Raw genomic sequence first — 72,089 nt, 5'->3', positions numbered from 1 at the left:
GAATTCAGAATGAAGAATACTTACCTGAGATAGTTTGTATTGTTGAGTTAGGTTTTCCATTGCAATTCTTCCTAGTGAACAAACATGTTCTGCACTGTCTGAAAACTTTTGGGTGTGAGAAGTCTTATATCTAGATAACACTGCAAAATATGTTTCATGTTTTCAGTACTTAATATTATGTAAAGCTATGAACTTCAGGACAGGTCTTCAGTTTTTGTGATTGTTCATTGACTTGATATAAATGGAACCATTGTAACTCAATTTACATTTTGCATCAGTGGAAGGAAACTTGTCATTACTTTTTATCTAAAGTTAAAGGAAATAGAAAGAGATGGTAAAAATTTTAAGATGAGCCTTGAATGTAGTAATAGTTCTTCATAACCTATTATTCTGACTTTGCTCTGAAATCCCTTTCAGGAAGGACTGATGTGGAAACAGCTGTCCTGGGAAAAAAATATTTACCACACTTTCTTGACTCTTGCACCTTCTCCTGTCATGCAAACTGATGCTTATAAAATCCATGTAGTTTTGGATGTATCTGTCTTCATGCTATGAAGCAGTCTCTAAAGCAGAGAGTTCTGGAGGGACACACATAGCAGAGACATTTTCAACCCTATGAATGTGGCAAAAACCTTGTCAGTAAACTGTATATGGGTTTTTTCTGTCTTTTATGGCAAAGCAAAAGTACAGTTAGAGAAAAAAAAAACCAAACCTTTCTCACAAACAGGAAAACTTCTAGAGAGAAACATCAAGAGAGAAACTTCATGGAGTTTCTGTATTCTCCATAAGAATTCTATACAAGGGTTACGTTGGTTTTGTAAGTCTGCCTGGTCTAATTAAGACTGTCTATGTTAAGTTCACCAACAAGGATCTGTTATTTTTAAAACCCACATGCTTTTATTTTCTGCACTTATGAAGTTTTCTATTTCTCTGCTTTTAACTTCTTTTAAGAACAATGAGATCCAAATTCTACAAGGAAGAAGTATTAAATCTTTATAGAAGCAGATGTTGCATATATGTTGACTGCATGAATGATCAGGTACATGGCTCTTAAAGAGTCTGGCGTGCTTGCCTACAAACATTATGTGACTTAATAAAATAGTTTTTATATACTATCAGACGTGTGTGTTTGCAGTAGGGCTGTGCTGCATTACAGCTAAAGGGCCTGAATAAATCAAACTGGAGTTGGTATTAAATTCCAGGAGTCTGCATTAAAGACAGTGTAACTACTAAGAAGGTGCTGCACTATCATGTCAAACAGTGCAGATTTGTTCATAGTGATTTACAAATTTTTGTTAGGACTGTGATGTCAAATTCTACGCAGTAATTAATTGATACTACTGAATTCAGAGAGGTTCTGCCTTGCTGTTACCATCACGGTGTGTTTCTTAATTAGAAAATATATTATAATAGAAAAAATGGTATAATTTCTTATGTCTTCTACTATTAAATCATTCTGTAAAGCTATAACTAAAGGTTTCCCATGAACCAAACAATCTATCAGAAAGGGGAACATAATAGAGTATATGGAAATGCTGGGTTCACTCATGCTGGAATTACTTAATCATGAGAAAGGGCTATATAAATCTAAATCCTACAGAGTGCATTTGGAAAACATTTCAGGTTACTGAAGTTGAGCTCTTCATGTGAAAAAATAAAAGTAAACCAACATTTTCTGACAACAGTACCATACAGATATTCCTCCACCAAAATCCTCATGTTGAAAGTACCTGATACTGAAGATTACAGGAAAATGGTTTCTTATGGTCTATTTACAAACTGCTCCAGATGTTAATCATTCATTCATGGCACTATTTCAGATTTAAAAGAGACATTGCTAGCATTTTCTGAGTGACTATCAGTGAAGAACAATTCATTGCAGAAAGCAGAAAGATTATTTAAAAACCTATAGACAGTTTGAGAAGAGTTTCACCTGCCCAGGAATCAACTTGAGCATCCTGAAGTCAGATGCTTATGTCTGAGCTAGGTGTTATGTGTGTATTAAATGGACAATGGAGAGAAAAAAAGATAACTTCAAAAAGAGAATTCTTCTGACCTGACATGTTTGAATAATAAGACACTTCCCTCAACAGACTACAAAGAGACACTACTGTAACTTAGACTTAATGTGTTCAGCTGTAGGCATTCACAGATGAGATGATTCCTCTTATTTAGACTGGAAGATTAAGTTACTGATTTATGGACAAAGCCCTCAGTTTTGAATTAAGATGTGAGGAGAGCTCCTGAGATCTTTGTAACTCTTTCCATAGCCTTAGCCTAGGAAACAGCTTTTTTAATACATTTGTCTAACTATTTTGCTGTGTTGACAAATGTTTGAAATACACAACTCATATGAGATAAAGTGAAATTGTAAAACTGAAGATGTGCAGGCACTGTGAAACTGTTGATTTGTGTCATGGATCCTGTGAGAGCTGAGGCAGATACTGAAAATGCTCATTTAAGAGACTACATCACACTGATGAAATGTAGAATTAGATTCAGTACTTCTAAACACAGCTTTGCCATTGCCCTCGAATGCGTTGGATAAATTATCTCCATTCTTCCATCACCACAGTAGAGAAATTAAAATATTACTATTGAATTTTTTCTTTGCAAAGCTCTTTAGGAATTTTCAAATTATTACAATATATTTGAACACTAACTATTATATAGAACTATTAAATAGCACTTCAATATAAATTTAATTATGGCTCATAGTTCAGCTGAGAAAAGAATTTCTTAGTTTTTCTTCTCTTTATACAACTGTTGCCATTTTTCATGCTTGTACTTGGAAGTAAGCCTTTGAAGTACATGATTGCATAGGATTTATTAACATATTTAATGATGGATATTTGATAGCCTTTTCTTTAGTCAATAGGGGATCTAAAGTGCTTAAATTTAGGAATATTCAAAGCCTCTGCCTATGGGGAAAGCGTAGTTATGTGCAAAGAAGCTTTAAAGAAAAGTTCACAATGCAAAAAAAATATTTTCATACTACTAAACTTTCCCAAGTAGAGGAGACCAATATTTGTGTTACCTCATTTCAAAGTTACTACCAGTTTTCCTGAGAAGCTTGGCATATGTCTAATAATTACTGTAAAACTGCAAGGAAATCAGCCATTCCAATTTGCTTAGATAAAGTTTCTTTGAACTGCCTTCCAACACTGGACTCCATTCACAGCACGTTTCATTCTAACAGTGTTTCCACTGTCTGCTATGGAGGGACAGTTTGCATAAGTTTTATGAAGCACAGCATATGGAATTCCACATGCTATTTGTTACAACCAGTGCATAAATTACATGCACTTTACCAAAGACCTTTATCCACAGTGATAAAAAGAGGTGCGTGTTTTCAACAAGATGATATTTTCAACCTGGGCAGTTTCCTCCTGAATTTTTTATCAATATTCATGATGTTTTAAGATATTTTCTGAAGCATATTGAATAGGTATTCTTTGTAGTCCAAGAGCTAATTTATTCCAACAGTATTCATATCAAAAAATTGGAAAAAATAAGCAGCCTACTACTTAAAATCACAAGTGATTATCTAGCATAAAGTGATTTTAGGCTAGACACTGCAGGTGTCTAGCAGGCACAAAACAAAACCCAAAAAAACCAAACCAAACCAAAATAAATCCAAAATTCAAACAAACAAACAAACAACACAAAAAAAAAAAAAAAAAAATAAATCATTCCTTGAAGAGAAAATGTGTTCGTTCTCAAAATTAATGGCAACTGAAGGACAGTCAAGGTTTAGAACTATAGCTGGATCAATTGCTTCATCAGGTGGAAAAATTTATATCTGCCTCTCCTTCATAAGAAACTAGCCCTAACTTGTAAAATTAAATGAGCTTTTTAATGCAAGACAGCATTTATTGTGTGCAAATTAAAGAAGACATACTTTCAACCAGATACATTTTATAGAGAATATTGCATACCTATTTATATGCTAGGTCCCAACAATAAAGTGTGTAATATTTATGGCTGTTCAATTACCAAAAAAAAAAAAACCAACAAAAAAACAAAAGCGCAAAAACAAGATACAGACTGTGCATATAAATATATTTTTACTCATGTTTCATATTGTGATTATTTTTCATTTCTAATTTGGAAGAAATAACAAAATTACAGGAGTCAAATTAGGAATTGCATCTTTGCCAATTCTGAACAGAATCCAGTCTGTTGAAGAGATTCCTGTGATGATGACAGAGTGCCTCAGTACAAGATGAGATAATTTAGAATTCTATCAACCATGGATAGAAGCAAAGGTACTTTTGTAGATTGAGAAATATCAGAAAAATTATTAAGCAATGAGATTTAAAAAAAAATCAGCAAAAGCTAGTGGAATTTGCAATGTTCTGCATTCAGCAATTTCTAGAAACCCCAGGTAAATATAAATTAATGCCGTGAAATAGGATTTTAAAAATAAACCATTTTTGTTCTACTCTCTTACTATGTATGGAACCACTTACTATGAAGGGATTGCAATGGGAAGTACTGAGCTTCAACCAAGTGTTCTCCATTAAGTGCTTTTTGAACCTGCACTTACTTCTAGGTACCGTATTGAATGTGAAATGTAGATTGGGCTCAGTTTTCTCCTCTGCCAAGGCCAGCCATTGGGAACCAGCCATGACCCGGTTGCTGAGGAGCTCTGTGCCAGCAGAGGAATTACTTTTAATGATAGAGCCATATTTTTCTCAGACTTGAATTTGGAACCACTTCTGAAATCATCATCACCTTTGTTAGTGTGTGGATACTCCTTATTTTTTTGCTTTGCTTATACAAGTTAAGCCAAAGTTGAACCAAGAAGTTAATATTATTGCAAACTGGGGATAGCTTGAACTTTAGGACATTAAAAATAAGGGCATATGTCTTTTAGAAACACTGGGTGCTTTATTATTCATTCTCTTCTTTAATATTTTAGTAAAAATTTTAAGCTGACTCAGATTTAGGATTTCTTAAAGATATCGGATTGCAGGCACAGTGAAAAGCAAAACAATTATTGGGTGTTATCCATTAAGAAGAATTCAAATAGCAACTGTTAACAATCTGTAACACCAGGGTAGCTGTGGACTTTTCTCTATGCCATAAAAGACCCTCAAAGTTACCATAAAGCTTCATTCACTTTTAGTGTGATAGGTTACACATGTGATGGTTTATTTTACAAGCAAAATCTGCATGTAAGTTGTAAAGTGCCTGAATGCTTGGATTGCAAGATGGAAAAATAAACAACTGCAATTAAGGGATAAAGAATTCCAATATTGCTTCTATTATATCATGTGATTTTATTTTCCTAAAAGCACTTTGAAGAAATATACTGCCAAATTAAGACCTTTAATCTCTTCTGAGATGATCAGTGACACGTGGATATTCTGTTCAGACAGAACAGCATTAACATGTTGACTACAGAGAACATTTTCCGTAAAACCTCTCCTGAGTAATTTGAAAGCTTTAAATAAAAATTTAGCTATTGAGATAATCTGCCTAGTTAAACTAGAAATGATTTAGTTCTAGTAAAAAAATTATAATAATTCAGATATTATTTCATACTAATAACATTTTTCTTCTTCGGAAGGGTTATTATACACACTGACTTTTAGCCTAAAAGAGTTATTACAAATAAGGATAAGTATATTTTTAAAGTTTTTATGAGTTTGGAAAGCACCCATGAAATTGGGTACTATAGAACTAACACTCCTTTTCAATTCATACTGCATTGTGCACTGATTGTGAGGTTCATGCAGTTCATTGCTATTTTCAATATCAAAAAGTTTTAACTGAGTATATTACAAAAGAGTATTGCACAATGGTATTGCAAAGAGGTCTACAAAAGATGCTTCCAAGTGTTTGATTTGTAAGTCAGACTCTTATTCTGAATGCAAGTTCCTAAAGAAAGCTTAACTGAGCAGTCTGCAGTACAGGAGCAACTGGAATCTATCAGTGATGGATTCAAGTACAAATATTTTCACCATTTATTAACATTCACCCTACTCTCTTAGGCACTTCATTTTTTGAATTTGTAACCATTAACTTTTAGAAAGTTACATATTCAGAAATATGTATTTATGTTGATATGTTCAAAAAAATTGTATTTCAAAAATCTTTTTTTTTTCCAAATAAATCCTTCCAGGTAGTGTAAGATTTCTGAGTTCAGAAATGACTTGATTTTATGAATTTTATTATCATTAACAAAAAAACTATGAAATATCAAGTTTTAGTAAATTGGCATTTTTCACCAAATTCAGCTATTTAATCTAATTAACCCCCTAAGATACAAAAATGTCGAAACATTAGGGAAAAAAAATATCTTAAGTAAAAAAAGAAAAAAATTACATACTGTTTTTCTCCAACATTGCTATTTTCTTGGCAAGGCAATATCATGTATATTTTCCTATAATTAATCACCACAGAGACTGTATGAAGAATGTTGTACATCTTCAACAGGAGACTTTTATTACCTCAACATCCAAAATTCCTGTCAAGGGCTATATATACTGATTTTGAGCGAATAGTGCCACCTGCTGAGCCAGCATCTTCCATTTCTGTGGAATTCCCTAAATGCAGATTTAATCCAGTGTGGTGAACTTGAAAAATCTTCCTTTCCTTAATCTTTGAATACTATTCTTATAACTAGTTGTTTTTTGTGTTTGGTTTTTTGTTTTTTTTTTTGGTGAGGGGGAGGGGTTTGGGGTTTTTTGGGTTTTTTGGGGGTTTTCTTTTGTTGTTTTTTTTTTTAATTAAATTTATTCTATTAACACCTAAAGTAAAGGCTCAGGTGCTTGGATGTAGCCCATACCTACAAATGGGCTTGTGCTCTCCAGCACAGGAAGCTCAGAGCCCCTGTGATGGCACAAAGTGCTTTAGCAATATAAATAATGACAAATACGGGTCCAGGCTCTTATCTAAGGAAGTCCACTTTTTCCAGCTGAATTAAACTGGAAAACTTCAAGTTTTTTGCAAGTAACTAAACCAGGGAAATTGGTTTAGCTTAGCTTAAAATAAAATGTATCCTACACATAGCAATAATATTTTGGTCAATGTAATGTTTTAGGTTGTTTTTTTACTAGGCTCTCAAGAACAAACAGATGATCCAAGTAAAACAGAAATACAGAAGGTTTGTCTCATTTGAGGATATTTTATTTCACAGCCTTAATTATGTGCTTTGATGGGATCAAATAGCCAATGTCTTTGCTATAAGTTCAGTTAGGAAGCCTATAAATCAATAAAAAGGCATCCAAAGTAAATGGACTAGAAAATAAACATTTTTCTTAAAAAGACATTTGTATCAAAACAATCAAGGCAAGACATGTAGTGGCAAAGAGAATCAGTCTATTATTCAGTTATCCCATCAGTTTAGGAGAAAGACAAAAGCCCAATGTGAATGCTGCTGTGAGCTTTACATCCTTATAAAATTGTCAAGGCATCAATAGTTAAAAGCTGCATTATGGTTTACACAGAGAGGAGATTTGAAAACCTCTCCTTACATTCTGTGGACTGAATTTATTCTCCAAAATCATCATAATAACTCTTAAGAGAAAATTTTATAAAACTCTTGCTTTAAATATTTCATAACAAATCTTGTAGAGAAAACATATTTGAATATCCTCATTTTTTAATCTTCTCATATCTCTTTAAGTTTCTGTTCTGTATGGTCGCTTTTCATTAGTCTTTCTGTTGCATTTTCAGGAGAAATAACTGAGAATAACTAATGAATATAGGACATATCATTGTGTGAAATCCTGAGATTAATGAGTCAAAGAGTTCTAGATCTCTAGTATTCAGTCATAGTTCTGATATTTTGCTGATCCATCTATAATATACAATTAAAACATAATCTGTGATTTATGACCGTGATATTTGAGTCATAATTTTCTTCGGTTCTTTCTGCAGTTAATGAAGGATTAGAAAGACCAGTGAGGGACTTTATTTTCAAAAATTTTGACCTCTGCCTCTCAAGAAAAGATTGCATTACAACTGTTGCAGGGAATTGACTGGAAATTAATTATAGAACAATAAACCCCAAGAAATTCAGTACAGAAGAATTAGAATGCTGCCATTACATGATGATCTTTACCCAATCAATACATAATGTATCTCCTCCTCTATTTAATATAAAGGATCATGGTACGAATAAATCAGAAGTTATTGTAGATCTACATGAGTCACAATTGTGGCAACTTCTATCAACTAAGAATCTGTTTGACATGACTGAACATTTTTCAAGGCATGAAACGAGTTATATTTTTAATACAATAGCAAAGAGGAAATTTCATAAGACAGAAATTTCTTTCCTTTTGCCATGCTCTCTTAACTTCCACTCTCGAGTTGTTTTGCTTCATGCAGAGAAGTGCTTTCTTTCAGACACATGGCATGTTCCAGCTCCTGCTGAAGCCAGGTGGATTCGATGGGAGTTAGGTCACGTTCTTAAAATGGGTTCTGAGCAGGCAGCAAAGAGCACAGATCAGCTCTTTATGAAGCACTTTCATTGTAGTCTGGCACGTCTGAGGTAGCGCTGCTCCCATCGCCTTCGCTCAGTCCGATGGCAAGCTGACCATCTGTCTGTAAGGGAGAAAGCTTTGATATGTATGAGCCACTCTGGTTTTACTCAGCTTGGAAGCATTCTGCACATCAGTGTGAAATGCTCTTAGAAAACCTACCATGACAGTTTTATGAATGGAGTCCATTGTAAATTTCAACTTTGAAATAAAATTTATGGACTATGCTTAATGCATAAAAAAGGGAGTCCGCTGGGGCAGGTATCTTGGAAAATCTCTATGGTTCATGAATAGTGAGCTCCAATGTGAGCCAGCTTTTGCTTTGCACTTCAGAGAATGATTTTTTCATTTGAAGATATTTGTTCTCCTTCACAGTGCTGATGAAGTAAAGTAATGAAAAAAATAAAGAAAATAAAAATAAAAATAAATAATAAAAGAATAAAAGAGAACAAAATACATCCCTGCATCAAATTAAAGCAACAACAACAAAAATCAGTAAAATATACTTCCTTACTTATAGAGGAATTTTAATTTTCCAGGTAGATTAAAGAGCTAGAAGTTTATATTGAACTACAAATGATGCTGTCATGCAACAGGCATTACTTTCTCCTGACAGTGAAAAAGAAGCTAGGAATGAAAGTTTTCCATGTTCATGGCTCAGATGGAGAGTTGAAGACTGACAACTTTTGTGGATGGATTTTCCTTTGAACTTTAAAACTTATTGACATCATCCAACAAAAATTTATTTCTAGAAACATCTGATTGATTGTTGTTAATGGCACCTTGAAGCTATTTTCTACCTGAACCACTACTCCTCTGCCCATTTTAGTTGTCTGATACAGGAGCTTTTATCATTTAACTACACATTTTTCAACTGAGTTTCCACACATTGTTAACTCTTCTTTTTTTCATCCCTAAACCATTCCATACTTTTCAATTTCCTTTCTATTTCTTTCCAACTGGCCAAATGATCCCCTTCCTGTACTCAGATACGGTCACCCCAAACCATTACACCATTGTTTAACTGGTTATCCCCAGTACATCCTTTCTGTGTAGGCTTTTTGTCTTTTTTTGCTGTCATCTGACTTGTGTTTTAGATTTTGCACAGTTACTAACACAGACAAGCTAAGAAGGCTGGTTTGGCAGTCTCAAAAGAATTAGTTTTGATTAGTAGCTCTGCCCTAGAGATTTTCTTTTATACAGTCTTTGATCTATGCCTTTGATATGATTTATTCTGCATTTATAGTAAAATGGTGACTCAGCTGGACAGTCCACAGCATAGCTACAAGAGCTGACTGAAGTATCTGAGTCAGGCACCTTCGTTTTCTCTCATTCTCTGGAAATACTGCTTTTCACAAACTGTTTCACTTTGCTGCTTCTCACAATAATACATCCATTCTGGGACCTAGAAGAGCTCAGCTTCTGCCAGATGACCAAAGGGAGCACTGAGCCATCCTCCCAGGGACATATCTGGATGAAGGAAAAAAGAAGTATTTATTGTCCAATTTACTCTGATTCTTCTCTACTGTAAAACTAACTCCAGAAAATATTGTTATGTTCCAGATTATTTTATTATGGACAAAACATTGTGATTGAAGTATAATTTTCTGTATTTTCTCAAGTTAAATATGTTTACAATAGACTGGGCTTCAATAATATTTCTTACATCAGAACCTTTCAATTCTTCAAGTGATCATATTGCCTGCATCTTAGCTTTTCCCTCAGCTACACAGTACCTTGATAACTTGTCATACTTCATTATAAATACAGACTCAGATTGTCTTTCTAAAGATGTCATCTCAATTACTTTCAACTTTTATAGTGAATTGCTATAGTCTGAAACTCTAATAACACTCTTGGAAGCAGCAGTGTGAAGAAAGTAGGGAAAAGTATTTATTAAAAGTGCAAATTATTTCACATATAAAAACAAATTGTTGATAGGAAACTAATTTTATCAACTGCATTAAAGAAAACCACTTATATTTTACTTTGTTTTTCAGCAAATTATATATTGGAAAAAAAATAATAAAAGAAACAAAGATAATTTCTTTCCATGTCATAAGTAAGGGGGATGCATTATCTATTTCCCTACTGGTGGTTGGAAGGAATTCATAACACTGAAGGATAATACAGCATAAAAGCCTGAGTATTGTATCTACTTAAATAATTTATTTTTTCATCAACAATAAATGGATGGAAGCTGTCTGGGCCAAGAATGATCAGCACTAGTCCCAGAATGAATACACATCTCAGTGTCTGCTGGTATGAGATTCTGGAATGGTTTCAGGATCTGGCTGTATGGTAACTAAATGTGCCACTTAGTAAATTAAATTAGTAATTTAATTCTGCAAAAGGACCAAAGAAACTAGTGAAGTTAAGTGAATGCTGAATTTGAACCCTTTTGTCAAAACACAAACATGATTTGATTGAAACATTTGCATTAGCCAGGAGTGTAGGATTTCTTTCTCTATTAACCCTTCACCACACTGGAAAAAGTCTAAGACATCCAGAACAATTTTTCATAATGCATGAGGGACACAGAAATGACCACTGATTCCTTTTCCTAAATATATATTAGTTGTTTTTTTTGTTTTTCTTTTTTGTAATCCCAAATGTCTGAAATAGTAAATTCCTTGCATAAATCCTAAAATTACCAATCTCTCAACAGGCCAACATCACTTGTTGAAGATGAGAGTGAATCATTGTGAGTAGCACCCTGATCTTCCAGTCAAGTACTGATTCACACAAAGCATCCTGTCTTAAAATCCAGTAAGAAACATTATTGGCAATTGAGCTTGCAGAATTGCTTTTCAACTGCAAAGACCAAGGTCTGAAATTCAGTCTAAAGACAAGCTTTATTAGTTATAGCTGCTCCTTATTTCCTATATATTTCTTGTCCTAGAAAAGAGGTATTCAGACAAATAACATTACTTGACCCCTGTGTGAAGCTTTAGCCAATAAATTCATGCTCATATCTTTTGTTTAAGATAAATTCATGTCTCTCTTTAAAGCCATGACAGTACAGGTAAGCATTACCTGTAAATGATAGAGGAAGTGAAAAATAGGGCATGATAAGTTTATTCCAGTTTTAGAGATTGTCATCAAAAGCTGAAAGAGACTGTGAAAAAAAGTTTTGAATGTGAAGTAAGTTAAGGTAAGCTTCTCACTGGAAAGCATGTGGTCAGGTAATTTATCAGTCTTTTTGGATTTACCTGGCCACAGGACAGCTAGGACACACTTGAAAGAAATAAAAAGAATCTTGCTTCAGTAATTCCTTTGTGCTGCTCTATTGTGAACGGCAAGAAGAATGACACAGGCTCTCCTGTTCAACACACAAGAGAGTCTGTGTCGTTCTTCTCGCTGTTCCCAATAGAGCAACACTTTTGGCCTGAGAGCTGAAAGTATTCTCATGATGTTTGTAGCCAGAACAAAGCTAGATAAAAACAGAAGTTAAAATGGTCTGGTACAATCAAACACACAGCACAGCTTCTGGAAGGAACACTCTGATTTTCAGGGCTCCTGAGCCGGTCATATCTTAAACTTGAATTGGACTCAAAAGAAAAATGGTGCTTGATAAGATAACCTATGATTTATAGGGAATTTGAGTGTGTGAAAATATTCTTAAATTTCTGTGTACCACCTTCCCATCAGATTGGTGCTACTTTCTAAAAGCATTTGGTGCAACAAAGGAAAAAGGTCAATTAAACTAGGCAAATCTTTCTTCTTACTTTTCCAAAAGCTTCTTTGAAAAGGAAAATAACTTTGCTTTAACTTTTATGAAGTTATTAAAGTCAGGAAATCATTACCAAAAAACGTAAATTATTATATTTTTACTATAGCTTCATGTACTGAAATTATGTTAGTTTTTCATTTTCCTACTTTGTAGTAGTGTAGTCTTTTCAACCCTACTCTGATTCTGGCATCATTTAGAAATTTCAATTACTTCTTTTACTTTAATCATCAAGAATACAATCAGGTTCCAGAGTCACATGCTGCCTTATTCTACTGGAAGTGTTCATGTATTTCTTGATTGCTGTAAGTGATGAGACCGCACACAAAGTGAAAGCAGACTAAGGACAAATTACAGAAAAAAACCCCACAACTCCATCCCTTCTGCTTATCATGTGGTTTGGACTGAATAGAGCACAATGTGACTCTATCTCATAAATAAGCCAATCCATAAGCTGGCAAATTCTGTAGCTCTGAATATGAATAGACTGGTGGCAGCAATCTGGTTTCAAATAACTCCATTCAGATCCTTAGGCAAGTGTGTGTGCCTTGGAATCTTAAACCTTCTCAATAGATTTCCAACACTTTCTGGTTTCAGCCAGCATGGAAACAGCCTCTGAGAATTTAACTTACAGATGTGTTCATTAATCAGCTCAACCACTGGCATCTAAAGATCTGTAAACTCAGAATTATGGCATCTTTAAATTTTTCTTTCCCTGCCACTGAAAAAGTAATATTTAAAAAAGCAGCAACTGTAATTTGCAATGTAAACCAATAGTTAACCGAAAGGACAGCTAAAATCTCCACTATTATTAAATGCTGATTAAACAAGCCTTGAGAAAATACTTTCCTGTTTTGCTTTTATCATGTTGGGTTTTCACATTTGGAAGAAGTGGAAACTTTTGACATTTACAGTAATATTTGTAGACCTCAGCCCCCTTGATTTTGTATAACAGAAGATTATTCATTCATCTATGACATATATTGCACACTACTTTAAAAATTGCAGTGGTTTACTTGGGTATTGAGAATGAGAATGTCTCTGTAGTGTCCTTCAGAAAATAAATCATGTAACCACTCAATCCCTAAGGTGCCTTCAACATATTTGCTCTTTTAGCATGGTATGCACTGAAGTTAAGCTACTATGAGCATCAAGCTGAAGGTTCCACTTTCATGTATTTAAGAAGGCTTATATATAATTTGTCTAAAACCCCCATATCTCTTAGCTCCAGTAGACTGAATAAAATGAAAACTCAACAAAATTATAATTACACATTTAAATCAAACACAGGTTTTTTTTTTTGAGAGGTGAAAACCACATTTTGGGGTTGTTCATCTGCACAGTAAATTTGTCTTATTGTCAATTGGTAAACACAGCTGGCTCTCTGGCACATCTCAGCTGGCTTTGTGTATTTCATCTAGGATGGTTATTTAAAAAATTTTGCTTCTGACAATATCATATTATGTTTTTCAGGTTACAGAAGGAATGTGGGAAGGTTTATATTTTGCCAGTAAAGGGGTAAATGTTCTGGAGAGGCCAGTGGGCACATGTGAGCACATAATTCACTGTGACTTTTTCTAAATGTTGAAGCCCTATGTTGTAGGACAGGAATACCTATCAAAATAAACCAAAGATGTCCTTTCATCTTGTCACTTACCATGCTATGACACCTCATCTTTCCAGTGCCCAACAGCCTTTTGGACATTCTATTTTCCTTTCCAAGAAATGGAGATAAACTGACCTTTATAGGTGTCCAAGAAATCTAAGAAACATTAAGTGGTGGTTCAAGATAATGTTTCTAATAATCTATTTTTATTTTATATTGAGTGCATAAAAAGAAGGTGGTTTTTAAAACTCTGATTTAGACTTTTGTAGAGAAGCTTTGGTGTTGTTTTCTTTCATTAGTTTGGGGTTTTTTTACATCTTTGGAAACATGAAAATATCTATTATGTTATGAAATCTGATTACATTTTTACATATGTGTTGGGTCTGAGCCCTCTCTTACACTGCTTAACATGGTTGAACACAACAAGAGAAGCTCTGGATCTCTATCCTTGTTAGCTTTGGTGATTCTGGGTTTAATTTCTCTAACTTTGCTCTGCAGTGTGACCTTCTGACCTTTAACTTCAAACTGTCAGAAAGATGTCAGCCATACATACACTTCATTCCATTAGATCTTGAATTTTATTTCTGGGCAGTTCTTTCACCTTGGATCAAAACCACTCACTTCAGTAACTGGACAGTTTAAGAAGAGATATTGTCACTACCTCAATGTCTTTCTGTATAAAACTGCATTTACATCTTTCTTTGTAATTTATTCACTTAAAAGAGAAAAAATCAACAAAAATATCTCTAAGTTTCTATAAAAAGGAAAAAGAGAAATTAATTCAGGTAATCCAAAGAGGATGAAGTTGCTTGTGGATTCTGTATTTACTGTGTAATTGTTGATAATGTTTCTATGCTTGTTTCTTTTGGAACCCCTACAATATCTGTCCAACTCTCTTTACACTTTGGAAACCACTCTGAGAAAAAGTGTTAGAACTCTCATTCTCAAGCCAAAACTTAGATTTATACAAGTGTGTGAAACAACTCATTTGGGGAATCACACAATTTTGCCACAAACTTATATTTACATTGTGAAAAGAAACCTCACTTCCCTTCCTCTTCTACAGCGCAGTTATACTGACTGACACAGCTATTGATCCAAATGGTTCCTTTCTCTTTATCTGAGCAAACCTAGCACATGATAGCCAGATATAAAACTGGAATTAAACTTTCTGGATAGTTACTGACTGCATTCACCAAGCTCTTGGCTTCTGGCTGCTCTCACTCTATTCCTAAATGCCTCAGCTAAAGCAATTTCATTTTGTTTTTCTTCTGATCATTCCACTGTTGAATTCTACCTAAGAAGTCTCTACATAAAGGCCACATATAGCCGATAGTAGGAGAAAGAAAAGCATGTAATGCCTGGCAGGCCTGGAGGCAGCTTTTCTCTCCTCACAGAAAAATCAGACAACATAGTCCTCCATGCATGAGCTCTGATAAGCGAAGCCTGTTTCTAAGTTGACCATAGTCTGATCCCTCTTTTTGCCTCTACCTCTACTGTGGAAGCAGAGCTAAAATGCAGAGAACCCATATTTTTCCTTTTCTTCTTTATTTTTTTATTTTATTTTATTTTTTTATTTATTTTTCTTTTTTTACCCACAGGTTGTTTTCCTGATCCAAACAGTCTCTGTCTACCTGGAAGTGCCTTGGCTCCCCACCCAGCCTTATAAGTGCTGCTGTTGGCATGAGGGAGGCAAAGGAGGAATTTCCCTTTGGTTGACTTTGATTAATTTGAGCCAGTTTTGATGCTGGAGCCATGGAAACCACACTGGTGTGATACTCAGGGTGAAATCCTCCTGCTTTGGGCACCAGTACAGAGAGTTCTGAGATATTCACTCCAGCATGCCAAGTCTCCCAGAGCTCCTGCCTGGTATAGCCAATGCCAATGTGGAGCCAGCTGGGCAGTGTGGCTGGTTTTTCTTTGCCTAACTCTGTCTGGAGCCAGCCTACCCTTCACCTGTTCTCAAAATAACATGTTTAAACAAAGAAAACAAACAAACAAAAAGGAACAAAACAAAGAAAAACCCCCAAAATACCAAACAACCAGCTTGGTTTGGTATCCATAGTGAGGACAGGATTATTTTATTGGTTTAGGTATTTCTTAGTCACTTTTAAAAATAAGATCTGAAAAGCTATGTTTAGAATAAAAACACTGGAAGCTCTGTCTGTAAGGCTGGGGAATGTAAAGTGATGAGGGAAATAGAGTGCTAAGAGAGGATGTTGTCTTACAGTTATTTAGGTCCCTAGAAAATTAACTTGTCCAGTGAAAATGCAGATGAATAAACGAGAGTATCCAAACCCACCACAGTAAACTATTTTAGAAACTCACCTTGTTCTCATGCTAGATTGCAATAAAATTTATCCCAGATAAGATTTACAAAACATGTGCCTCAATCCAGAAAACACATATTGTTTAAACATATATTATTTAAAATTCTTTAATTAAGAAGCATTTGAACATACTGTATTGAGGGATATCTTAGAAATGGTTTATACTTATATTTTAAAATGTCAGAGAAAATAACATCTGGAGGAGGTAATGGCTGAAGAAAAATTTGAATGCATTTCTAAGTCAATTTATAAGCATAAAATTTTAGTTCAATATATTCTGTAATAGACTAACCAGGCTCTATACACACATGTATTCCTATAAATATCTATATATTTTACCATTTATGCAGTAAAACACATTTTAAAAAAATATATACAAGCCTCTAAAATTTTTTTCAGTTAACTACAAGCTGTATTATGTCAGAATAGAGCTTGAGGTCAATTGGAACTCTCCAGTACTTTTTAAGTGAAAAAATCAGGCTCTTTCTGAGCTTCCAGCAGCTTTTAGCAACCATCAGAAAGAAACCTGGCATACTTTCTATAAGATTATAGATACAATCTAGGGAAAGATAAGACCCAATTCTTGAAAGAATTCCTAAGACTTTTTCCACTTTCAGTAGCACTTAATAACAGCTAATACCAGCCCTTTGCCAAAATATTTTAACATCAGTACTGGCAATTATTTTGAAGGTCTCAAAAGGGATGTAGCCATTTATCTGCAGCTTTTTAAACCTAAATTAGATTACCTTGATTTCTGGACTAGATTTCACCTGACAACTCAACTGCATTTATAGTTCTCATCATTTGTGCCTGCTTGATTTGAAATAAAATATAGTGTAAATCCACCTAATAAGGAAATCTAAAAGAACTTGCTTACAGGCTGGTTACCTGTCCCTAGTGGGGCTCTGCAGGCCTCCATCCTCAGCCCTGTTCTCTTCAATATCTTCATTAACAACCTGGACACAGGACTCAAATGAATACTAAGGAAGTTTGTCAATGTCACTAAACTGGGAGGAGCTTTTAAGTCCCTTGAGGGCAGAGAGGTCCTGCAGAGAGATGGACAATCAGCAACCATGTGTAGTTCAACCAGGAAAGGGGCTGGATTCTGCCCCTGCCAGGGGACTCTCCTGGTTTTGTGTAAAGACTGGGGAATGAGAGGATGGAGAGCAGCTGCAGAAAGGGACCTGGGGGTCCTGGTTGAAAATGGGTCAGCAGTGCCCTGGCAGCCAGGAGGGCCAACCATATCCAGCGTGGCATCAGGGCTAGGGAGGGGATTGTTCTGCTCTGCTCTGCACTGGGGCAGCCTCACTTTGAGTCCTGGGGGCAGTTTTGGTCACCACAATATAAAAAAGACATTGGAGAGTGTGCAAAGGAGGGCCATGAGGATGATGAAGGGTCTGGAGGGGAATCCTTATGAGGAGCAGCTGAGGTCACTTGATTTGGATTTCAGTCTGGGAAAGAGAAGACAGAGGTAAGACCTCATTATGATTTTCAAGATCCTCATGAGGGGCAGTAGAGAAGCAGGTACTGATCTGTTCACTCTCATGGCTGGAGACAGGATTTGAGGGAATGGCAGGGAGCTGAGTCAGGGAAAGTTTAGTTTGGATATCAGGAAAAGGCTTTTTACCCAGAGGGTGTTTGAGCACTGGAACTGTCTCCCCAGTCACAGCACCAATCCTGACAGAGCTCAATAAACACCTGGACAATGGTATCAGGCCTATGGTGTGATTCTTTGGGTGTCGTGCACAGGGTTCCATTCTGATGGATCCCTTCCAACTCTGCAGATTCTATGATTCTATAGCTTTATGATTCTATAACTTGCTCATCAGAATGGAAAAGGTGTTTGACACCATTTTCACAATTAAAGCCACCTTAGACTGGGTGTTACCCAGTATAAAATACTTGGGCTAGCACAATATTTGGTATTTCTCATCTGTGCTAGACCTGAACACAGAAAAGAGTGAATTGGATCCATGGAATCAAATTAGATGATTTTTCCTCTCTCATGTATGTATTCCATAATTGGTGCATGGAATCTCTCACTGTTCTGCAGAATACTCTGATCTCTAATGTTCATGCATTGCCAGATTCCCTTCTCTGGAAAAAATGATTTGTGATTACAACAGAGCTTTCACAGCATGGCACACAAACTAATTCATGCAGCATGAGAAGTCTCAGAAGACTGGGCATGGTAGTTTGAAGGCAGTTAAACTTCTGGAACTTCTGAAGTATTTAGCACAAAAAACACCTGAAGAATATCACCATGAAGGTAGAACAAATCATTTGTAAACTTCTGAGGCAAAAGCTGTCACAATTTACTTTTCTATCTGTTCCTATTCTAATATATTCATTAGCTTCTAGCACTGTGTTGTTTGAGGATCTATGCATCACAAGGTTGGTTTTATTGCTTCATTTATTTTGTAATGGCCTCTCTATGTAATTACCTTAGCTGCCCTCTGACTGCCCTCAATCTGTCAGACCAGCTTTTCCTCACTGTCAGGTGAGACACATTATCTTTGATGTGGCAAGTTCTGGAGCACCTGCAGAGGAGTGACTAACAACACCGTGAGTTTGTGCATCAATTTTTCAAGATAGCCACTTTTAGAAACCTAGTCCTTAGCTTGAAAAGAAGAAGGTTTGTGTCAAGAGGTGATTGCTGCTTTACATGTGGAAAAGCATTGACCAGCACAGCTAAAAGTAGCTCAGGTGCAGTTTAAGGTGTCCCTAGCCCAGCTCCTCTTGCAGAGATGACAGCCTCAGTTATAGGGTAACACACACTGAGCTTCTCCTTCTCCTTTGTTACTAGAGCGAAGGTTTTAAAGCAGCTTCTGGGCTCTGTCTTAAAACCTTCTAGAACTTTTTGAGCCTTATTCTGGGATCATCAAAGACTTTTCTTTGTTATAGAAACTGAAAGAACTTCTTTTGAACTTTAAGTGCATTATTACTTGTGGAAAGTATCCCACATTGGCTTGTAAGGCAATTATGTGTTAACATAATTTAGTCAATGTGGAATATTTATATCATCCCCCTTTGAAAAGGTACTCGTGGCAATTATAATGAAAACACTATCAGCTGCTTCTTTAAAATAGTCCATTTATTTTCATTGCAATTATCACAAATGCTGTTCAGCAGCACATCATGACACTCTTTACTAATGATACCTGTTGACTTTATGAAAAATGCAATTTTCTTGTTCTTTTTCCTTCCCTCTTACAGCCTTTTCAATTGAAAGCTGTGGAGAAAAAAAAAAAAAAAGGAAAAATGTTGGCCAAATAGTAATAAACTGTTTTCATTCAAAACTACTCTTATCTGTATCTAATATTGGGATGTTTATGGTGATAAAGGATTCTGCTGTTTCAGCCTTCCAAGATCATGTAGGGAAGCACATTGTTCCAAGACTGAGAAGTCAGATCTCACAGTTGCCACTGGCCATCCAACCCTGTGGCACAGTTTGCAGAACATGTTAGTGATGCACCGAATAGTCTTTAATGTGTAAACTGCAGGAGCAGACAGAAAGCACAGTTATTGTGCAGAGCTGGGATTATTTTCTGTATATTTGAATGTGTAGTCTTTTTGCAGTCAGAAAACCTTACTAACCTTGTGTTTTCTAAAATATTTGACATTTATGTTTAGTTACTCTTGAGGCTAAGTTTTTGGATGATTTTGAGAGGTCTGTTGTTTGTTGGGGTTTTTTTACTGAGGACAAAGGGAAGTTTGTAAGACAAGTTTATTGACTGTCTAGAATACTTTATATTCCAGTTTCTCTTGTCACCTACACAAGTAATCACATATGGTTTTAGCTTAGTTTCAATGCATTCAGCCAGACTGATGTCTGGATTTTTATTTCACAGAGTGTCTGGGCTGTTGCTGAGAGGATTCAGAGCTCCACTGAGCATTCCCTACTTCCATACAGAGCACATACACAACACATGCTTCACACTTCTGTCAAGAATCAGAACTTCCCTGCATTCTGCCATGCTGCATTTTTACTACTATCCTAAAGGATAAAGGGATGTCCTAATAGCCTTTTTTTATCTGTCTATGAAATTAACTTTCTTCATGCCACAGCACAGAAGTATAGTTTGGAAGATATGCTGTGATGGTATTATAAGAGTTAATTTTTACAGCATTACATCTCTGGTTTTAATTGACAGTTTCTATAAATGGTGCTTCTTCCACATCAGGCTAGGTAAAAATTCAGAGATATTCACCTCAATACATTCTCCTTGGACTAGATGTTCAGGAACCGCTTTCTCTTTTTCATTTGTGTGTGTTGGGGACTTGGCTTTTTTTGTTGTTTCTTTGATCATGTTTTTAAGTTATTTTATTTTTTGGCTTTCTCTGTAAACTTCATGTTGATGCTCTGCTCAGAAAACAATGCTGACTAGCTTGTTTAAAATGAAAGTGTTCAAACAAAGACTGAAACAAGAAAATCTGTAATTCTTTTGGGTACCTACATAGTAAAAAGTAAAGAGGAAATTATTTTTGAGACACACTGGGTGAAGAGAGGCTAAATGTAGGGTTATTTTGGAAGCATGGTCTGACTAAGCTTGAGACATGCAGCCCTCAGTATCCTTGGAATAGTTCTGCTTTATTCTTTCTGTAGCACCTCTAGTGCTGATATCAACTTTTTGGTGATATCATCAAGATATTTCATCACTATAGTGATCACATCATATGTACTCTGAAACTGTTTTTGAATTCTGACCAACATAAATATTCCTGAGAGCACACACAGTGTGAGGATAGGTTATAGGAAAAACAAACGAGAACATCTGTAACATCTTGGGGGTAATAGAAGAAGAGGCAGGCTTCAGCAAGGTTTTGATAGGGTACCACAAAAGAGTCCTGTAGTCAGGTTATTGCCAAGACTATGGACTAGATAGGTGGACTTCAGGGTGGGTGAAAACCAGCTTGTGTCGCTGGATTTGGGATTATGCCAATTCTTTGGAATGTCTCACTTTAACTGTGCATAATTTCAAAGAGTGGAAGTACTTTAATATGAAACAAGCAGCTACCATTTAAAATCTGACTGGTGCTGAGCTACAAATAATGTTCCTAAGGGGTTGGTACAATGCCTGTAGTGTTTAATTTATCGACTGAAAACCTGGGCAATGGGACAGGACAGCCTCACCTTCACAGGTGGCACCCTGTGGGGTAGTGTCAAACCCCAGCAGGGAAGGGCTGTCCTTCAGAGGATTGGAACCTGGGCAAGCTAAAATGATGGACCCAGAGAAGTGGCAGAAGTTTTGACAAAAACACATGTGAAACCCTATACCCAGGTACAGACATTTTCAAAGCTCTGTCCTCAGAAAAAATCAAAAAACAGGTTTTTTTTAATCTAACCTCAAATTTAGCCATCCTCCAAGAGGCTGGATTAGAAACCTCTGAAATTCTCTCCAAATATTTTTTTCTTCTGTTTCTGTAAGTTTCCTGTAAGTCTTTGCTTAGGAAAAAACCAAAAAAAAAAAATAACCCAGCAAACAAAAAAATTAACAAATCAACAAATTAAAAGAGCTTGCGAGGAAGTTAATTGAAAAGTAATCATAGAAATAGAACCAGTAGCATGTTAAAGATTTGGCTAGAGATTACTGTTGTCCTTCTGTATATCAAACAATTAGTGGTGTCTATTTATGTGACCTGTTGAAGCACTCTGTATTAAGGGATTGTACATTAGGTTAGAATCAAGTTTCACAGAAATTTTCTGTCCCTGTGTCTATGTCAGTAGGGATGATTGGATGATCTGAACTTTATTCTGATAAAGGAAGGTGTCTCTTCTGATCCTTTTTTGTGATATAGTTCAAATTTTGGTCTTTTACTACTGGTCTTGAGACTGAAGGCATGGCTAGGCAAGTATCCTCCTTGGAATCCCCCACTTCTACGGCTGTTTATATAGTTCTCATCTGCCACAGAGGTTTGGTTTCTGTTCCAGAGCTTTGCTTTCTGACTAAGTAATCCTGTGGTGTCTAACTACTGAGGACCACCCATGGTCCCTCTTGAGCTTTCCTGTATCCTATATTCCTATAATTTCTAAATTTTTTTTTTGCTTTGAGAGACATAAGGAAATTCTTCTGTGGGTTCACTTAGGAGTACACATAGCAGACTAAAGCTTGCTTTATTTTGTATAAAATACAGGCTTTTCCCTTGTTCTTGCTTTGTTATTTTTGGAAGTAAGGAGCATTCCCATGCAGTGTGCCAGTGTGTTGGCAGATACTGAGCTAACGATGTGAAGTGCTCCTACATAGTGAAGGCTGAAGAATACCAGGCTAAACTTTCAACCCTCTCCCTCACCCCTAAATAGAAAACAGCAGTATTTTGTAAATGCTGTGAGCTGAGGGCTAGACGGCTTCTTTGGTGAAGAAAAACTGGTGGAAATGGCCAAATGACAGCTCACCCTGCAGCACAGAGCCAATGCAAATAGCTTGAGACAATATTGCAGGGCAGAGTTGGTGATGCCTGGCAGAAACCTGCTAGTCTGACAATCCTAAAGTACTGCAATAGCTTCCAGTTTCTTCCAGGTCACATGCTAAAGGATTCTTAGAGCCACTCTAGGCTTTATAAAAGCAAATAAATTACACAAGCGTGTTGTTCCAGGACAAACACCCATGCTGAGCCTTTCTTCCCAGTAGGCAATTGATGCAGCACAAGTACAGATTTGGAACATCAGTATCTACTTTCCTAAACTTCCCTTTAAAAACTGAGTTTGGACCCATATAGAGGGAGAAATACACACAAGAGGGAGGGTGGATTATTTTGCTATTTTTATAACTGTCATAATTCATGCTTATCTAATTTTTCTCCAGTTGAGGTATCTTGCATGAAATTCCCATTTTTCTATATTCTCTGAGCTGACTAAAATAGTTAAAGAGGTGAATAGGCTCAAAGAACTTCATCCCAAATGGGCATGTATGAAAAAGCAAGCAGATGTTAGAGGGAATATGATCAAGGGAGTTTTGGTTCTGTTATCACTGCAGGAATGGAGGATCAACCTTAATATAAACAGCATGTGTATTTAAACATGTATATATAAACTTATATGAATTTTAAATATGTACATTGACGTATGAAAGGGCACACACATGAGAACTGTTACCCTCAGTTGTAGAAAAAATATATAAGCAAAATCAAATAACCTGCCTTTTACCGTAAAATTTCTGTTTACTACTGTCTAGCATGGTGACAGATATTTCCCTAATCCCCTGTGATTTCACAGAATGATCAAATGCAAAGGTGACCATTAGAGCTAAAAGAGTCCCTGGACCTGAATCGATGCTGCATAAATATCCCCAGGACTGCAACATTTTATAAATAAAGGGACGTAATTCATGATGCCAGTGGATTCTTATGGTCTCAGTCTACATGTTCAGAAAATTCAAAAAAATCTCAAATTATTTTAGAGTGCTTTGGACCAAAGAGACTATTATAACATCATTATAAAATAATCATTAAAAAGAGTTATTCTGTTGGCCAAAAGCAGACAATTTAGAGCTCTATGACAGACATTGAAGTTAGAACTAGTTGCCCAATGTTTCTTTTGCAATGACTAGAAAGAAATAGAACAAAAACCCAACTCATCCAAATAGGAGACCCAGAGATAAGTCAGCCTAAGTTGTTTCCTACAGGTATGAATTTCTCTTCACTGACTGTGAAAGGAGCGCAGAGTAATCAGCTCACATGTGGACATACACTTTGCAAATCAAATGGTAAGAGTTACACCTGAATGCAGACAGGCTCAGTTAAACTCCACTGGATTTTAAGACCTGTAACTCCAAAATCAAGTAGGACCCCATAAGCATATTTGCAATTTTAATTAAGTCACTTGAGCCTCCCACTCCTGTCATTGACTGTCTATATATGAAAGCAGAGAGGAACAGCAAGATTTCCATACAAGCACTCACCTCACTCTTGCTCCTTCTTCTCCTCTATAAGCGCAGATATTTCTCATTCATTATCCTCTCTAGTCTTCCTTGTCTTTGAGGGACCTTGGTCTTTCCAATCTTCTGAGATGAGCATCCATTCTCCTCCTACTCTTTTCCTTATTATTTCTTTTCAGTAGTCTTTGGTTAAGTTGTGGGCTTGGCAATGTTGAGTTTATGATTGGATATGATGGTCTTATAGGCCTTTTCCAACGTAAATGATCCTATGATTTTTTTTCTCTCTGTATTTTTTGTATATTTTTTTTTCCTGCAAATAGAAATTGAGCTGCGTATTCTGAATGTACAAATTGTAGTTGTTGTTCCTCCTTTTGCTTGCTCCTGTTTTTGCCACTTTCACATGTTCCATGCTGCCTTTCCCCAGTCATAGTGGCAGTCAGGGTGATGATCTGCCTGGTGTAGGCCGTGGTCACTCGCACACCAGATCACCTCATCGCAGCACTATGAGCCTGGTTGTGCTCCTCCCATACAACAAATCCAGGATATCTCCCCTTCCCATCATCTTCAGCTAAAGGTTTTGTCCAGACCTTCATCATCTTGGACTTCTATTATAAATATCCTTGGTTGGGCTTTGCCAAATGTAGTGCTACACACCAAACCTGCTGTGAGAGCTCTTGCACTGCCATGTCCTTTACCATTTACTGTGCTCGTGACCTCCCTTGCCATACGTAGTCCCACAATAGTTTGCCTTAATGTCAAGGGTTGTCCTGTCATCTCATCATTTGTATTGAAGCATCAGCTTCAACTCCAATCTTAGTACTGCTTTTCACTGCCCAATTTTCAAAATTTGTGAATTTTGAGGCATATGAATTTTGAGGTTTTCTCCCATCTTGCCCTTCATTTCATTTAAGAGTCACATAGCTGTTGTGTTATTTCCCTCAAAATCCTTTCTTAAACACTTTTTCCACAACTGAGAAATCCCAGCAGTTTCTAAATAAGTAATATGCTCTGATAAATATTTTCTCATTACTTTCTTACAGTCCTTGATTTTTATGACTGCATTTATTTTTTCTGATACTGGATTCAAGTCAGAATTCTCTTAATACAGAGAAAAAAAAATTTATGCTCTTTCTTACTGCAGTGCAAAAGGGCTTGCTCTATTAATCAGTCTACAGTAGTCTATTCAGAAAATAACCCACCAAAATTTAAAATGTATTTGTAATACAGATGTGCTGTTCATGTATTTTAGCATCATTCTTGTCAAATATTAAACTAATATTTGTGCCTGTGAGTTGCTCAGTAAAGATTTGAGCATGACAGGAATTTAATCAGATTGTGTGCCTCTAGATCCATGCTGTCATGAGTAAAATTTGTTATTAACACCAATGGCTGGATGATACAGAAGGGTAATATGACAAATATAAAAAACTGATTACTAAAATGTATCTTATTGAATGTAGGATGTTCTGTAAGATTTATCAGCACAATGCACTAGAAATATTCTTTTGTCACTGTCATGTCCAAATATTTTTCTGGCATTTCTACAAAATGCATGTTCTGTGACTCTGATCCCTGCATGCTACTGCTGTTTAGACACCTAATAAGTCAACAGGAGTTGAGATAAACACCAAGGGACTATCAGTGGCTGTGTTTGGCTGGAATTGTATTGAGGTCTATGAAACTTTAGTTTTCACTCACTAAGGATCTACCAGACAGTCTGCAAAAACCAAGAGTTTCTTGCTGGCTCCTTCACAAGTGTAGCAGTTCAAACAGAGTCTGGCAGTGGATTAATAATGTGACTCATGGATGTGACAGTCGCTACAGTCATAACCAGACTGGAATGTGAGAACTGTAAATCATAAAATTGTCTGAAAATACATGAAACCTTACTGACCCGATGACAGAAAAACAGTTTAGACTTGTGACATCCCCCTTGCTTCTTTTATCAGGTTTATAAGATTTAAAGGGAAAGTTCAGGGTGAGAAGAAACTAGTGATGAGATGAGCTTTTATTTTTGCTATGTGTAGACAATAATTTTAAGTGTATGTTGTTCATAAATCTTATTCAAATCTGTATGGTTTCATATACTCATATTAAAATTCACAAGGTTTAAGAACTGTTGTACCCAGAGGGATCATAAAGCACCTACACTTTTTTCACATAAAAAATAGAATAAATCTCCAAGCTGGATTTTATCCAATTAATCTTTTTTCATTGTATTTTGTTTTTTGAGAGCTCAACATGCTTTATTTTTTATGAGAACTTACAGTCCATTGACACAAAAAGACACACAGTTCACGCATAATGATAATCGGTGTGAGCTAGCATGCAGTGAGATGATGTGTTCCAAGTGAAGAAAACTGTAAAACATAAAAATAGTTCTTTAGATAGCATAGTAACCTACTTATCAGTGTTTGGCATTGATTATGTGTTTCTTAATTCTGCGTTTTCAGTGTGTCCCTTCACTTTTCACATTATCTGCATATTTTTAAGGTGGATTTTTCTTCGTGGAGTTCCTGTCCAACAATCCTCTTTTCTAAATGAAAAAAGATTTTCATAACAACTAATTTTTTATGACTAAATATCCCATCAAAATCATCCTGGATGTGCTTGTTTCAAGCTAAGTAATTCAGCCCTGAGCAGTGGCTCTACCAGTCCAAGGCTGATCCAAGAGAAGATCCACCCAGACAAACTTTGTAAGCTCAGATCTTCTGCCTGGTCATTCAGGTGCAGGGGGAAGGGACCAGCAATTTATGACAATACTAGTAATAGCTCTTTTCTTTTTTTAACATCAGTCAGAACAGTTAATCTGCTGGCAAGCAAAGCATTTTCTAAATGTTTGCTATGTTTCTGGATATGTAGAGAACTGTCATCAGAATAAAGTGTCTCTTAAAAGATTTTCCAACTACAAAAGGTCTTTGGGAACTAGATCACTTGATTCTGTCAATAATAAAAACTTATCCCAGACTTGAAGATCTAACTGGATTTGAGGGCTGAGAGAAAGATTGTCTGATATCTTAAAGATAACTCTGGAAGTAAATTCCTATCAGATTTAGTCATAAAAGAGCTCCATGGGGAAAGAGGGCTCAAGACACATATCTGTTTAGAACAAGAGATCCTGCTGTTTCTAAAATTCAATGACTTACAAACCCCTGAATGTTTCAGGTGGGAAAAAAAAACAAACTCAAAAACACTCATATCAATCTCTTTAATACACATCAAATTTTTGAAAATTAGCAATAATTATTTACATGATTTTAGCTTTCAACTGATCTTATCTATATATTTCTGCACAGCAGTCATAATTTCTTTATTATGTGAGGATACAGACTTGGCTTATAAAATACCAATTTAATTTGAAACTGTAAACAAATTAAATATTTTTTTTTCTGTGAGAGTGGTGATGCACTGAAACAAGTTGCCCAGAGAAGCTGGGGACAATGTCCTCTCTTTTAGTGCTCAAGTCCACATTTGGATGGGGCTTTGAGCAACCTGGTCCAGTGGAAGGTGTCCCTGCCCGTGGCAGAAGGGTTGGATGAAATAATTTTTAAGGTCCTTTCCAACACAAAACATTCTATGATTCTGTGGTTAACCTGCCATTTGGAAGCAGTAGGTTAAATTTATCTTTGAGTTAAATGTAAGTTTGGATGGCTAGTTTAGATTTGCCAAAGAAATTTATTAAAATAAAAATTCTTTTCAATATCAAAGTGAATGAAGATGGAGCCTGAAGAGGATAAGCTGTGTCTATTGCTTAGGCAATGTGTTAGAAAGTTTAAAAACTCTTATCCCTAGTAGGTTTACTTGCACTCAGTGCTACAAAACTTCTCCAAATAAATGAATGGCGTTCACCCAGAAGTTGTTTTGTGGGAGGGACACCACAAGGAGATTGAATTTATGTTTGACTTTACAACACAGAAGAAATGAATGTTTCTAAAACAGCTTGGCCTCAGAAATTGCAGGGTGACCAAGCTATTGAATATGATTCCTTCACAATGAGCTGTGGCTAAATAGTGTCTACCCTGGGAATTTCTTTGTACACAGCCAGGAAGATAAGCACTTGCAGAAGAAGCAGGTTTTATAAAGCCTGATTTTCTGTGAGTTTCGTACAGTTCTGTCCTGTGTGTATTGTTAAGTATCTAACAGTAATATATGTGACTTCTCTGGAGATATTTTTATTCTTCAATTGGGGGTAGTTATCTTGGTATTCCTCCTCTACTCAGCTACCAGGGTTTTAATAATACTTTGATATCCTTCCTTCCATCAGCTAGAGGTAAAACTGGGTAATAAGATGCAAAATTCCTTGGAAGTAACATGGAGATAAAGGTGGCTAAAGAATAAAATTGCTGTAAGGTACACTTTTAAGACAAGCACTTGCTCAGATACCCTAACTCTCCTGTCCCCATTTTTTCCCACAGAGGATAGGTACACTGCTAAAACATTATTTAAAAACCTGCTAATTATGTGGAACATTTCTATTTTGATCAGCCTATAGTACGTAAGAATTACTAGGAATAAAAAAAAAAAAATTATTCAGAGCTAACAATGATAAAAGTTATTATTTTTAACAGTGATTTCATGTCAGTCCAGAGCAGAGGTTTTGATACCCACTTTACCATCATTTTCAAGAAAACTTTGTGTTGTTAAATATCTGCGTTTATGTGCAAAATAAAATATAACTAGACAAAATCTGTCTCTCAAGTCTGTACATTGGCAATGGAATGATAAAATGTATGCACATACAAGCTGATGGATTTATGTGAATCTTAAGTCTTAGAAATTGCATTTACTTCTTTTTTTGTGGCCTCATATATTCAAGGAATACAGGAAATTCAGCATTCTTTATTGAAGTCCAAACAGACACTAATTTGTGAGAGAGGCATTCATTTATTTCACTGAGGTCTAGGAAATTTTCTTAATGCACTCTGAAATAAACTTTGATTACTTTCTTCTCTGAGAGAATTTAACCCACAGCTGATTGATAACAAGAGAGGCTGCAGGAGTCTATGGTGTCAGATTTCATGATTGTCTTCGGAGAGATTTGATTCCCTCATCACAATAATCTGTTTTGGCTTAGTGTTGACAAGCAGCATCATCTTGATTGTCACCAATGCTGTTGCACAGCTCTCAAGCCTGGGAACAGAAAAGAGTAGTGTTTTAAAATATATATGGTAATCATTTCTATTGGAAGGTTAATGGCCTCTTCATTTGTTTTCACAAAATAAATACCGAGTCTCTTCAATTTCCAGTCTGCTCACTCAATCACATTCTAGCTAAAACACTGCAAAATTAGTTTCATGTGAGTGGAGTTACCTCTAGGGGATTAATTGCTCAAAACAGATGTAGAAGATCTCCCCAGCCTGACTTTTTGTTGCTGTTCTGCATCAAAATCCTGTCAAGAGGAGCTGGCTGAGGTTGCCCTTTGTAGGGGATGCTCAGCTCTCAGCCTGTAGGCCCTGTGCATGTTAGAGGAATGACAGGAGACAGTGTCTGAAGGGAAACTTGACCGGTTTTTCATACTCTAGCAAACACCAGGATGATCCCAGAACTGTCACCATTCAGCTTCCTTAAGGCTACAATTTGTCCTTTGGCCTTGTTGACATCAGTGGGGTAAAAGTATGTGGTAAAAAATAAAAATATTACCTTTTTGATTTTTTTCCTAGACTAAAAGAATTGGAAAGTCACAGATTACATGTGAATACTTGTGACACTTGAGAGATAGATGAAATACTTAATAATTCATTTCTTCCCACCTTCTTTCCTATGTTCTGTCCTTTCTTGGAACCATTACTAGGAAACAAATACACACTATAAATAAAATTTTGTGCTATAGCTGAGTCTCTATTGAGAGTTGGGAGGTGAAAGAGGGAACAGGAAAATAAATTCTTGCTTAATTAAATATTTAATTTAGGACAGAGCTGAATACAAGTTTTACAGCTTTTACCCCATGGGAATAAAAGGCCATTTCAAATGGGACATTTAAAAACAATATCCTTCAATTTTTTTCTTTTTTTTTCTTTTAATGAATCAAAAATTCAGATATGCTCAAAGCTTTGCTCATAACCTTAATTGAACACTTAAGTTCTTAAACTTTTCTTTACCCAATATAACACACCAATTATAGACATGTTATTTGACTGAAATTTGAATGAAAGCAAGAATACATTTCTATTAGAACACTTGACTAAGAAGCTTCATCCAAAGAATTTTTGCACCTTTCATTTGTTCATTTGTAGGTCTTTGATTTTTATGGTTTTTTTTAAATCTTATTCCTTGAGTGATAGCCTTCACAGTGCTTGTCAATAAATTTGCAGAATGATTTGGGAAACAGTCTAAATAGAAATGATTTTATATCTCACCCTAATCTTTTAGATATTAGTGATCATGAAGGCATTAACAATTTAGGCCCCGTCTTTAAAAAAAAATTGTCTACTAGTTTAACAATTTAAAACTAGTCTTCAAAACAAAAGACCTAGCTTATCCCATTAATTACAGCTGAACATCTCAGTGATGCAAATCATTATATGTAATTATGATTTATATTGTTATGTGCCATCTCCATTCTTGCTCTTAAATGGCCCAGTCTCTATAAATTAGCCCTAATAGGCTTTGATAAATTCAATTAATACTTCTCCTTTGTGTACAGCATCTTTCATTTCTTTTCCATATAAGCACCAAATCATTGTTTCACCAACTCTGTAACAGAATATGTCTTAGATTATCCCCCACCAAATTTAAAAGAGTTTGTAATTTATATGTATCTCAAAAAAAGCTAAAGCTGTTATGATTAATGATAAAATAAAGAATAGTGGAAAGGCTTTGAAAAGTCTCTATTTCAGGTTTAAATCAATTTCTTTTATGTGAAAGATTAAAGGAAAATTTTTCTGGAAGAAATTATTCCTATTGTACATCCTTTGCATCTTCTCTAAAGCATCTGAGTTTTATCACTAAAGCCAGGAAATTAGAACAGCAAATAGCTTTTCTGTAACATGTCATGAGCTACTTCTAGAGGAGCAGAAGACCTTACCACTGTCACTCCCACACAGAGGTTTTTGGTATTTTTCTTATTTGTTTGACTATTTACATATTTACAGCATGTTTGAACTGCTCTTTAGTGTTTAGGAGATCTAGTTCCTGGGCGGGGGGAAGGAAAAAAGAAAAAACAAAAAAGAAAAGAGCCTTCTTTTTTCTCAAAACTTTTGGCATCCCACTCACATACCTCATGTCTCAGAATTATAATTTAAAAAAAAATCTAAGACTGTGTAGCCAGTCCTAGTGCTAGTTTGGCCCTTTTCTTATAAGCATTGACATTTGACTTCAACTTCTGTGCAGTCTGAGTGAAGCTGCAAGTCATGATATGATTTCTAGAGCAGAATTGAGAAGCCAGTTAATAGGTATGAGAATAAGGCACTTCCTTGAGAGGATCTGTACGGCGGATGTGAGTGCTAGAAAAAGTGCCAACTGAAGACATTTTTTACCTCATTAAATGATATTTTGTATCTTTTTTTTTAGTGCTCTGCAGCGTAACTTTTCTTCTACTTCCTTCACCCATCTGTTTTTCATATAAAGAGATCCACTATCTAATGCACTAAGTTATTTTAATTTTACAGGAGTTTGGAGAGGTTTTTAGCTATGCTAATCCTTGTTCATGTCTGTCCAGTTTTTGTTTTTTTTTTATCTAGTTTTCTTATAATTTACTTTTTTAAAGGAAAACTCATATGAAAATGACTGGGTTTGGCTTGTAAAATATTTTCAGCACTTTTTAGAGTAGCTGCAGCTATATGCTGGTGTGTTTTGCAGCCCACCAGCTGGCTAGTAGCCTCTGTTACACATGGGATATCTGAAAGATGCCCTTTGGCAGGATCAGAAGTAGCAGTCCTCATTTCATGTATATACATTTATATGAAGATTTAGAGTTCTTCCTGCACTTCATGCATGCTTCAGACACTGTTTCAGTCACCTTCTGCAAAATAAATATCACTGTTCTTTGTGTTACCTCCGAGCTCCAGGCTGGAGTATGCACCACTACAGACATGCCTTTGAAAATCCAAAGTGTAATGGCTGTGGCTGGAGTCTGTACTCCTTTAGTGAGACAGCAGCAGTGTGCAAGGAAAGAGAGATAAATGCTTATTTGTCCCTTGTGACTCTACAGCTTTGTGAGAGGCAAATGCCACTGCCCAGACCAAGCAGCCTGCACTTAATGAAATTTATTAACACGGCCCTTATTTCTTGGTACATGATAAATAATTAGGGGTTAGAATATGCCACACTTTTAGTCAGTCAAATATTATTCATTCAGCTCCAGCCACCAGGCTTTGAATCACTAAGGAAATACAGTGTAATTATAGTGTAGGGAGTTCAAATTTAGTGATACACAAAAGGAAATAAACAAGAGAAAATAAATATAAGGACACTAGCTACTGACATTTTTGTATCCTGCCAGGAAAGCCTAACAAACTAGGCCATGAAACTTTTCAAACAAAACATTTATATCAGCTCAGGCTTTTGTCTCTAATCTATTCTCAGCTTTTTCATGTAATTCCTCTTGCATAATAAAATAAAAATAGTAACAATTTTAAACAGAGTTTATTCATGTGAGAGGCTGTTTATTAAGCATATTTACTGCTGTGGAATAGTATATTTTTTTAATCTTTAGCTTCCTGGAGAAAACTAACCAGATTTTTTTTTCTAGAACAAACCAAGTCTTTTTTGAATGTGCCACAGCTTTGATTACTTTGTTTTATTGAGGACATGGGCTGTAGAAGAAATACAGCAGGTTTTAATTATGCCTTGTATATTTTATTCTTAGGCAAACACTAGTCAATACTAAAATAGAAAAGATTTAACGTGCACACATTTCCTTGGCAGTTCTGGGGGTTAAGAACTGTCTACATTTTCTGGCAGTCTTAAGACAAAGTTTCTATTATTCTTCTAACACAACACGGCTTAAAAAAAAACACTGACAAAATTATGGGATGAAATTCTACAACCCATGTTATGCAGGAGTTTGGACTAGATAAGAAAACTCCTTTGTTTCCCACCTTGAATAATACATACTTGAGGCAAATATGGCTTATATTACACAACTCTGCTCACATCAGAAAGATTATGAAGCTCAAGGACCGAGCTTTACTAGAGAAAATGCAGCAATGCAGTCAGTGCAATGTCTCCTGCATCTGCATCAGGATGGCAGCTCAATCGGTGTTCTTGCCTGAACATAAATATGAAAGCTACCACAGACTGATGACATACACCAAAAGTTAAAAATTAGAGGTGTGCTCATGCTCAACAAAAAATCACAGAAACAAGGTTTTGAGGTCAGACTATCTGGGGGGCAGAGCTGTAGAACTGACCTGTGAGAGCAGTGTGGCTGTGGGAGTGCAGTGGCACAGTAATGAGCACTGTCCCATCATCAGGAGGGTGGGGGAGCTCAGATGCAGCACCCTGAGCACTGAGCTTGTCTCCTCCTCATGAGAAGTTCTGGGTGACAGTAATGCCCATGGGACAGAGCAGGCGTGCTCTGAGAGGCACACCGGCTCTTCCACCTCTGAGGGATGTGCACAAGGACTGCAGCACAAGCTAGCTCTGATTTCTGACATGAAGCAAAACTGGCCTAATTTACCTGTAGGAAATAATCACTGATACAAGCACCAGCTTGGATGCCAAATTTAACACTAAACTTGTGCAAAGTGCCTGGAGGAATATCACCATACATATCCAAACCTTAAATTATTTAGTGTGGTTTTTAAGAAAGATTCTTTCCTTGAGTTATCCTGTTTTATAGGTGACATTACTACAGTAGTAGGAATTAGTGAAGAGGTGGGTAAAGAAAAATAGCTGCATCAGACCTTGTGCAGACTCAGTATATGAAACTCAGATTAAAAAATTTGAATAAAATTTTTGAACCACTTTAATCTTAAATGTCATATAAACCCATAGTAAAATGTGCCATGTCATTGCCTGAAGTTTCCTTTAAATCCTATGAATATGATAAAAGAAGTGACACAATTTAAACATGAGCAGAAAAGATGGAAATTCACGACAAATGAGCTTCTTCAGGCTGCAGGGACGAGCCAAGAGCCAGCAGCAGGACTTGCTGTATGGGAAATCATTGATAGATTGAAAGTAACTCCTGGATGTGGTGAAATTAAAGATGCACTTGTGTCATGTGAAATTAGAGACAGTAAATAGTAGCTTCTGATGTCTTAAATAAAGATGTACTTAATGTAATGAAATCATCTTACCTTTACAATGTAACTAAAAAGACCATTTTTAGAATGTCATGTTCAAGTACAGTAAGATATTAATAAAGTAAAAAAGGTTCACTCAAATGCTATGTATGTAATTCATTGCACAGCTAACTTCCTGAACTAATATTATATGATTTTTTTTTATTATTCCTTAGGAATTTTCAGAGGTTTTAATGCTTTCCTTCAAAGCATAAACTTAACAATTACTTTTGTTCTCTTTCACTACTCCCTCTCTAACCCCCTTGACAGGATCAGAAGTGTCTGTTGTCTAGGGCACTATTTTAGGACAGAGAAAACCCACAGTCAGGTCCCTGCAGAGGGAGTGTTGATACATCATTAATCTATCACTTTAGCTGATGAAAATGAACCACAGAAAGTGGCAAAGAGCAAATTCTCTGTGTATAAGACAGATTGTTCCACAAGTATTCTTGTACAGAATGAATACTATCCCAGACTAAGTTAACAGTGTACATCAGAGTTGTCTTCTGAAGAGGATCCTGTGTGAGAATAATTGTTTATTCACTGGTCTAGAAGAAGAAAAATATTCAAGATATAAACCAGTGTGATCTGTGCAAGGCACAGGATAAAATACCCCTGCATGTGAGAACTTGGCTCAGCTGGATCCACTTCCTTTATATTTCTTTTCTACAACAACTTTCCTCTTTATACCAGAAAGATATTTTTAGCAAATTATTCTGGAGAAAATAAAAATTAAAAAAAACAAAAAAAACCAAAAAAAACAAAAAAACCAAAAAAACCCCCAAAACCAAAAAAAAACCCACAAAAAAAAGCCCCACAAAAAACCCCAACAAAACAAGTAATCCAATTTCTAAATTCCAACTTTTTAAATATCTACAAGCTTACATTTTCTTGTAAAAAAACTGTTGAAAACTTCCCTGACACATATGTCCCAATCTGTGATTTACAGAAGCTCGTACTTCCTAACTCATTTTACTGGATTCATCAAGAAAACGATGACTCAAACTGTGTAAGCAGGATTTCATTCACAGACACTGCTGGCTTTCTTGTGAGCAGGTGAATTTCCACCATTGGGAGGTAAATACTCAGGTGTTTCAGGCTTGCTGCAGACTCAGGTGCTGTTTTGGCCATTGTATTATTGTGTATTGTGTATTGTGCATTGTGCACATCACGTGCAACAATTCACATGGCAGGGGTTTAGAGCAGAGGGAGAAGTGGTACCCTCCTCTTGGGGACAGGGTCTTGTTTCAGCTTCTCTGAACCTGCTTTAAAAGCAAACACAAAGAATCGCATTTACTGAGCTGTTTTCTTCCTCTGCTTCTGTAATGCAAAGGAGAGAACCTGTTTGGGTAGCAGATAGAGTTATTGGTTCTGGATAGATCTTCATAATGCTTCTTGTTTACTTCTTTTCTGACATTCTTTATGCTGGTGCTGCTGCTGCTGTGTGATTGGAATAGATAAATGATTCTTCAGCTGGAAAACTTTTCAAAATAACCTGTGACTCAGATACATTATGATCAATATTTTTTAAATGAGGACTACAGGAGGGTGCTCTGGATTTTGGGGCTCTTGAGAAACAAAGTTCTCAGTGAATGTCCTTTTACTTCTTTATGGTATTTTTTTCTTTAAATATCAAAATTTTGGCCTGTTTGACTTGAGCTTTTGATTTCAGCATGAGTTATACCCAGCATGAGACAAACACAATAAGAGATTAAAGTATTTCCATCTGCTTAGGTAATTTTCTGGTGATTGAATGGTAAATAAAAGCAATTTTATCCAGACACTCAGGAACTGAAACATAATTTTAATGCAGTCATAGGAAAAATCACTGTAAAATTGTATTTCTTTATTGCTACTGGCTTAATATAAGATTCAAAGCAATCTTGTTTGATTCCCTTGTCAACTGCAATATCTTGGACAACTTTGAAAAGTGTCAATTTTATAAAATACTCACAAGAAACATTTATAGATCTGCTTTTGTGTTTGCAAATCATATTGAACTGGAATCGTTTGGTGATTCTGGGAAAGGCAATATACATCTAAACCAAAGTCTTTATAATTCCTGAATTGCCTCCATTATTGAAACTTTGCGTACTGTTCTGCTGAAGGGTAGTAAAACCAGATTCCTGCAACAACAACTGCTTCTTTTATCTGAAAATTGATGGCTTTCCTGTAGTACTTGTAATTTTTCAGGAATGATTCACAATTCATGTCAGATTTGTTGGACCACAGAGAACATGAGTAATTGAACCAAGTCCTTAGTAAACTAATTTCCTCTGTATGATTATTGTAGTGTTTTTTTTAGGAAGAAAATTTGCATATACTTGGAATGTAATTCTCATACACATGAACAATTATTATTAAACCTACATCTGATGATCTTTTCTGCTCTCTGTTGAACTAAACCTTGTTTTGAAATTTGATTTCATTAGCAATTTCTCCTGAAAGTACTGCAATTTTATGATTGCTGTCTAGTTATTGAAAGAGCTCGGTGAAGAGAAGTAAAGAGTCTTTTATTGAACTTTTACTTAAAAATAAAGGGCCAATTAAGATCTGCCTTACACTTCTCCCAGCACTTTGTGTCCAAGTAGAAAGAAGGACAGACACACAAGCAGGACCTTAGTCATGAAACATATAGCAACAAAATCACTGAATTTCTTAGCACACTATTTTAACAGAAATACAAATTCAGCCGGGGAGAAGGAAACAACCTGAAGAATATGCATGGTTACATTTAAAGTGTTTGTAATACCATCAATCCTTTCAAACAGAGATACTAACACAGCCCCATCTTATCTTTAAATAAGAGCAGGACTTAATTCTGATTTTGTTATCAAAGCCTGTAGAAGTATTTGATCAGTTTTTTAATGGAAAATGGTCTGCTAAATAAAGTTTTATTGTTTCATGCAGTTACTCTGTTTAGAAATGGTTTATTTTTCTAATATTTTGAAACTAAAAAAAATACTAATTTAATTTTAAACACATAAAATATTATGGGACTGACTGCTATAGTGTAAAGAAAAAAAAAGATTAAATTCTTCATATGGGATTTATGAGGATTTTGTATTCACTCTAACCAGAAAATGGTCTTAAAGCATAATTAAAATTACTAAAGAGTTGATGGTTTAAACATTTGGCCCAACTTCAGTTGGATTTTTCATGTGGTTTGTAATAAAATTATATGTATATATTCTACTAAATGTTTTTTCTTTAAGGATTTGGTAAATTCAATATCTAGGAAAAACATGATGCTAATTTGCACCATTCTATTTTGGTTATAAAAAATTGAAGCATTCAGGATTCTTCTCCTTTTAATAGTGCTTTCTATAAAAGAGGGAATGAGAAACTTATAACAACAAACCCATTTCCACAGGCCCAAATCCAATTTTAGATACCAGCAAGAAGATGAGCACTGACAGTAGAAGGAGTTACATGCAGAGCAGAGCTCGATTGCATCCCTATAAATTCTACAGCAGGAAGAACATGTGGGATTAGTGCAGAAAATTTAAACACATATCCTCAACTACATGAACTGAGGTCAATTTCCAGCTTTTAAAGGAACCTTTCTTTATAGAGGTAGTTTTTTTGCCCCCTTCCCCTACTTAATAAATTAGAGCTATAAAGAGACAAGAATTGGCCAGAAGTGCAGTCAACACCACGCACTGTCTCTGAGCCAGGGAATTTTTCATTCCTGGATGTATAGAGGCTCAACTTTGACAAGCAGAATAGTCAGTGTACATTTTCATCTACTCTTCTTATGTGAGAAATACCCACAGGGATATATTGCAATGAGACATGAGAAGGGACAGTATCTTAAAGCTCTGACTTTCTATGCACTGCTCTAACCACTGTTAGGAAAGGGGAGAAAAAACGAGGTTTTTTTGATGAAAAAAAATATGTTTAACAAAAACACATTAATCTGTTTCAGACTCTAAATCTTCATAACACAAGGGCACCTAAGCTGGAGAAAGTGTCATATATAACCCTCTGCAGCATTCAGTGTTGTCTAGTCTAGGCACCATGTGCACCACTTGTGGAGTAGGTTGTGCACCACTTATGGAGTAGGTTGTGACAAATCTTTCTCTCATGTAACACATGGGAAGAGCTGGAGAACTGCATAAATCAGATGGTGAGGCCTCACAGTGAGTTCTGGTCACAAGCACAACAGATTTTTCGGAATATAACATGGGTCCTATACACTATGCCTTAAATCCACTTTTTTTTTTTAACTTAGCCTTAAATCTGATCTTAAATATCTGAAGGGCTAGATACAATATCATCTGAAAATTAACAGCTGAAGTCAGATTAGGTCACATCAAGAAAGACAAAAAAAAATTAATTTATTATGAATATATAATGCCCAGTTATAATGTTATATATGTTTGCAAAAACACCCTTTTTCCCACTCCGATCATCTGAAAACTGTGGCCTTTAGTAAAAGAAATATCTAAAATGTGTCTGTATCATGTAATAATAACCTCTTGTGCCGGGCCCTCAGAGAGCAGAAACCATGTAACTTCTGTAGATCTATAATTTCTTATAGGGGTTAAGGATATGGCTTGCTGGTTTTACCCCAAAATAACAGATATTCTATATAAATAAATTTACACTATTCAAAACATAGCAGACTGTGATTTTGTTTATTTAATATGAAGCAATTTAGTAAACTGACCCAAAGAAAAGTATTTCAAATACTGTGACTGTAAATGTCGGTTGTTGAGGTTTTTTAAAGAAACAAAAAGACAGATGGTGTGTTAGATTAACCTGAGCTAGGAAAATACCAACATAGCCAAAATTAAAGACAAAGACTAATATCTGTTCAAGGAAACATGCTGAAAACAAACTAAGTTTGACCTCTGGTAATGTTAACAGCTGGGCTATACACGAATGCAGCCTCAGACCTGTTCTCTTTAAATTGTTTTTTAAGGGTCCATTTCGTTGGACTCCTCCTGATAAATTAAGTCTTGGGTGAGTTTGCTGCTATTTTCTTTATTTCTCTGAGGAAAACTTTCAGACCAATCTACTGAGAAACAAAGTGAAAGATCATCCTGTGGCCTGTTGTTATATAAATTTTCATAAAAAAGAAATTTATGTTAGGCCCAAAATGCTGAAGTAGTGAATTAGTACATTTCATCTGGATTCCTGTCTCACAGTAAAATTTTCTCAGCCAACCATTTCAAATTAATTTTTTCTTTTAATGATTCAATTTTGCATATATTTTGTCTTCATGTTACAAGCTTTTTCCAATATTGCAGCCTGTTCTCAACTGCTGGCTGCTACCTTGGCCTGTAATTCCCTACCCCTTTTATGTGCCATGTTGTAAAGTGAAATAAAGAATTACTTTTGTCTTTGGTGTTTTAGTTTGGGGTTTCTTTTTGCTGGAGTCAGTGTTTATTTCAGTGTACCAGTGGGACTGAAGGGTGTAATAAATCAAAGACATAGACATGAGCAGACAAAAGTCTCTTAAAATGGTCACTTCCGAAGCAAAAAATGTACTCTTGTAGACCTTGGAACAACATGCTATCAAAAAGTCAGTAAGAAAGAAATAACTTTGATGAGATTAATAATTAAAAAAAAAGAGTATCAGGATTTTACCTAAGAGTGGAGATTTGGTGAGGATGGAGCTGCATTGCTAAGAGAGAAGCACTCAGATGAGATGCTCTCAGATTGTGTCTTCCATCCCAAATCCTATACAAGACACAGGTACTTGCATGCAGATTGAAAACAATAATTGAAATCTGATTGAGAAGTCCTGGTGTGAGAGTGAATAGCTTGTCTCTGGGCATGAAGCAAGATCTCATTCAAATCTAGTATAACACACATCTGTAAAAATTTATTCTTTTTAAATAATCCCCCTTTTTGCGTGTATTTACAACAATACATCAGCTTTGCACCATGTTTAAATGAATATGAAAGAGCTCAAACATGATGTGGTATTCATAAGCTTTCACACAACTCTCACACCTCATGATTTTTCTTGAGACTCTGCAGCACTTTTAATCTTGCATTACAACAGTTCAAAGACATGGAAATCTAACAAATTCTCTTACTGTGTTGCAACAGTGTCATGCAATATGAATGTCTTAATAAATATTAGAAAGTATTGTTAGAAAAGTTGGATAAAGACATGTGCTAATCTACTTCTTTTAAAAAATTAATCAGGGCAGTATTCAAGACAGCTCCTATAGTAGGAAACATCTGTGAGGCAGGGACCTCCATCCTAGACTATTGAATATGAACTAGAAAAAAGTGTCTTTTAACTGTATAGCTTAATATTTTTACAGCACCTTTCATCTTCTGCCAGAAGACTTTTAAAACTGGTATAAAAGACATGTAAGATTGGACGCTCTTGGCATCAATATTTAGGACTCCTGGATTATGTTTCTGCAGCTGGACAGCCAGGGACAAATCATTTCTCTGATCAGAGCTTTTATGACCCCAATAAAGTTGATTAATAATAACATTCCAGTTCTTTGCAAAATGATAAATATACATTGACAAAACATGAAGTCTAATATCTAGGTTATTGTTTATTTAATTTCTGCCTCCAGGTGCCCTTGGTATAAAAGCACCCTCAAATTCTTCTAAAGAACAGAGTTAGAAAGGAATCAAAAGGTGTCAGTGGAAGCTTCAAGGAGTCCTGAGAGAGGCAAAACACTTTTTTTCCTTGAGCAAAGACTTTAATGCTGTCTATATTACTCCAGTGAGCAAGAATTTAGGTTTAACCCAAAGATAGAATCTCTAATGCTGCAGGTTTCTCAATCCCTATGGGTTACAATTTCTTTTATGCTAATTTTCTTTAGGAAAGTATTTTATTGTCATTAGTCAGAGGTGAGATGATTCATGATCATGTATTCCACTCTCCAGAGGAATTTTGCCTTTATGCAGTAACTAGGTAGTTGTTCAGGGTATGTTTTCTAGTCATGTTTAATACCCTCATTCAAGTTTTGATCGAGATCTATTTTGTTAATCAGTCACAGCCATGTTTTATCAATTTATTTGTTAAAGGTTCACTCTCCACCATACATACAGCTGTCCCCTCACAGTGACCCATCAAGAGACTGCAGCCAATACCTCTTTAAAGTATTAATAAAAAAAATTAAAAAAAAAAAGGCAAAATGTCTAATGAAAGAAAATTCAAATTTTCATCTGCTTGCTGAAGATAGGAAAAAACAAATCTTGATGCTCATCTGAGAGTCATAAGAGTGGTTTGGAGACTGTCCCACTGCAGTAATTTACAGCTTACACAGAACTATGGCATAGCTGCCAGGAAGGATCCTGAATTATCCAACTTTGCAAACCTTAGATGTGACAGCAGTGAGAAAACACCCCATATTCTGCAGCACTTAAGCAGAGATCCCAAAGAAATGCTGTGTGTCTGTGTGCCTGACCATGCTCCAGCACATATCAGATTGCCACTGAGAATAAGAACAGTCTGTACTGATTACCATTTTCATAAGTTCTGTTTAGCCACCTTGTATCCTCAAAAGGTAGCATGTGGATCCACTTTCCAATTCTTCCAGTGGGGTGATAAAATATACACTCCCTGCTTTTAGATTACGTTTGTAGAGCACTTGCATCTATTATTAAAAAAATTAAAAATATTGTTAACGCAGTTTTAAGACTTTGTGGTTTTATAGAAAAAGGTAACATCTGCATCATGCTGTTCATGCTTAGCAAATACACAGTCCTGAAGTCAACAATTTTACAACTCAATTTAAAAATAATTCTGTTAAAATGCTTTAAATGTCATTGTTCTTTCCATCAATCCTTTATTTTTCAGCTTCAAACCTATTAAAATATCTATTATTTGAGCTTTTGGGATCAGTTGCCTATCTTACATATCTGTACAGGTTTTGTGATACAGACTGCTAAATCACCTCTTCCAATTAGCTCTTAACATTTTTGTATTGTATGTGGTGAGCAGGCAGATGTTTAATTCCCCTATTCAATATCAGTATCTAAACCCATTACAGAGTGTTATAAACTATCTTTTCCTAAGCATAGGCTTGGATACCTAAATCCTGTATCTTACATATCTTTGCAGGAAGTCTGGGGACTGGTGTCTAAAATATATTTGAGCAATCATGACCTTGCAGAGGCACAAAAGGTATCTGCTACTTTTTAATAGTCTTTTCTACAGAGATCCTTTTAAATGCTGACATTGTACCAGAACAGAAATTAACACATTACAAGACTTTTAAAATATTGTTCATCTCCTCCTACTTACAGAACCTTCACTGTTGATCCCTGCTCTGACAAATGAGTCAGATATAATTTAATTTAATAGGAGCTATCCCTTAGGCCTTTCATTCCTGGAAACTCCTACTTAATTTCATTTTTCATATTCAAATCACAGAAATATTTAAAATCTCTGTTCTTTTTTTTTTTTTTTAATTGTGATCGACAGGTCTTTCATATATTCCCATTCCAAAAGTGTGTCTTATACATAATGCTGAGAAACATATTATTTTCATTCTTTTTGGGAAATGCATTGACTCATTATATCTTATTTCATTAGTTGCAGTACACTATGACAGCATATATGAAATCAGCAGATGTGGCTAGACTTTTAACTCTCCATTTATCCTCTGAGAACCAAGTTCTGAAAGCTGATACATTTTTCAAGATTCCTGAAATATCTCATTTGATTTAGAGTATGTGTATCCATCTGAACATATGGATAACCAGTTATCATAAATGTAACCTGCTTGCCTGATACATTTTTGCCCCCGTTGGGTTTTTTATTTCGCTGTGGCTGTTATTTCAACTACTTATTTAAACACACTGAAGATGGGGATAAATACAGAGAAAGTATTGTGAAAGGTTGTTTCTACACTTACGCAGGTCAAATGGAACTGAAGCTCATTAGTGACCCTTATTCCACCATAAAAATCATGACAACTTTGTAAAATATACATTTAACTTATGTTATGACATTCAAGTCTAGAAAAGGGGATTTGATCAGTTAGTATGAAAACTACCAGGGTAGTTCCATTAATCAGATTTTGTTTCTTCTACAGATATGAATGTAAACAGTTGAGCAAGTGTGAGTTTGGGAAATATGTTTATTATGTTATCCTTTTAACCTCGTGAACTATTTAGTGTATTTAATGTAGAATTGTAGAATCAATCACTCCAGACAAGACTCAGTATAGATATTTTGCATTCCTGAGAAACTGCATTAATAAAGTAAGAGGAAACAATCAATAAGTAAACCAAGAAAATCTACATTAAAATATTTTTTTTTTAATTTTTATTTGCCCCTGGGGTGGTAAATCACTGCTGTCGCACAGCAGGGTCAGGTAGTTTGCCCAGGGGAATGAAGAGTGGTTCAAGAGCACTGTGAAAGTGGGATGGGAGCTAGGGGGTGATTGCAGCTTCAGAGGGGGCAGTGCTGAGCTGGACGGGCCAGGCAACTCATCTGCCCAGTGACCCAGCCCTAGGAGCAGGTAATGAACCTCCATTACCACAGTCACAAACCTGGCCTGGAGGCAGGACATTAAACTTTCAAACCTCCCCAGGAAGAATGAGTTTTAACACCTCTTCTTCTTCTTCTTCTGGTTATGGTTTTTAATTTACTAAGTAGCAAAACCTTCTGTCAAACAGGAAAGCACATACTGCATTAAACTTACCTTAGAAGAGGCAGTAAACATATTTGAGTCAGAGTAGGTGAGAGTGTTTGCTGGATTCTGGGGTTCGGCAGAACTCAACAGCTCAGTTCATCCGTGTTCTTTGAGATGGGACAAAGCTTGCGGTCAGAGGAGAAGGACTGAATAGAGAGCTCTCTTGCTATGTGCTGTAAGACAGATCACATATGGGCCTTGCCCATCTAAGCTGGAATCTTCTCACCTATGACTTTTATAAAGAAAACAAAAATTGCATGTAATCTCAAATAATTTCCTGATTCTTATATAAATTACTAAACAGTTAGACTTTTCTGAACCTTAAGTTGTTTAATGCAAACAATTCAACAGTGAGCTCAGTGCATGCACCATCAAAAGTTTATCTGGCTGTGTTTTCCCCCAAAGCAAAGACAAGCTTCCAGGTCACTGCTGCCACCACTGATCCCCCCTGGCTCATGCCCCTGTGTAAGTGGAGGCTCAATAGAAACTAAAGCAACATCAAGAGGTTTCTTACTTCCCAGTCAGAGGCCACAGGTGTCACCCCCACAGAAACAGGATGACTACTGAAGCTGCCATCAATTTCTTTGGTGAGAAATTTCCTGATGGCTGCTACCTCTTCATGATTTGGTGGATTTTTTCAATCTGTGGAAAGACGTGACCTGTTGTAATGCTGCTGGGTGACTCTTCGTCCTCATTGAAATTACAGGTGACATGGTTGCACTATTATTCCACATTCAGTAATTTACTTTTCTTTATAAATTAACCTCATTATGTAGGAATGTAACCTATTTTATGATAAATTGGGACTAAAAGACTGTTCTGTTTCTTTTTAGAGTTAGCACACAATGAACTACAGTGAACAAGCTCATGATCTTCATCTTTCATCTGGTAGGCGCTCTACATGCTGTGTGAAAAGTGATTCATTAAGCTGGTCATGAAGGGCAAACCTCAGAGAAATTTTACTTACAATCTTTGTTCTGTAGTTTATAATACACAAAGTAGGAACAGGCAAGATTGTTTTATCACTTTATTCATACACCACCCTTTGGCAAAGGAGATACTTATCTCAGTGTGGAGAGCATTTTTCTCTGTTTAGTCAAGCCGGAAAGGAGACAGATGAAGACATGGAAAAGGAAAATTAAATAAAAGTCAAAAGGGGAAGTGTGAAATAGGTCAGAATTGTAATGAATGAGTGTGTATACAGTGCATATAATGCATAAAAATTGTGGATATTTAATACCTTCCACTAAAGGATTATATGCACTTCATGTAGGAAATCTCTTAAATCAGCCAATATTTATGAAGTTTCTGAGCCAGATAAGACTGTCAGAGCTGACATCCAGGGCTGAAGCAAAGTCCAGAGCCTTTTACCAAATGATTGTTGATAACTTATTTCTCAGGTAAAAATTACATAAAGTGAGATAAACATAGGCTAATTTTTCATAATGGAGACCCTGACTATTTTCAGCATTGTAGGAAATCCTGAGCTAGACAGTTCATCCAGGCATGATACACACACATCACAGGATGGATCTACACCAGATCAATTTTTCAGAGCTCATTTTTAAACTCACATGCAGTTGTGGTAAGAATCCTACAGCAATACATCCCAAGAGTTAATTATGTGCACATAGTGAAAATGTACTTCTTTCAAATCTTCTGTATTATAATACTGAGGAATGATAACTTCTCTCTGTAACTACTGCCCAGTACAGATCGTGACTTTACAAACCCCTGTAAATATCCACTGCTTTCATAGGTGGACTTTCACCTCTGGATTCCAATGCTTTAACACCCCTCCATGGCTTATACAAATCTCTGGTTTGGAAATATTCTTTTGTTTAATAAATTTGCACTAATTGAATGCCTGACTCATTGGCTTAATTAAATGGAAATATCTTCCATGAATCACAATACTTGTTTGCAGCAGTGAAAAAGTAGTCCCAAGTGTGGAGAAGTTTCACTGTGCATATACAAATTTTATTCAGAAAATGGAGTGTGGCTGCACTAACTTGATTAGTATTGATGACTATGTAACTAGTATGGGTGGCAAGGAAACATCATACATCAACACAATCAGATCAATATGCATTTATTTATGTCTTAATCCACAAAAACTGTGAGATAACTTGAGAATGTTCTAAGCACAGAGTCCCCTTTTTCGTATTAACTGCTTATGATTCTTATTCATTCAACACCAAGCTGCTGTATTTTATTAGACGCTCAATCAAGCCCAAAAGAACCACTAGATGGCATTTGTTAGCTGCAAATGAACTAAATCCAGCTAGCTCTGAAGGAGGGCTGGAGGGGAACGATTTATCTACTCGTAGGAGTCATGTGGACAGTTTTAGGTGAACAATACTGTGATTTAGACAGGGGGAAAATGTTAGAATTAGGGCTAAAATTAAATCCAGAATATCAGAGACACAAAACAGAAGAGTCTTGTGGAAGTGAGAAGCAGAGCTAGTTCAAAAGCAAAATTCTTGGGAATGAAAAGAATACATTTGAGCCTGAATCAGACAAGCAAGCAAAAAGTTTCCAATGGTTCTCACAGGTAAGGGTTTCTCCACTTTCCTGTTTCAGAAGTTGCATTCCTGCTCCACCAAACAGTTCAAAGCCCTGCCCTCAGTTCCTGTAGCCCTTCATTTCACCAGGATCCTCAGCCACTCTCTGGGATCTCAGTCCCAGTCTCCCCCAGCAGAGCAATGTCTCTGCATCTGCTATCCACAGCTCCCACCCTGAGCAATCTCAGCTCCACCAGCCGCTGACCATTGCAGCCATGCCCATCTCTGGACACTTGCCCTGCCCATCTGGACCCCAGCTCACTAACCTGCCATCCTGGCTGGCCTTTGCCATGTCCTTGTCCCCACAGCCCTGCCCACTTCTTTTAGGCTCTGTCCACCCCCAGTTCCCCTCACCAGACCTTGCCCTGCCCCACAGGCACGATGATATCCCAGCCTGGCTCAGTTCAGCCGTGTTGTTCTGTGCAAGTAGGGCACTTGAAAAAAAAAAACAAACAAACAGAAAAGTTTACAAAATACATACTTTTTTCTATTATTAAAAAAATATTTAGAAGAAAATATCTGATGGTATTCATAAAAACCCTCAGTTGGAACCTGAAAAAAATTGCTTAAAAGCCATCCTTTGGGGTTTATAAAAGTGGGTGATTGCCCCTTTTCCTGCTTTTGCAGCCCAGTGCCTCCCCACCCTGCAGTCCAGACTGTTGGGGTGCAGTACAGGGGGGCCGTCTGACTTGGACATATGATGTAAAGCACTGGAGGGCATTTCCAAGTCTCTGTTTTGTTTTGTTTTCAGCCAAACGGTTTTCAGCTGTCAGGTGTTCTCTTTTTCCAACAAAAATAAAAGATTAAATTGTCTGCAGAAAACAGGCACCTTCCAAAAAATGTCATTCTAAAGAAAACCCAATATCCTGTTGGAAAACAGCTTCAGTGGAAAACAACCAACAAGAGCTTTGTGTGGTTTTGACCCAAAGCCAGCTGCTTCCCTTAAAACTTAACATGCTTTTAGAGAGCCACTTGCTGCTTCAGTATAAGAGAAGGGAAAAAACAGAAATCGTGTTCCAATGGTTGCTGAGTGTCAAATGTGAACATCTAATAATGAGTCAAGCATCTCTCTGTTTAATTGAGAAGACTGAGTTGTGCCAACCACATATTTTGCATTGCTGTTATTCTAATATGGGCATTTTGCGAAGAATTTTGCAGAACCAAAATGGTATTTGTAGATCAACAGCTTATAATAGTAACACCAATATATTACTTAAGCTGGAAATAACATCCAGAGACTGTTGCAAATCATTCCAGTGTGTTAAAATTATGTCAGTGTTATCATCTGTAAAAAAAGAGCTTATATTTGATTTATATTGATAGTTTATTTTCAAGCTGAAGTGATCAAGAGCAGAATATCTTTGGTTCTGGGTTATGAATGTTGTGTATTCTTTGATGATCAACATGTTTCATAGTCTGATATATGTATTACAATAGTTTTACTGTCATAGACTTAACTGCATACCTGTTGTTAAACTCAAAAAGAAACAATAATATAACAACTGAGGCATTCACAGATTTTGAAACGGGATATTAATTTCAGTTGCCAATTATTGTGCTGTTATTGTATTTTATTTAGCTATTTAGAACTGAATTGAATACAAGCTCAAAGTCAATCCTGCTATCCTGCTAATGCTTCTAAATGGATTTTGTGAAACTCTTTCTGCAAATACAAAATTTACCAAACCAAAATTCATGATGGGTTAAAATTCCCCATAAAGAATTGCTGATTAAAGATTTGCATAAAAATAACCTCATCAAAGCTAAGTTTAACTGAGTCTCAATCAAGAGATTATATACATAGATAAAAAATAAAATAGAAGAAAACCATCTTTGCCCTATATTTGCAAATAAAAAAAAGAAAAAGGGGAAAAGGCAATGGAATAAAACACTGGGTCAAAATGCAAATAATTTCTATGGACTTTGTTCATTGCTCAGACAGTATTGCTTAGCCAGTTCTTAGCAAGAAGAATCAATAAAGTAGCTTCAAGGGTCAAAACATTTTGAAGAGATTTAGTATAATTAAAGCCACAGATTTGGTCCAGTGGTTGAGCTATTTTCACATCCGTGCTATGAATTTTCAAGTGTCTGAAATTTAATCGTCTTGTCACCATCACAGAAGGAATCAAAAACTATTCACAAACCACATCAAATATTCCCAGAGTCCAGCAGCTCCTTCCTGCAGCTTCTTGAGAGAGAGGAATAAAAAAGCCAAACCAAATCCATTCCTGGTTCACTGATGGCATCTGGTGGCCACACAGCAAACCAGCAGCATGTGCCACACGAAATTTGCACGCCAGGTTTAGAGCAGGTGCTGGGATCCCTGCTCTCTTGCACGGCTTCTCCATGGGGCAGAATTCCTCCTCTCCCTGGTTACCAGGTCATTTCCTGGTTTTCCTGCCTCTTTTTGCTGTTCCCTCCTATTCTTCACTCCAAGCAGGTGATTGTCACTTTCTGTTTTGTGGTCTCACCTCGAGTCTTGTGTGCAGTTCAGGGCACCACAATATAAAAAAGTATAAAGTTCTTACAAAGTGCCCAAAGGAGGTCCACAAAGCTGGTGAAAGGAAAGCCGTATGAGAAGTGGCTGGGATCACTTGGTCTGTTCAGCCTCAAGAAAAAGAGATTGAGAGGAAACAATCATGGTTTGCAACTTCCTCGTTAGTGGAAGAGAAGGGGCAGATGTTGATCTCTTCTCTCTGGTGACCAGTGACAGGACCTGAGGAAACAGCCTGAAGCTGTCAGAGAGTCTAGGTTAGATACTTGGAAGAGATTCCTCTCCCTGTGGGTGTTTGGGCACTGGAAGAGGCTCCCCAGGGAACTGGTCACAACACCAAACCTGACAGAGTTCAAGTGCACATTTCAAGAAGTGCTCTCAAGCACATAGTGCGTTTTTTTGGGACTCTTCTGTGCAGGGGCAGGAAGTGAACTCAATCATTCTTGTGGGTCTATTCCAGCTCAGGATATTTTATGACACTGTGCTGATTACCCACCTCTCTTCTTCCCTCTGGTAAAGCCCAGATCCTGACTGGAATGTAGAGCAAGGTGGTGGTTCCTGGGGGTAGCTCACTGAAATCCCTGCACTCCCATCAGTGAGGTGAGGCTGCTCTGAGGGAGCTGGGCACACCCCAGAGCTGAGCAACCCCTCTGCTGGTTCAGAGCTGCATCCAGGGCTGGTGCCAGAACACTGAAACCATTGGACTGGGACTCCGAAGAGAAAAGTTGAGATCTGGGCTCCAGGAGAGGCAAGAAACATTTTAAATATGGTCCAGATTTAATTCCTGACATCTGCACTATTTATTCTTCTTTCCCATAACTACTCCTACTGCTTGACTACTCTTTGTTGACTCCTGGGAATGAGTAAGTTGAGAACATGATTAAGACATAATATGGATGGCTGAAAGTTAGCACATGCCCGTGACATCTGCTCTGACTGGAGGAGGTGGAGACACTGAGGGCAAAAGTTAAGTTAATCCTTCACTCCATTCTTGGGAGAGCCAAGAATAAATAATAGCTCATTCTCATTCATGGGAATGCAAAATACAAGGAAATGTAGAGCAAGCCAGAGACTAGAGAGGCCAGCTATGTTCATAAGCTGTATGTGTGGAACATTTCCATAGGAAAAGACTGTTCCATGTACTGATAGCAATCTCCAATAGTTCATTTAAAGATTAGCTTAAAATAAATAGATCATATATTGAATTTCTGAATTCCAGTGACTATCTGGAAAAGCTAGTAAAAAAAAAAAAAGTTTTATAAAAAGTTGATGCATTAAGGTTGTGTTTTATCTACAGTATACTTATGAAAGTTACTGAAAGTTGTAAGAAAAATAAATAAATAACTCACAATAAATTACTTAACAGACATTTCTAATTTGGAGGGATTTTTTTCCCACAAACACAAGTAACTCCCATAGTGGACACTCCCCACTATTTTCCCCACACAAATTGCACTTGGTGGACAATAAAGAACTAGGGTTTTATAACCATATAAGATTTCTATTCCATCCTTCAGGGAATACCAATACCATTAATATGTAAATCCTCTTCCTTTACTCAGTCAAGTTATTAACTAAAAAGTTATCTCTGCATTAAGTATCCAAATGCATCCTAAACAAGATTCAACATATTTTGAACCTCTATGGTCGCAATGCTTCATTAAAAATGGAGGTGTGAAAAGTTTTATCACATATCTTCTCCTTCTTCTTCTTCTCCTTCTTCTTCTTCATTACTATTATTATTATTATTATTATTATTATTATTATTATTATTATTATTATTATTATTATTATTATTATTATTATTATTATTATTATACACGTCTGTAAAGCCCTTTTTCTGAAGTTTGGTTTTGTTCCAAACAAGACAAGAAGAAAAAGTCTCAGGATTTTTCATTAAATGCAACATTTAAAAATATTTCATTCTATAGTTGTAACTGAAACAATTATGTCTAAAGGAATCTATTGCATTTAGAATATTTAGATAAATCTAAAAAGACATTCTTTTGACAGCTATCAGTTTTTCCAGTGCTGTTTCTCTTTAAAGGTTGGAAGATACTAAACTCATTTGACAAATTTTTAGCAATTGTTACTATTGATCAACCCTGTTTTGGACCCTCCTTCTCCAGTATTACATATGTAATTTTTTTAAAAAAACCCACTTTTTAATATAAAACTGTAATCATAGAATCATGGAATAATGGAATGGTTGGGCTTGGACGGGGCCTCAAAAGTTCATCTTTCCCAACCCTCTGCCATGGGCAGGGACACCTTCCACTCGATGAGGATCCTCAAAGCTCCATCCAACCTGTCCTTGAACACTTCCAGGGATGGGGCATCCTCAGCTCATCTGGGCTACCTGTTCCAGTGCCTCACCATTCTCTGATTAAAGAATCTCTTCCTAACACCTGTCTTATCTAACTCTCTCATCTTTTACTTTAGAACCACCCCACCTTGTCCTGTGTAAATCAGCCTGTGTAAAAAGTTGTTCAGTGATGAAAATTTAAAACGTTTGAAAGCAAATGCGAAGCAGCCTTTGCTTATGTTTTTTCTCTTTTTCTCTCTGTACCCCTCATTGTGTGTCTGTGCATCACATCAGATAGACAGAGCCCTGCCTAACTCCCTTCAGACCCATTCACTGGGGAGCTCCTGGAGCCTCTTTGGTCACTACTTCAGCAGCAAACCTGAACACATCCAACCTTGCACCATTCCTGCAAAGAGGGGCTGTGCTGCTATTTTATACTCGGGCAGCTGAGGCACAGTTGGTCTGACATCCCCAAGCAGAGACAACATCCGAGTCTCCCAAGCTGACACCCCAACCACTGACGTACAAAGGAGCTGGAATAAACAAATCCCCCGCTGGTACTAAAGCAATCCAGGCTGAAGTGCCTGCTTTTCCAGAGCCAGGGGAATGCTGACACAGATCACGCACATGTGTTGGTGGATGATGTCTGGGGTTAATATGCCCCTGGAATTCTGACACCATAATGTGCATATTTAGTCATTTTAGCATTTCCTTAAGAAGGAAAACCATGCTGCATACCTGGTACCAGTGTTTATATTACATGACATCATCTTTCATTACAAAATGAAACTTTTTTTAAAATTCATTTTTACTTCAGGAACCTTTCTAATGCATTTCTAGCTATTTCCTCTCCTTGTGTCTTGACGTGAAAATAATAATTTTCCATTTTTGCTGGTCTTAGTCATTCAATTTGCTCCTCTCTAGCTGCTTTTGCCTTTATTTCTGAACCAGGAAAAACAGAGCTTTAACATATTTTTCAGAGAACTATGAGGAAACATATGCATGTTCCTATTTAATTAATACCTAGAAAGCATAACCAAGTCCATAATGTTTATTATGCTTTCTAGTAAAAGTGTTCATTACCATAACATTGATAAACATGTTAACACATTAACAATTTTAGTGAAGTTAATGAGCCTAACTGTTGATAAAAAGATAAATGAGATTTTTTTTTTACTCTTTTAGAAGTAGAATCTTAATATTTACACTTACTGAAATCAAATTCCTCCTAACTAAACCCTAATTGTAAAATTGAAATACATTGCAAAGAAAAGTCAAGAATAATGTTATCTTTGGGAAAAAAAACCAAAACAAAACAAAAAACCAACAAGATATACAGGTTTATCAAAACTAGGACTCTGTTACTTTAATAACGCAAAAAACCACAGATGAGTAGCCCAGCAAAGTGATATTCAACCCAATAGTGTTATTTACCTGGTAATGTAAAAAATACATGGTAATGCAAAAAAACAACAACCCAAAAAACCCCAAGTGGCATATCAAAAATGGAGGAATGTTTGCATAAGCATGTTCTAGCAGCAGTCATCTTACCTTAGTTCGTGCAGGATGATGTGATCATGAAAAGTCCCTTGATGTTTTTGCAAGACTTGGTTTGCTAAGCCAAGTGTCCTGGACAAATGCCACTACATCTGGGGCTATAATGAGAATTCTTTTTCTGCTGGTGCTCAAGTGATTCCCAGAATGAATTTTCATTTGTTTGTTCATGATCACTTCATGTTCAGTTAATCCAAACATTAAGCAGTAGAGCTTCAGCTCAACTGGAGTCAGTGTCTTAGAAATCACCTCAAAGATACCATGATCAAAACTTACTAAATTTTTTTCTAAAAAATGTGTTCTCCTTCAGTGTTTCAGAATAAAACCTGTTCTGCTTAACAGACAGGTTTATAGGGTTAAAACACTCAGAATAACCACAACTGAAAATATTCATTGTAAAATAACCAAATAAACAAATTGCAGTGGAATAACAAATACACAGAACACTGAAGTATTATAGAACAGGAAAAAAAAATAAAAGGTGGGTGGATTTACTTTTCTTATTAAGTTGCTTGGCTCAACTAATGGAAGTATTACACCTGCTTAAAATCTGAATTTTACATGAATTAAATAAGCAATCTTCCACTTATTCCAAATTTTCATGTAGTTTATATATCAGTCCCTAAAGCATTTGTAATTATGCTTACCTGAATATTTCCTGTGATGCAAATAATTTTTTTTTAGTCGTATGACAAGCAATTTTTTTTAAGTACGACCCTGTCTCCCACATTTTTAAAGGAAAATTGTGAAATTTCAATTAACAAACTTTACCAATTTTGATAATCCACATAACTTTTCAGCCATTTAACCTTCATATAAATGTTATTATCATTGCAATATTCTGTTCTTCCTTGTGAAGGTCAACCAACAGTAGTCAAGGTTGGATGCTAACTTTCTATTTTGTTTGTGAGTCATCAATGAAAAAAACACAGGTAAAAAAAGCCCAAAATATTAGGTGAAAGAGAATAGTTGTCCATATTTTCTTCTTTTCTGATACATCAAAGACAGAAAAAAAATTGAGTAACTATGGTACAAAAAGTACTGCCGCTTTTCTTTTTTTGCAGTGTTTTCTTTGGACTTTGAAAATATAAAACATGCAAATTAAAAAGTATAGACTAACAAAAATTCTTTTTTTCTCTTCCACACTAGCTTCCCCCATTTGCCAGTTCAAACAGGAAATGAAGAAATACTGAGAGCAGAAATATGACCACCTAAATTTTAATGTTTATTTCTTTTTTGAAAGTCTACGTATGTATCTGTCTTTCTAAAATCTTGTTTTCCCTTAAGGTAACCTAACCAGTCTAATTTCATCAGACATGTTAGAGTGTCGTAAAAGGTTCCCACAGTAGTTTCAAAAGAAAGAGTTTCTTTTCCAAGTTTACTGTGCAGATCTTTTAATACCATTCTTATTGTTATATTCCAGGATACATATTCTTACAGCAAGTATCTAAAAAAAAATAAATTCAGTGAGCTGCATTTATAATAATGAGATCTAGAATTGCCATGGTATGCACCATTTACTAATGAAAATCATAGTTAAAAGAATAGTTAAGTCCTGCATCAAAGATTTTTAGCCTTTTAAATGAATGCTGTTTCTTAGAAAAAAATTTCTAGAAAGTGTTCTGCAAAATGTTCAGTACATGAAATATTAAATATGGCAAGCATCAATACCAGGGCTACAGTGCTCCATATGTCATTTTTCTAATATAGAGCAGAACTTTTAATTTCAAAAGATGATATGGTTTCAGTTGCAGCCACTACATTGGTTGATTTAATCCAAAAAGTTTTTTTACTTTTTGGCTTGCTTCACTAGAATCTAGTCCCTCAGCTCTCTGGACTGACCTTTATAAACAGCCTTATCTCTGTAACAGGCCAACCCACAAGCTTGGATACATTTACTGGAAATCTGTGCAGCTTTGGATGTGACATGAACTTTGCTTTCTAGGCTGATGTTAATGGCAAAATAAAATGAGCTGAATTCTGAATTTTCAGCTGACGAAATGAGAGTCCTTTACAGCAATGTTGACCTTATCTCTAAAGATTTAATGCTGTGCAAGTAAATTGTTATTGAGCCTTAAAATTTCAAGAGTTATGTAATTTGAGATGCAGTTTAAAGAGAGGACAAAAAAAAGCTCCCTCCTGGAGAGATTTCTTAAGCACCCATAGTTAATTCCTATTATTTTGGGTTTCAGAAATATTTTCCCTATTCAGAAAAATCTCAGATGGCTTTTGGGAAGCATAAACATACAGTCTGCAAGTGATGATCATAACATAAATCTGCTTGATCTTAAATAGGTAAAAGCTCTATTTTCATCTCTTTCCAGAAGATGGTAGCATACTCTTAAAGACTTTTGCAGAACTTAATCAGTCCTCTAGAGTGGGAGTGCTAAAACTAAAACTAAACAGAGAGTAATTAAGAAGAAAATAGTTCAAAAATTTGAACTTATAAAGTTTCAGTTGCAGGGAGAGCCATTTAGGTTCGTGCTTTTATGATTAAATTTGGATCTGGTATTTTCTAGCATCAAAATATTATTGAATAAATAGGTTACAGAAATATTGCGTAAAAGGGAGCAGAATATGTTTTTGATTCTGAAGATTATTTTGCTGTATTTGAGAAAAGAACACATAAATAATTATGTAATACATTGTCATGCAGAAAGCAAGCACAAGAGGACTACAGGTTTCAGAACCTATAACAGTAATGCTATACTCTTCTGAAAAGGACTTGTAGCAGCAGAGAAAAGGTAAACAATTGCTATTTAAAAAATATAAACATACAAATTAAATATAAAATCAATTAATATTCCTATGTCAAATGTGTATTATAAGTATGGAAGTACATCTGTACCCAAATTCTGTCAGTTTCAACAGCTGTAATACTTCTGAAAAGGAAATATTTGTTTGATTTACTAAATTTAAATCCTGAAGAATCCTCATTATATTTACTGTAACTGACTGCAAATTGTAGAACTTTCCTTGCCCTTATTCACACAGAGGCTTTCAGATTTGTGAAATCAAAGCAAATCAAGCCAATCCAAACTGAACCAAGAACAAACAAAACCAAACACATACATTTGGCCCCCAAAGAGTTTTTGATATTAATTTCAGGTATTATTACTCTTTGGGTACTTCTATGCTTGATTTAATTATCCGGTTCTGAATCAAGTAAGTGGCATTTATTTAAATTCTACCAACTAAAAAATAATCCAGTCCAACAGAGAACTGCAGATTTTATTTCTTTTTTTGGTACTTTTCACCTATAGTTAACAACTCACAGTTACACTGTGTTGGCCATAAATCAAAATCAAGGACTTCTGTTTTGTATTTTTAACTGTATGGAGGGTTTCATACTTTTCTAGCTTATAAAAAGAACCAAAGGATGTGCAGTGTTTCTCTAAAGGCATGCAGACACTTCAATTAAGCAATGGTCACGTAAAGTATCACTTTCTGAAAAACTTTCATTTTTCAATTAAGGGATTTCTTCAGCCACTGAAATAATTTTCCTCTATTTTCTTAATTTTTGTTCATGTTTATAAACCTTTAAAAACTTTGAACATGAAAATATGGAAACTGTATTCCTGGAAAATATGCAGAAAGAAAATGTTTCCCTCTTCACTCCTATTGATTGTTTCCCTGTTAAAAAAAAATGGTCAGAATAGGACATTCTTTTATGTTATTATGAAACAGCCATCTGTGCTGCAGAGATTTTATATTTTCTTCTGTGATACCCCCTGGAAGAGATCAGGATACAAAGATGAGTAATGTCAGACACCTTCAATCTTTCCAGGTGCGTAACTTAGTATTTGCAGCTTACAAAGCATTCTGTGGAATGGATGTTGCCAGGAAAGCTGCACCTCTGGATACAGCTACTCCATCTTCTGCTTCCCATCCCCGTGTCAGCTTTGTGTCATCTGTAAGCTATTATTAGCCAAATACAATTTCAGATAATTCATGAGAGTGCTGAATTCTTGGTCAGCTGTCTGTCATTCTGAAAGCTCCTTAGGAACTCCTGCTTCTGTAGGTGGCAGCACCAGGACAGCTTCTCTCTGGGCTCTGACAAATCCTTCTGAAACCTTCTCATCCTGTGATCGTTCTGCAAATGTTTTGACAACAATGCCATAAATCCACACGAAGGAGTAGCAAGGGTTATTGCCTTGATAAATTGTAATACCCAAAATGAATAGAGAACCCTTCAGTCCTGGAAAAGTGTGCATAAAATACTGATCTGTGAATCTTTGGATATTATCTCAGTTTCCTAACAAGCCTTAGATCCAGAGTAAAAAAATTACAGCTAAGCTTTCACAAAAAGAAATTAGTCTTCCTGTCAGGCTAGTCAAATTTTACCAGTAATGCTGTTAAACTTTCAAGATTTTTCCCTGTCACAGATCTAAACAGATTTTAAATTAAATTCCCTATATTTTAGTTAGAATTTGCTTTGTATGTATTGTAATTGCCTTCCCAGCATCTGTTGGGGCATCTACCATGAGTAGTTGCATTGAACCTACACAAAATCCTCACCACAAAATACAAGCGAAAGGGGGTCCTTCTTCTTTAGAAAAACCACAAAAATGAGCTATCCATCTCACTAACCAAATCTTCTTCCTTGCAACAAACTGCAAATGCAGGGATGTTTGTTTAGAGTGACCCTATGCGTCATGGTTTGATTGTCTGCATTTTTCCAGATGTGAGTTAACTTTTGCGTTCTTTCTGATGTAAAGTCCTCCATCTAAATGCCTCTGGATGTTGAAAAATATATGTGCAAATTAACCCCAGCCACTAATAGTCTTCTACAGCCCTGGAGGTGCCAATGAATAGTTTAATCCTGTGTTTTTAAAATGTTAACTCCCTGTAAATGTGGTTTATCTGGAAAGCACCATGTTTGTCTAGTAAGTGTGTCATCTTACTTTCCAAATACAGGACAGAAATATTTATAGAAGATAAGTGCAACACTGAAGAGCACTGTCATCTCTATTCAGTAACAAACCATTACTGTTGCTAAACTTTAAAAATAATTGTTTTCATTTGTCATACTTATATTCTTCTTCTTCTTTCTCTTTCTATTTCTCTTATTCCCTCCTATTTAGTTTTTTTTTTTACTCTTTCTGTCTTTCTCTTATACTTAATTTTTTTTCTTGTCTCCTTTTCTTCACATTCTTTCTCTTTCTCTTTTCCACTTTTTCTTTCTCTTTCCTTCCTTCCCTCACTCTCTTCTCTCACTCTTTCTTCCTTCTTCCTCTCTTTACTTTCTAGTTTATAAATATATCAGACTACTGTATTTCCATCCAGAGATCTTTTACACATTCTTCTTCCATTTCTAACTACTATATTTACTCTTCCAGTAAATCAAATTAATTTCGGTTTTCTTTTTTCTTTTTAGTTTTTTTAACTATGGCTTTTCAGCCACGTGAGAAAGCCTTCTTTACTTTTTATATCATATTTTTTTTCAGTCCATTCTATCTTTTTTTGTCTTCAGAATAAATGACCTACTGATTACACATTATTAGATACGTTTCCTTACACTGACTATAACAAGATAATGATAACAAGTCCCTTGTCAGACATAGCCTTACAAAGTTTAATAACTTCATCTTATATAATGAGGCCTAAAATATTGTTTCCTCATGCTGGGTGCATTATCTTCTGTATTATAAAATTAATATTGACTTTTTTTTCAAGTCTTTACTGGTGGGTTTTTGGTGTTTTTTCTCTGTAGCAGATTCCTCTTGACCACCTTTTTCTATTAATTAGGACTAACTCATCTATATACGGTGGAGAAGATGTCTATCAAATTTGACCCTTTAATATTTCTTTTGTGTTTTTGGTGATCCACTGCATTAGTATTTTACAGTATGGATTATTTATCTCTGATTCTATAAGCTTTCTTTTTCTTTTTTTTCATTTTCCCCACCGTATGCATGCCACCTTCTTCAGTCTCTGCTTCTCCCAGACCCACTGCTGACAATCTTTTTGGAAAGGTTTCTGGCTATTTTATTTTTCTGCTCCAAGAAGTGTTCCCTAATGTTTCTACCTGGGTAACACAAACCTTGTGCATGCTGCAATGTCAGTACCATGGAATTTGGATCCCAGCTCCGTGCTGCTGGGCTGAGCAGAAAGCTCTGACATGCAGAGCAGCAGCGACAAGACAAAGGCTGCAGCACTGAAGTAGCCATAGAAAAGTTCAGAGAGGGTTTTAGTAACATTTTGTCAGAAATAAGTATTCAAATAATGGGTTTGAGTGGAATGAAAGATTGAATTAGCGATGTCTTTAAACACTGGGGATATCTGTAGCTGTAGGGATATGCGTGAGAGACGTTTATTTCAATATTGTGTCACTGAACAATGAAATTAAAGGATTTAGACAGTTACCATCTGTTGTGTCTGGTCTGCAAGTGTCCTGACACTCTGAGTTCCTTATGGCTGTGGCTTCTTAATTTGATTTACTGGCTTAGTGTGTTAATTACTTATCTGGCTATCTCACTCCAGGTTGTATTATTTTTAGAATTTGGACAGGTCATAACAAAGTGAAAGTCATTTTTGGAATAGTACGTCTCAAGGAAATAACCAGAAATAGATACCATATAGAAAGAATAAATTTAGTTATTTTATAAGGGATTGGGCCTGATTCAGTTGCACTGAGGTATTGTGAGTCTCTCCATATCACTTCATTTTTCTCACTGGATGATTGTAAAGGCATTTCAGTGTTTCTTGTGAAAAATACTTCGCTGCACAAGGAAAAATATACTTGAAAGAAATAAATGCAAACCTGTGATTCATGTACCCACACTTATTAAGCACTGGTGTGCTTATAGTTCCCAAACTTTTCACCAAGTGTTTTCCAAACTTTTTAGGTGCTTTCAGGTCTCCTATTTCAGGGCTGCCTTAGGCAGAACTCTCAAGGGACAAGCTCCAGATAAGAAATATCATTAAAGTTCCCAGAGTGATCAGGTACAACAGTCAGAAAGAAAAAAAAAAGTAGACTTTCCTAATTTTTTTCCTAATTTACTAAATATTAATGCCCCTTCAAAATCTCTCCTTAAATCTTTCTACTCCACCATCCTGTAGTTAATATACTTGAAGATGTGGTGAATCCCAAACACCAGAGTACGCAAGCAGTTTATTAATCTTCTTGTTTATTAGATTATTTGAGAAAAAAAAAAAAAAAGTGGAGCAACTAATATCTTAGATTATTCAAGTTAGACAAGAACAAATACACTTTAATTCTTTCAAAAAACGACTGTGGAAACTCAGGTCTGAACATGGAGGTGAACCTGAAATACCAACATTAGCTGTGACAAGGCACAGTAAAATATATAACTCTGCACTAGCATTTGGTGTCATATGGATTGGTTGGTCCCTGTAAGATGCACATGTTTGAATCAGGCAGGTTCTACCTCATTGTACACTGGCAAATTCACAGCTCCAGCACCACTGTTTGTATTTGTGCTGTTACCAAAAGGTAAAGAATGATACAGGTGATCCATCTGTAAAGCTAAAATAAGAAAAGTGCCACAAAAAAATAAAAATGCAGGACATACAAGAGCCAGGTAAAATAACTACAGCAGACTACCTCTATTTATGTACATGCACAGACACAGCAGGCGGACACACTCTTGTGGGATAAGCAATCTGTTCAGAGTGTTTCATTAAAATGCTTTATTGCCTGCAAAGGAATCTATCATTATCTCTTGATTCCTAAGTAGAAAGGCAGCTGATGAGAAGATTCAAATGCAATTTCAAATCTTATAATAGGACAGTAGTATTCTTTGACATACTAGTGTAAGTAATAGCAAGAAGGTGTGTGTGATGCCAGGCAGAACATGGAGAGAAATACATAAAAGTAGAACATAGCCATCCATACAGAAATTTGGCAAGGATACTGATGTCAAGTTTCAAGTTCTTGCAAAAATGGGTATATCATCATTAAAGTAAAAACTGTTCCTGGTTTCTATCCCACTCAAGGCAGAAAACTCTCTAAGATAACATACCCTTCCTCCTATCCTTATTGGCTTAGTTTCAAGCTCTAGATATATAATTTTTAAATTGTCTTTCAGCACAGTTACAGCAATCCAGAGAGCTTGCTCCAGATTGTTCTCACTTAATTTTAGGCAACACACTTAGCATCTAAATTAGGAATATAGTTGTCACAGACTTTCTACACACTATGTGTTGTAGAATAAACATCCACATAGAAAAATTTCAGATGACAGAAATATATTTTGAAATTTTGCATTATTTTGAAAGTCTTCCTCCTAACTGTCACTCTTAGGTCTGTAATTCAGTAAAGCAGATATATCCTTTCAAAACAACTTTATTTTCATTTTACAAAGTCATAGTCAACCTATAGTGGTGTCACAGTCAGACCATGACCTTATGTCAGCAAAGTGCTCTCTTGATATTAAATTCAAGTTAAGATATTTCACTTTCTGATTTCTTCACAAATGTTTAATAAAATGGACTTGCGCTTACCAAAAAAAAAAAAAAAAAAAGTTTCTAATCTGCATTGAATAATTTTCATTCACCCACAGACCAATATGGAAAAAGAGCAATGCCACTTTGATGCCACTTTGAAGGGAAATCAAGCCCTGATTATATCACTCAGTGCAATCACAGGTATGTTGCTAATAGCAGATTGGTAGGTTATGGAATCAAATACACAAGTACAGTTTTTCTTGCTGGGTAGCTTTGTTCTCATCTCACTCAAAAATGACTTCAATCAGTGGCTGTAAGTGTAATGATATCATGATTTGATCTAAATGCATCCTGCTGGAAAGCCTAAGCAGTTGAGAGAGAAAGAGTGTGAACTAATTATTTGTGTTGTCTGGAAAAAAAGAGATTGCAGAGTAAGGACCACAAAATCCCAGAAGATTAAATGCCAAGTTTGTTGGGTTTTTTTTATTATGCTCTTCTCTTAGTTTCTAAGCTGATGGGATTTACTGCACACAAAGTATCCTAATATTTCATTTTTTGTTTCCAGAGTAATAGAGATCTATCTTATCAATAAAAAATGTCACTATTATTTGTCACAATAAAATAAGTGAAGTGAATAAGTAAATATTTATCAAAACATTTCAAAGGAAGAAAATGGCTCTGGATTGTGTAATATATATTATTTTATATGCCAGACTACAAATAGAAGGCTCATAAATCACATCCTAAAGAACAAAAAAATAATTACTGTTACAAGTACCTCCACTTCTCCAACAGCCAGTAAATCCCTTGCACAAACACATATCTACATTGCTCAAAAACTTTCATGAACACACGTCAAATCATTCTCAATCTACTATAATTTGACATGAAAAATTATACTATCTGTTTTTACTATTTATATTTAGAATGACATGCATGCAGAGACCTATGACTAAGGTTAGATAGCTTTTAATCATCACTGACAAATTCACACATGCAACTATTGATTGCAAATCCAAAGGATTTTAAAACAAAGATGTTAATATGCATCTGTCTGAATTTTGGCTTGTGATATCAGAGACTGGTGAGTAGTGTTCATTAGAAAATATTGATAAACTTGGGGATATTTAGAAGTTTTTCACATAATCACACTTTGCTGGTGGTGTACCCTGATGTATTAGTTTCTCTTTTTCTCATGTGTTACAATTTGCTAATGGCAAACATATGTAATTAATTGAACATTGTTTATTAGTCTAGAATATTTTATTTCTACTGTTGTGCCCAGAATCTTGTTTAAGGGAAAAGAGAAAACATGCCTTGTATATAAAGCAGATAATTGTTAACATAATTGAAATCTCAAGAGTCTGTTCAAGAATCACTGTGAGCCCAGATAAAATTATTATAGCAAGAGAAAATGAAAACTAGGAAATTAATATTATAATAATAATAATAATAATAATAATAATAATAATAATAATAATAATAATAATAATAATAATAATAGCAATAGTTTAAATTGTTATACAGACACTTCTTTGCTTCTATCTCTTTATGTGGTGGTGGACTCACCTACCATTTCTCCTCTGAATCCAAGGCTGGTGGCTGAATCTGGTGCTGGAGTGATGCCATGATGAGTTGTCCGGAGTTTTCACTGGCAGGAATATGACGTGTGTGTCAATCATTTATTGTTTGTCACTCTGTGATTCACTTGGGCAGTTTGATACACCACTTCCCATTCTGCATTGCTCTGTAACTCCTTGTTACATCTGAATTTACAGAATGTGGTGAATTTAGCAGATGTAGTATCATTCTTTTATTCTGTTACCCTTAAAGAAACTTTGGCCAGCTGCAGGTCGGCATTTCTTCTGCTGACAACTAGTGAGTTGTTTGCAGCCATCTCTGGTACCCATTTCTTCTCACCCTAGCCCTGAACTCCTCTGCTCTGCCTCCTGCCTTTCTGCCTCTGGAGGTCTCTGATATTGTGCCAGGATTGAATGTCTCTCCATGACATCATTGTGTTAATGCTGAAAATATCTCATTCTGCACAAAAGAATTACTTGCCAGTGCAACCTCTATAAAACTATGATTGCACCATTTTAATGGTTTAACCCTAGAAAGGAAAGGTGAACCAAACCAGCTGCAGCCACCTGATCAGGTGAAGAAAATTTCTATTTCAGCTAAACCAAGAAAGAAACAAACCTGCAGGTCAGGCAATGCAAGTTTATACAGGCAAATCCAACAAGCCTCAGTCCTCAAGCCTGGCCAGCTCAATACAAAGCCTGTGGCCTGCTACCAGAAATAATGTGGTACAGGAGTGCACAGTCAGGCTTGTAAAGGTTCAAAATGTTATCACTAAAAAATATCAATAGGGGCTTGCCTATCTATATCTCACAGAGCAAATACGAAATAAGTCTTCATAGTCCAGTTAAAAGACATATTCTGTCTACTGATGAAGTTTCAGATCAAGTTAAAAAAAATATCCATATGAACAGTTTCCTGATGCAAATTTTTTGAGTGCACTCAGGCACAGAATTTTTTCTGAGTCAGAAAGCTTGACAGATAATTCAGGACACTTACAAATTTTGTCTCATACCCTCAAGACAGCTAAAAGTATTTTAGGAAAATCTGTCAATCACTGAGGTTAGTGCTGGACTAAGATTTAACAGTGCTTTTCCTTTTCAGGCATTGTGAATAATGATCACAAGCTTCAAAGACTCTAAAAACTAAAGTTTTCCTAATGATTTATGAGATTATTAATATTTTCTAACATTGTTCCAAAATAGCTAAAATGTAGTGGGTAGGCATTTCCAAAGTGTTTTGCAGCAACATGAAAATATATGTTACATTAAAATAAAAATAAAAATCTTGAATTCTATTTTTTACAATTTTTTTCCACTGCAATGCCCCAAAACTTTCAATTTCAGCAATACCAAGCTGAACTTGCCCCCAGTCACTTTACTACCCTTTCTTTCTATGATGCTTTTCCTGCTGTCTAGGTCTGTACATAATTTTCCAGGGCTGTGAACCAAATGATACTTGCAGAGAGCTCTGCTTTGCCATGGTTCAGTGAGTTTCCTATTACCAGGAAGAATAACACATTAATTTTGCTGAACACATCTTATGTGTGTTCTCTCTATATATATGGCCTGATTTCTCAACTACACCTTACTGAGTATTTACCAAAGTCTGTCAAGGAAAAGCTGAATTATGCTTTCAATATTCTCTAATTGCACAAGGCTAAAGTAGCATCTGTATAAAATAAGCCTTTGATGAAAGTGTGAATTACTACTTTTCCATTTCTGGGTATCACCCTGGATTCACTTTCAAAGGCAAGCACCAGTGTTAGCCCCAAAAAGGTGCACTGCCAGCCACAGTTTTAATGCTTTACAGAGAGCTAATATTTCACAGGATCTGAAGAAAGGACCTGCCAGTCAATTTGTCTGGGAATCTGTATGTCTTTGTAATCTGTTACCAATTAAAAGAAACTAATCAAATCACGACCTCTTGGTTAGTCCTCTCTTGTAATGGTGTAAACAGGAAAGTAGTTTTAAATGCTTATCTGATTAAATATTCCATTGAATTCTTTAGTAAGTTAAATAAAGCTGTCTACTCTTTCCTGATAAGTGATCTTTACTTTTAGAAACAAAATATCATATATTCAATCCATATTTACATAAAGATTGACGTAGCTTAAAATAATGATGTGGTAGACTAAAGAACAGTGGGTGTGCTATGAGACAGTGCATGGCTGCAGCAAATGACATAACCAAAATGGCAGAAACTGCCATGAATTTTGTAGTTGCCAGCACTGAGTAGAAGAATGAAAATAGCTCTCCTTAGCCTCAGATTCACATGGTCTGTTACACTTTTTCCATGCCAAATGTAAAAGGCACCTTGCCGTAAGAAGCTCAAGCATACAGATAAAAGAAGTTGGATTAATTTTATCAATTGTAAAATACAGATCTGAAAATGGTATACAGTGCTTCTCAATTACTGCTCACCAATATTTTTCATTCTATTACATCATCAACTAAAAATTTATCAGAATTATTCAGACACAGTTTATTTCTTCTGAACCATGGTACAAAAAAAAGGCAATTGAGGGATAAAACTGCACTTTACCAAACAAATTTGTTTTTCCTTTTCTCTCCCTCTTTTTTGTTTTCTGGTCTGCTTTTTTGGGGGATTTTTTTGTTTTTTTGTTGTTGCTGCTGTTGCCTGTGGGTTTAGGCTCATATCCACTTTTAAGCCTAGGTTTGAAAAGAGTATAATCAATCTTTATTATGCAATGGCTTTCAGAATTGACAATAGCCATGTAGATTATATTCTGGTGTCAATGTATTTCTCTGATTTAAATACACAGATTCAGATGTGAAAGAACTTTGAAATCTACTTCAAATTACATGTGATTCACTTTGCGAGCCAGGTAAGTATTTTGTCAAGAAAATGTAGTTTTTAAGTTAATTATAATAGAAGCTGATGTCTATTTGGATTAAAAAGCAGAGAGGCAGCTTAATGTATAGTGGGTGCCAACTTAACTGAAAGGTTGTTTTATATCAACAGAGCATATAAAGCTAAAACAATTGTTTGCAACTGGAACTTTGTTTACTTCCATGTGGAAAACTGTGGTGCATAGTTCTCATGGAATTGTTCTTGGGTATTTGATTCAATGACCCTATGAGCGACAGCAATATATTTCAATGTGAGGAAAATAAGCATCAGCTAATTTTACCACTGTTAAGAGCTGCTGAGCTGACCTAGCTGGGCAGACCATCTCTATTTTCATAATGGGATATCAATATGTGGCATTATTTCAAATTAATCATCAGAAGTTTCAAGAAATCTAACTTTGATTCTTTAAAATTTGGACATTGGTAGGGTCTCATAGCTTAATCTTTCTTTAGGTATGAGGGTACATTCAGAAGGTGATTTTTCCCATCCAAAAATCAGTATTTTCAGGACAATCTCACACTTTAGGCTAATTTTTTATCCGAGTATCAGATTTTGGTCCTCTAGTCACTGTTCTTATATCCAAGCAAGGTCAAGCAGAGACTTCGGATCTACTTAGGCCTCTTTTCACATAATTCTTTCCACTGGACACAGAGGAAGACACAGAGAAACCTCCCTCCTCAGCTTTAGGGTTCAATTATCAGCCAAATGAAGGCAGTAAGCAGCTGTGAAATGCTGATGGGTTGATAACTCTTGCAAAATGTATCTGTCCCATCCCACTCATAGTTAACTGTCCAGAAGTGTTTTCTTCATCTGCCTAATTGCATTATTAGGTGCTCTGTGAGTAGTTCAAAAGGTATTTAATAAGGATCAAAAGGATAGGTCACAGCAGATCAACAGTTTGTATCATGCATGCAATAAAACATGCACAGTGCCTTTGTTTCATCTGTGTGCAAAAACTTTGATTATTTTAGAAATCTGAGACACATTGGTCAGAAAATTCTGTCTCTGGTAGGCTGTAGTGTCATGTCATTGATGAAACATTCAAATTTCTCTCTTTTAAGAATACGCTGAGGCAAATTTAGATATACAATAAAAAAATAATAAAAAAAAAGCCAACATGAGCTATTACATAGTACCTGTGAAAAACTATGAAAGTCTTCTCTTTTTAGGTGCACTTTCCTGAAATTCATCTCACAACTTCTCTTCTTTGGCTTTATGTCTTCTCCATCCATTTTTTCTGTACAGTATTATAGAAAGTAACTGGAAGTCTGTGAGTATCACTGCTTGCTATTTGCTGCAGATGTAGCTATAGCTGGCTTTCTGGTTTGTTATTTCTCAGCAAAATTCTCCTTGACACTTCAGTTCTTAGCTTTATTACTTACAAATTCTTGTAGTTCACTTTCTTGCTTCACTGTGAGGTTTTTAAAGCTTGGCTACCTCTGCATAACTTAAGTACTCTTCTATCTATGATAATTAGTCATCTGAAGCATAAACAGTCCTCCACTCCAGATTAAGCTGGTGTCAGCGTGCTGTGTTGGCTGGAGTCTTGCTTGTGTTTGTCTTCACTTATGTTCAAAGACTAGACCTTCCAAAATGCTGTGGGAAAGCCTGTGCAGACCTCCACATGCTCACCTCTTTTGTTCAGGCTCAGCCTTCCACAGAGCGTTTCAGTGCTAAGTGGAAAGTTTTCATTTGGCTTTCTCTGTTTTAAAATATACATGTACTTGCTTTCTTGGAAGTCTACAGTGTTTCACTTGTCTCAAAGGGCTCCTGGCAGAATCCTTCAATGTCATTTTTGTGTTTAACACATGACTTGGCAACAACTCCTGTTTGCATGATTGGGACGAGACTTTAAACACTTTGAGGTTAAAGGACCTTTCAATAGTGGGTGGCCATATTGTGTAATTCTCTTTTACAGCAATTACATTTTTATATCTGAATCCTACTTAATCTGCATTAAAAGGTTCTTCCATCATCACATTAGTTTTCAAGTATTCTGGGTGGCAACTCTAATAAATAAATCATAGAAGCAAACTATATTTATAAAAAGGCTTTTTTTTTTTCCTAATATAAAATAATAAGATAACTACAAGCTTTATAAACTATATCAAAATAGTTAATGATGCAATAGAGACACGTTTTTGATTGTGTGGGTTTTTTCCCCCTCCACAGCTGGTCATGGATAGTACAATCAAGTCAGAAAATGCCATTTGCTCAAATGCAACAGCACTGAGCCTTAGAAACTGTAAAACATATATTATGTCTGAGATACCCTTCATTGAAAATAAGACTAAATGGAAGAAAGGTAGTTTCTCAGTGCTGATCTGTACTTGGCTAAATTTCAGAAATTCAGCTTTATTCACATGTATACCTGTAGCACTTTACAAGACCTGAGCCTGAAAAAGCAGCTTTTGTACTGTAGTCCTTTATAAAATAGGCTCAACCCATATTTTTAAATCATGTACTAAATCAAATCAGAAATTGCAAAACAAAAACTCTAATAAAAGCATGCATGTCTCCTACATATGGGAAGGCCCACACAATGGAGTCTGATTGTGTGGCTGCTCAGAAATGAAATTATTGGAGCTGAAGAGGTAAATCTTATTAGGAGGGTCCTATTGACTAAAAAATTACATAAAATTCTGAAGCCATGATATAACATTATTCTCTTTAAGGAGAAAAATAAAGGAAAGGAAAATAATCACAGAATCACAAAATATGCTGAGTTGGAAGGGAGCCAGGAGGATCACTGAGTCCAGCTCCTGGCCCAGCGCAGGTCAGCCCCAAGAGTGCCTGAGAGCAGTGTCCAAACACTGCCTGAGCTGTGTCAGGCTGCTGCTGTGATCCTCCCTGGGGAGCTGCTCCAGAGCACAACCAAACTCTGGGGGAAGAACCTCTTCCTAATATCCAATCTAAACCTCCCCTACACAACTTCAGGCCACTCCCTCAGGTCCTGTCACTGATCACAGAGCAGAAATCAGTGCCTGTCCCTGCTCCTCCTCTCACAAGGAAGCTGTAACAGCAGTGAGGTCTCCCCTTGGTCTCCTCCAGGCTGAACAGACCAAGTGCCTTCAGCTGCTCCTCACCCAGCTCCCCTTGAGGCCCTTCACCATCTTTCTTGCCTTCCTCTGGACACAAAAACCCAACAAAAATGAAATATATTAATTGAAATTATACTCTACTATAAATTTTAAAACTGAAATTTTGAATCATATCAAAGTTCTGCTGAGAAGTAACGCAAAAGATGAAGAATTGGCCAGGAAATATAGAGCCAAACATGGCTAATATGCCTGGTAGATAATCAGTAGCCCAGCAATAGAAAGTGTGATAGATTGTTTTACTGACATCTAGGACTTGACGGAATTTAATTTAAAGCTTATTAGTCTTTTATAAACTGAACTTAATTATAAACAGTGACCAAATAACCACAGTAATTAAACAACAGGTGGTCAACCCTGCTCACAGATCACAAAATCTTCCTGCCACGAGTCTTTGTTTTGCTGAGTTCAACAGAGGGAAGTCAACATCTGGAAGCCTCAAACTAAAGCAAACATTTATGATGGTGAATCATAGTGCAGAAAGCAAAGAGTATGAAATAAATTCTAGTCCTCATTCTGCCATCCATGTTATTTTTAAGGAGTAAACTTTTAACTGGAATAAGATCAGAGACTTCTAACAAGAGATGCAAGTTAGGAATATATAAACATGTCGAGATAGTGGAATCTACTAGTTCTACCACCAAGAACTGCACTGGCAGAGGTTTATGCCATTCTTAATGATTTCTATAAATACACATCAGCATTTCTATACAGTCACATTATCAGTTACACATTCCACTCCACATCAGCTTTTTGTGTTTTTAGGGTATTTTAATTTTATTTTCCACACAAATCTGCTCTGTGCCCGACAGTGACACCATCATTTGGGAGGGGAGGGGAGGGGAGGGGAGGGGAGGGGAGAGATTGAAGGAAATATCCAAGCTAATTAAATGATCACAAGCCATGATAAGAAGAGAGCTTCATACAGCTCAGTTTTTGTTCCCACTTCTGCAGGACTGTAGCTTGCTATCCATTGCAGTATGTATTTTATTTAATGTAGATATTTCCAGGTCAGCTTCTTCTCCAGGTTTCTTCAACAATCTAACATTTCTAGGTAGTTCCATGCTTAGAACTTTATTTCCATTTTGAAAACCCTAGAAATGTAATTTCTTGCCATTTATTCCATGTACAGGTTTTGTGGTTTTTTTTTTTTGTTTTGTTTTTTTGGTTTTTTTTTTTTAATTCAAGTCTTTCAATGTAGATCTCTAAAGCAATTTGTCTTTATCAATCTACAAACTCTATCTCCTTTGAAGTTTAGACTTGCAGCAGATTCAAAGCATTCCCAGAGTGTTAAGAAAGATTTTATAGGGCAATAGAGTGATGACATATTAAATATGGGTCTGGAAAGGAGAGAAGGAAGAGCAGAAGAGTTTAAAATGAATATGAGACCCTTTTTTAAAAAAAAAAAAAAACAAAAACTTAATTTTTATTGTATAATTGCTTACTTTGGGCAAATGGGAAATGGGACAGAAATGGGAGGAGTCAAAACAGCAGGTTAAATATTTATATGAGTTAAGAAATGCTTTGTGCCTACAGCACCTTGGCACATCCAGGATGAAAGGAATAGAGCCTCCATGTGGAACCACTAATTGTCAATCCATCTCATACACAAGAATTAAGCTAGATAAAAGACAGGTGAGCACCAGCGTAGAAACACTGAATGGAAATGTTTACCCTGAAAGATAAGAAAAAAGTAGATACAGAATGAGGTAAGAAATTATATTTAAAAGTGTCCTTGTATTACAGTATACAGAAATATTAAGCTAAAGGAAATGGCAGCAGTAGGAAGTATCACTTCAAAACTCAGTAATGGTAAACAAGGTTTCCCTTTATGGAATTAAACCCCAGAGTCATAAGTAGTAATCAAAAGTAAGAAGAGTGATAACTATTTAAGCATGAAACATAGTTTAATTTCTTGCATATCAAATAAATTAAGATTTGTGCTTAATTTTATGGGGTGATGTTTTCATTTATAAGCCTCTGTTTTCATTATTTAAAATTTTTAAATGTTGTATTGTATAAGCGATACTGAATTGCCGAAAATCACAGAAGATTTAGACTGGAATGAGTTGCCCTTCATGGGCACTTTCACTACAGTTTTTCCAGTGACTAAGTTGTGACTGAGCAGACAATGGTTTCCTGGACTCTCCTTGAACTCCCAGATCATGAGCAGTATATTTTCTTTTTCTGTGTCCATGAACTTAAAAACAAGCCTTCTTCACCACCTACCTATGAGCCCTCATGGTCTGCCCTTTGCAGCTATAAGCCATTGTTTTGCCTTTAGCATCCTTTGCAAATCAAACCAAATCAAGGTTTGGTCTTCCCAGTTCCATCCCTATCTAATCCTTCTACATTCCTTATGGGCAGACCCTCCCTGTTTCTGCCCTCTCCACATTTTCTTTTTGCCTTTCCTCTGTCATCCTCTATTCAGCTAGGCTGGCATCCTGCTGTTCTTCACAGGGAGTTTCTCATAAATAAACAGTTCTATATTACAATAGACTGTTTTTCGCAGCTTTCAGTCACAGGGGCAGATACTGACATCAGTTAAACTGCTTAAATCCACTGAGTTCAGTGAAGGTACTCAGACTGTGCCAGCTCCAAATATGGGTCATTCACAGAGTTTTAATCAATTATGATTTACAGTGATGAAATTATGTTGTTCATTAAACACTGTGCAAAATGTATTTGCAATGTTTTTATGCAGTGCTTTGGTGTAAGAGTTACACTGAAGCAAGAATATGGGATTCTGTGAAATACATGACTGCATTTTGCAATGTATTCCCTAGGCTGTACTTCGTGTGTATGTGTGTTAGAACACTGATTAGAATTATTTATTAGCATAATTATTAGAATACTTAATTCTATTTTAGGTTGAAAACAAATTTTTGTTTAATTGTATAGTCACAGTACACAAGTAAATATATCCTTAACATGTGTACATGTGCCACCTCCCTCTCAGTAGTATGGGTCTGCATATATCTACAGGCACAGATTTGAAATTGTCTCCTCTGAATGCTCAGAAAGTGGAAGACACATATCCTCCACAATATTTTTTCAGTCTATGGCAGAAGAAGATCATATTACTGCAATTGTGGTTTTCACACACATAGTTCTCCATTTGAACAGAACAATAATGGTCTGCAGAATTTTGCAATGGTAAAATTAAGTATTCAATGGCATATAATGGATCTTTATATGTGAGAAAAAAATCAGTTGTCTCTCCCTATTATGTTGTTCTATAGCTAAAATCTTGTTTCTGTTCCTTGCAAAACCATGGAAATACAGAACATGAAGAGCTCAGATTCATACTCACCATGTCTAATTAC

General features: G+C 35.9%; 1 long non-coding RNA gene across 1 annotated transcript; it reads right to left on the bottom strand.

Annotated features, from left to right (window-relative positions):
- Positions 1-28,920: 28,920 nt before the first annotated feature.
- LOC131592060 (uncharacterized) lies at positions 28,921-62,825 on the bottom strand. Its single transcript, XR_009280516.1, has 3 exons — positions 62,783-62,825; positions 43,897-43,994; positions 28,921-29,165 (listed from the first exon to the last, which is right to left on the bottom strand). It is a non-coding gene; the product is annotated as an uncharacterized LOC131592060 (long non-coding RNA).
- Positions 62,826-72,089: the final 9,264 nt, after the last annotated feature.

Source organism: Poecile atricapillus, chromosome W (genome assembly GCF_030490865.1).
Source record: "Poecile atricapillus isolate bPoeAtr1 chromosome W, bPoeAtr1.hap1, whole genome shotgun sequence".
Taxonomy (NCBI): Eukaryota; Metazoa; Chordata; class Aves; order Passeriformes; family Paridae; genus Poecile; species Poecile atricapillus.
The sequence above is the reverse complement of the archived record's forward strand: the minus strand, read 5'-3'. Positions and strand labels throughout refer to the sequence as shown.